The sequence below is a fragment of the Molossus molossus genome, unplaced genomic scaffold (assembly GCF_014108415.1).
Source record: "Molossus molossus isolate mMolMol1 unplaced genomic scaffold, mMolMol1.p scaffold_m16_p_10, whole genome shotgun sequence".
Lineage (NCBI taxonomy): Eukaryota > Metazoa > Chordata > Mammalia > Chiroptera > Molossidae > Molossus > Molossus molossus.
The window spans coordinates 72287588-72359676 of NW_023425345.1; the positions used below are offsets into that span (position 1 = coordinate 72287588).

General features: G+C 40.8%; 1 protein-coding gene across 1 annotated transcript; it reads left to right on the forward strand.

The window, feature by feature from the left end:
- Positions 1–9873: 9873 nt before the first annotated feature.
- LRIG3 (leucine rich repeats and immunoglobulin like domains 3) lies at positions 9874–55086 on the forward strand. Its single transcript, XM_036251239.1, has 19 exons — positions 9874–10098; positions 16027–16098; positions 16302–16376; positions 36267–36398; positions 37225–37368; positions 38639–38782; positions 39082–39225; positions 39634–39777; positions 40715–40795; positions 41955–42026; positions 44564–44635; positions 45158–45321; positions 47460–47780; positions 48885–49166; positions 50100–50552; positions 51299–51463; positions 52969–53106; positions 53194–53469; positions 54680–55086. The coding sequence occupies exons 1-19, from the start codon at positions 9884–9886 to the stop codon at positions 54922–54924; spliced, it is 3339 nt and encodes a 1112-aa protein (XP_036107132.1). The 5' UTR covers positions 9874–9883; the 3' UTR covers positions 54925–55086.
- Positions 55087–72089: the final 17003 nt, after the last annotated feature.

Consider the following 72089-nt stretch of genomic DNA (forward strand, 5'->3'; position numbering starts at 1 on the left):
TGTTCTGCATAAGAGGATTTCCAGAGTGTGGGATAGATGCTGGTTGTTAATGAGCCTCAATTTGCATTTCTTTTCCTCACCTGGGAAAGGCTGAATATCCAAGGACATGGGGTCTGCTGCTTTACCCCACAGCTTTGGGAAGGAGCACAGTGGCAACCACCATCTTTTGTGGCCGGAACTCAGCAAAATCTCTGAGTGCCCTCCAAATCCCGGGTGTCCCCACAGATTTCCAGCTCAGTCTGCCCTTCCTCTGCGGTAGCCCCCAGGTGAGTGGCTATGGCTATTATAGTGTTCTGTCCTGGTTCTCTGCACTGTGGATTGGGCTTGGTCTTTATTCCCCAAGGGCACTGCTCACAGCTAAGACTGCTGCTATCCGTGGGCTCCCAGCCCGCCACCCTCTTGCACCTCCGCAGATCCTACCAGTGTCCCTGGTTATATGGTCCTGTCCTCCTGCTTTCTGTTGCTTTTCTCCATGGATTTGTCTTTATTTTAGTTGTAATTTCTGTTTGGTCCTGGGAGATCATCTGTGTAGTTTCTATTTACTCCCCCTCCATTTTCACATCCTCTAAGCCTATCTTGTATGCAGCTGGGTCACACAGGCCTTTCTGGTGCCCCCTCACTCTCCAGGTCCCACAGGTAAGTGGACTGCAGGGTTCCTTTGGGGACGTGGCTCTATGCCTATGTAATGGGCTGCTGGGTCACATAAGCCTCTCTGGTGCTTCAGCACCCCACAGGCCCCAGGGGTAACTAGACCACGCAGTCCCTGCTGTGTAGCAGAGGGCTCTCTGTTGCCCCTGTACCCTGAAGTTCCTGTGGGCAGGCAGGTGAATAGCACCAGTCTCTCTTGGGCTCTGGCTTCTTACCGCTCTTGTGGGCTACTGGACCGCACAGGTCTCTGTGGAGCCCCAGGTCCCGCAGCTGGTGGCTGGGGAGTGCTGCTGCCCTGTGGGGCTTAACCCCTGCTCACCTTTTGCTGTAGTTTTTGGGGATGGGTCTCAGCTGCTGGTCTGTGCTTCTCTTGCCTTGGGATGAATGTCTGCTTCCCAGCTTCTGTTGCTGGGGGTATGTCTCAACTCTGATCAGGCTGCTACTGTGGGGGATGGTGCTGGGCTCTAGGCTGTCTACGGCTTCCATGACCAGCACCTGGGGATCTCCACTACTGTGCACCAGTCTGTGTTGACAGAGTGTCCACTGGTCCAATGGTACCAGGTGCACTGGTGGGCTCAGGTTGCTGGGCCCTAGCTGCTCCCACTGCCTCCTCCCAGGGAAGACCCTGGATCTTCCAAAATGGTGGGTCCTCCCCACGGTACAGGGAGAAGCTCCCGGAAGGGCCACTTACCGTGGTAGCGGGCTGCTCTGTCCACAGCACAGGAATCTTCTGCTCCAGGGCTCTGCACTGCTCGGGTTTGATCGTCTACCTTCATGTCCACTCACACTCTCTCACACACTCACCCTCCCTCCGGTCCTGCCCACTGCCATCCTCTTCTTCTCAGAAAGTATAGTTTTTTAAATCCTCACCTGAGGATACTTTTACATTTATCTTCAGACAGAGTGGGAGGGAGAGAGAGAGAGAGAAACATCAATTTAAGGGAGATACATTGATTCGTTGCCACCCACAGGACCCCAACTGAGGCTGGGGATGAACCATAACCAAGGTCTATGTCCTTGGCTGGAATCAAACCGGGACCCTTTGGTCTGCAGCCTGATGCTGTAACCGCTGAGCCAAACCAGCCAGGGCAGAAAGTATACATTTATATCAGAATACCAGTAAGTTAATTTTCATGGTGTCTATTATATTATTCATAATAGAAATTAATTGTCATGACTTAACAAGTATAAATTAAGATAATGAATGTTACTATCTTATAACTTAAGTTGGGTCTTTAAATGTGAGAAGGACATTACTCAAGCATCACTGAGTGAACTTGGGCAAAGTCTGGGATATTCCTGGAGCAATGGACTTGAAGGGTAGCCTTTAAAAATGTTGACTGGGAAACTAGAATTTAAAATTAGCCAATTTGGAATACTTTAGGATTAGAGAATCATAAAAATTAGCATTAGCTAATAAACTAAAAGCTAAATGAAAATTCTGCTACCACGTGTAAAGTATCTCAATAGCTGAAATATTATCTCCAGTATTAATATTTAATTTCTCTGGGTTTCTTGGATCCCATGTACCCCATGATGGTCCCCCTAATTAGGTGCAGTCCTAGACAAAACTGTAAAAAACGCAAACCCTGTTTCCTTTCTGCATCTTTTAATTCTCCTGATTACCAAGCACCAAGGTTCTCCTGCAAGCTACATGCAGTTTTGTAGAACACTATCCCCAACGTGCCAATGCCGCCTTATGCAATACTCCTGGAGTACGGGTGTACTGACATCACAGAACTTGAGGGAGACAGTCATGCCTGAATACATACAATTAATCTCAAGGTTAGATTTCAAGCACCAGTCTGATACCTAGGCATGAATCCATCTTTACAAATCAGAACTTAAAATGACTGATTCATACATCTACATGAGACAAATCGTTTTTCTTAAACTTAGGTCAATGGAGAGAGGAGAGACGGAAAGAAGAGGGGGTGACCATCATCAAGAATTACCAGGCAAGTGCCATGCTTTCCTTACTGACCCCAATCTACTGACTGGAAACCCCTCCCTTAAGGAAGGCTTTGGAAACCCTTGCTTCTTCTGACTAGTGGAAAGCAGTGTAGCATAGTGGTTAAGAGGGTACATTGTGGAGTCTGACTGACTGGGTTTGAATCCCCACTCCTCCAGAGGCAAATTCCTTAGCATCTCCCTGCCTCAGTGTCTTATCTGGTAACATGGGTTGTAAGTGTGGCCATAAGAAATAGGTTAATACAGATGACACATTTAGAAAGTTGTAAGAGCTTGACAAATGCAGAATATCATCATCTGTACAGTGCAGGAGACTCTTACTTCCGCTTTGCCATACTCATCTGGACAAGGCAAGTAAACAGAAGAGTCATTCCCGATCCTCACAAGGGTGTTGGATAGAGGACTTGGACTGCTTGTGAGAAACTGCTGCAAAGAGGAAAGCTTGGGGATGTTTCTGGTAACAGCTTCTGTTTTGTCCAGAAAAAGCAGACAAGCTCAAATGGCCGCAAGACAGCAGAAGGAATGTATTTGTCTGGGCGGTAAGGACGAATGTTCCGACTGATAAAGTTGTTCAGGTCTGAAATAACTGCCGTGGAAGCGCAGGAGGCTGCAGACACTGCTGTGCCTGGGGCAAGCAGATGAGCAAGGTGCCCTTGAAAGATTCTTCATGCTCTCTGTCAGTATTCCCAGGGAAATCTCTTTGTATGAATGGATAAACATAATAGGCATGTGTAAAGCTTTGGGCTAAAAACTTAACATTTTAGCAGGAAACTATTTGCACTCTCTTGACTATGACAGAAGCACAATGTCATGTTGAACCTGACTCCATGGAACAAAAATTCTTATTCTCTGTTGAAAGTACTTATGCAGAAGAAGATGGAAACACTGGAGTTCGAAAGTGATATTTACACTTAGGAATAGAAGCAGAGTGTTTAACGCAGGGAACCTGATTTTGAGAATATTTTTGGCAAAGTCTCTTTAAATAATTTGATAGGCCTGAGTAAATATCAAATGTGTAAGAAGGATAAAGCTATAAATGAAAGCAATAAATAACTCATTTATGAGCCCTTTCATGGTTTGGAAGTGCAAATTAATTCTTAGAATAGTGTATAAGCCAAGTGTTCACCCAAGTAGTGGGAGAAAAATAATTTCTGCAGAAAAGTTCCCAGGAGGAATATTGGAGTCTTTTTGGTAAATATGCCTAATGATTCTTTTTTGAAGTCATGGCATAAGTCATAACAAATTGAGTGATACAGTAACTTGGAGATGGCATAATACAATTCCTAATAAAAATATCAGGATATGTATAGTATGCTGTCATAACACATAAATGAAGAGTCCTGTATTAAAGTTATAGAAGGTTTCTTTTCCATTGTAAAATTATTTTCCTCATTTTACTCAGGACTAGTAGCTGAGGGTTTACTTAATTCCAAAAGAACGTTTCAGTAGTTAACTCACTTACATAATGACAAGAAAACAGCGCTCTGAGAGTTAAGCCGTGAGGACCAGAATCTGTGTGGGCCTTTACGGTTCCACGGCACTACTGTGCAGCAATGTATCACTCTTCACCACATTTTATAGATAAGGAAAAAGAAGTATAGAGTGGTCCAGTAAAGCTAAGTCACGGCACTTATCACACTGTCAGACTTCTGACCACCTTGCTCCTCTATAACAAATTCTCAAGCATTCGGATTTCTGTGTTTCTGACAGGGCGGGGGCTATTTTTTATGTGTTGAAGATTCCCAGTGCTGCTTTAATATTGTTGCTTGCTGGGGGGGTGGAGGGGGTGGAACAGGGATTGGAAAAAGAGAAAAAAGTGTCTTAAGTTCGTGTTAAAGGAGTTAAAAAACTGGAGACCACTAAAAGGATCTGTTGCTGGAGACAGATACTCACCACTGAGGAGAATCCGGTGGAAGTCACAGACCTGCCCTGAGCCCCCAGCCATTCCCCACCCCACCCCAGGGTTCCCAGCTCCCAGCAGCCCCAGGCTACACTGATGTGATTTCCAGGGTATTCAGTTTTTTCCACAGTATGAGTTTTCCTCAGAACACACAATTCCTCAAGAGTAACTTGAGAAATGAGTAAAATAAAAGAGCATATGTTTAATTTGTAATTAAGTGAATGTTCAAATAACATTGCTTCAAATTCAAGCAATATCCCACAGTTGGCCAACTTGAGAAAAACAGATGGGTGGCTACCTTCATCTTTCTAAATACTGCCTAGAGTTCAGACATGTTCCTAGCAGGGGTTTTGTAAAATAAGATTCTACTCTCCTGCTCTCTGAGTGAAGCATTGCATTTTTTTGTGTGTGTGTGTGAGAAAAGGGGGTTATCTATTTCTTCTAAAATGCCTTAATGAATGGGGAAAGATATGGTTAGGTTACAGAGTACAGCAACATTTGCTTTTGGCATCATTATCTGGGGATTTTTGTGCTTTTCTTCCTGCTTGGCCTTATCTCTTTCCCTTTTCACAGTTCACACTTACACAAACTGTGTCATTCATTGTAATGATAAAGCAAGTACTGAGTGTTTAGCTTTCGTTCTTGTCCTTGGATGTTAAAACTGACAGCTTAGCACCTCTATTACTTTTTATCGGTGAGTCATTGCCCTTGCCAGCACTCAAGATAAGAGAGTCTCACACTTGCCAGGGGGAGAAAAAAACAGGAAAACTGAAAAGAGCACTGGGCCGGGTTATGCTAACCTCAAAATGGATGGTAGAAGGCTGTTGTGAAAATAGATGGGACTTGCCATTCATCAGGACAAAATTATAAATGAGAGGCTCTCTGGGTCTGATTACCGATGGAGAGTCAATTTTCAACTACCTGGCTCACTAGTGTAAACCTCTGAAGGAGCAGAGAAATCCATCAATTTATCTCATTTTAATTCAAATGTTAAAAGACTTCCAGCCAAAAGGAATTTGACTATCTCACACTAAATCCTTGTTTATGAGACATTACCCACATGAACTGAGAATCAACATTTGCTTCTCCTGTAGTGTGTGTGTGTGCCTGGAAAGCATGAGAGGAGCAGAGGATTCTATGACACTTTATGGCTGTTTGGGTCACTGTTAGTAACGGATAAATGTTGGGATATTAAATAGAATTTCTCTTCCCCTTCGATTACAGACCATTTTTTTCTGAGAGTCTGCCCTCATTCCTGCTGTCAAGCTACTACAAAAGAAGCTGCACAGCGCTGTGAAGGACCTCACAGATATTCAGTCCTCACCTGCCCAGGCAGATACCCAGTGGGAGTTCTGTCCCATGGCTCACAAAGAGTTTGAGAAGTCTGTAAAAACATTACATTGATTTAAATTTCCCGTGTGGAACTAATTTCTACTTCTACTGACTGCATGGCCGAGGACATATTGAGATGGAGAAGAGCCCTATGTAATGATGCTACAGCCTTTCCACATCATCCTAGTTTGTTCTCTCAACAACCATGTGAAGGTTTCAGTAAGCATGAGCTACACCCACAAAACACCCTCAGCTGATTGATTTCCAATTATGATTACTTTAAAGTAGAACAAGCATTTAAAAATGCCTGCAAAGCAATCTCCTGGATTCATAATTTCTCCCCAGTTTTTACAATTGTCTTGCTCGTATTTAATTCCACAGCATTGTTTTAGTGATTGCCTTTAAAGAATCTTTCCCAACCTTCAAATTTGTTACCATAGAAATGTTTTTACTATCTGATTGCACTTGTATTTATTTGGTATACACAATAATTTCATTGTGTAATTATAGATATAAACAAGTCTGGATCTACTATGCATATGGATCAACATCCGACTGATGGGAGCAAACAAGCAAATAGCATACTAGGGAGGGGCTGGTAGCCTCTCAATTTCAGATAGTCCTAGTAATTAGTCAATAAATCTTACAGAGAACAGACAGAGACAGCTAATCCAGTGAGCTGACAAATGGGAACCAGATAAAGTTTTTGTTGTATTCCAAATTTATATAAGGAAAAACTGAGCTACTGAAAATTTAAATAACGTAACATCATATATCTGGGTGAAACACTTAAAGGATATACAGGACACATAGTGATGTGAAAATTCTAAGCACTCAGGAAGTAGTCGAGTGAAAATGGATAATTACACGCCAGTGGATACTGTATGTGCTGGGAGTTATTGGAGGAACAGCTAAAACATCAGGGAAGCTTCCTCCAAAAGAGGGATGCTTAATAGAAGCACAAATCAACCAGGCAGAAGGGCAGAGAGTGACCTGGACAGAGGGACCAGCATGTGAAGGAAGGCCAAAGGCAAAGAGCACAACATGCGAGATGATTAAATAAAGAGTTCAAGAGATCAGTAGAGCCAAACATACACACGCAAAAAGGCTGCATATATCACTCTAAAAAAATTAAACTTTACTCCAAGGACTATGGTAGCCTGTGAAAGGAATTAGGCAATTGAGTCAAAGGCTCAGATTTCAGCTTTTGGGATATCATTTGACTCACTGTGAAGAAAAGCCTGGAATGCCAGCTAGGAAAGAGGCTATGGCAGTAATCCAAGCAAGAGCTGATGGTGGTCTGAGTTTACATAATGTCTATATATAGAGAGAAGAGATATATTTAGTTGCTATCTTCATTAGGACTTGCTAATTAATTGAATGTACTGGTGGTGCTGGAATGAGGAAATGTTAGAGTGAAACAGGCTTCTGGACCCGTAGTCATTTGGATGGTGGGAGATATCTTTCTTTGAAACAGTAAACTCAGGAGGAAAAGCAGTAGGTTCAGGGGTGGTGAAATTTAATTCCAGACATGTTAGACATGAACATCAACTTGAGATGACCTATGGATGGTTGAATATATAGGTCTAGAGTGGAGGAGAAATATCTGGTCTAGAAATATGGACATGGTAAATATCAACATGTGGGTGTAAACAGAGCTCACAAAAAGTGAAATAATATGAGAGTGTAGAATGTGAAAAGAAAATGAGACAAGCCTCCCCAAAGGGTTACCCTATCTCTTTCTGATTATCTGTCACCTGGGTGATGTGTCAATCAGCAAGCCACATACTCATGCCACCATGCTCACACATAATGGCATGTGTCTAATGGCATATTTCTTCTTTTTAAAAATTCCAATGCAGCCCAACCGGTGTGGCTCAGTGGTTGAGTGTCGACCCATGCACCAAGAGGTTGCTGGTTCAGTTCCTGGTCAGGGCTCATGCCCAGGTTGTGGGCCCAATCCCCAGTGGGGGATATGTGGGAGGCAACCAGTCGATGTTCTCTCTCATTGATGTTTCTCTCTCTCTCTCCCTCTCCCTTCCTCTCTCTCTAAAAATTAAAAAACAAAAAAACTCCAATGCACTAAGCCTGATTTTCTTTATATGAAATAGATAAGGGAGACAGGGCTGGAAAATCCATAGTATGACTGTGATATGTCTTGACCACTCCCAAGTAGACAAAACGTTCATTGGAAAATCAAAGTGCTGTCATTATTAATATTTTCTAAACATACTGACATCAAAAAAGGTGGCGGAATTGATGCTAACAGTAGCTGGAAAGAAGAAGGTATCATATGTAAGTAGTGTGCTTCAACTTCAAAGTGGGTCTTTTCTCTCCCTCATGAATGGAGGTGCTTATACAGGTAATTTACTACAGTTGAAACTAATGGGCATTAGAGTTGGAGTTAAAATCTCAACTCTACAAGCTATCTCCACTACTCAATAATGAAAAGTTTAAGTGACCCCAAAGAATGCTTTGGCAGAAAACATGCAAGAAACATTGCAAAAGTGGAAGTTTAAAATAACCTTCCAGCCCTGGCTGGTTTGGATCAGCGATTAGAGTGTCAGCCAGAGGACAGAAGGGTTTAGGGTTCAATTCCCAGTCAAGAGCACGTGCCTGGGTTGCAGGTTCAGTCCCCGGCCTCAGTGGGGGTTATGGGTAATGCAGTAGGCAACTGATTGATCTCTCTCTCACATTGATGTTTCTCTCTCTCCCTCCCTCCCTCCCTTCCACTCTATCTAAAAATCAATAGGAAAATATGCTCCAGTAAGGATTAAAAACAACAAAAAATAATAACTTTCCATTTTTTGCCACAAACAGGTTACCTTCTCTGGGTTTATTTCTTCATCTAGAGGACGGCATTCCCAGGTGATCTCTGAGGTGGCCCCAATCACCTGCAAGGCACAGATTTCACCAGCAAGTCCTGTATGTTGAATCCACCCTAGGCTGAGGAGGCGGGCAAGTACTTCTAGCCTGGTAGCATTCTCAATCAGAATTTGTCATCACTCAAAGCCCAGGTGGACCATGGTACATATACTAATTTTTTCCTCCCAGTTTTCGTTTTGCTTTGAAATATTACTGTGACTACTTTTATTAGTTCTAGTTATTGCATACAATCTATGATTGCCGTCATGGTTTATTAGAAGGTCCTTTCCCATAATTGCCCTCCCCCCCAGCTCTATCCAGCTGGCTATTTGTAACTCAATATACCATTTCCAATACCATGACTTTTACATTGTATTGTTTTTATTTTTGGAGCCAGTATATGGAAAAACCCGACCAGTATTACTGTTAAAGAAAACTGTACTTTCATTGAAACCATTGCTCATCTGTGGTTAGTAGGACAATTTTTATACATTTAAAGAATTCAGAATCGAAAGGTTTCCTGGTAACAGCTAACTTTACTTTCCTCCCTGGTGTTCCCTTAAATACCTCCAACTCTGCGAACCGCACTAATATTATACAATTGTTTGCTCACTACCTTTTAGTCTTCAACTCCATTTGATATATGTTTCCCAGGATCTAGTTGGAACTCGTGGCCCGAGAGGCTGGAAAAAGTAACTCCGAATTTCCTACAATCTCAGCTCCACTTTCTCGTGTTCTCCCGCCCCAGGCTGGGAGCCCGGTTATTGTCACGTGGCCACGTGCGATGGGGACCTGGCCGGCCAATGGGCGCGCGCCGGCCACTGCACGCCCCGCCCCCAGGCTCCGCCGAGACGGACTTGGCGCTCGGCGGCTGGGAGGCGGAGAAAAAGTTTCTTTTGCGGGCAAAAGGGGCTTCGGCGCGCCGACTCTGCTCGCACTGCAACTCTGCGCAGTTAGCCGTTCTTTTTGGTTTCCTTCACGCTGCTCCCGGGCATGAAAAGGCTTCGCTGTTGGGAGTAAAAGAAGAGTTGACCTGGGAGCGCGAGAGGGGGGCGCGCACACGCGGTCCGGAGCGCGGGCATCCACCCTCGGCTGGACGTCGGTGCCGGGCTCCGAGTGCGCGCCGGCTGCGGAGCGCAGGGCCGAGCGAGAGGCCGCAGGACCGCGATGGGCGCGCCGAGGCTCCGCGCGCCCGCGGCGGCGATGGGGCTGCTGCTGTGCGCGGTGTTGGGACGCGCGGGCCCGGCCGAGGGCAGCGGCCGCGGGGTCGCCGCTGAGCGCCTGTGCCCCGCTCCCTGCCGCTGCCTCGGGGACCTGCTGGACTGCAGTCGCCAGCGGCTGGAGCACCTTCCCGAGCCGCTCCCGCCCTGGGTCGCTCGGCTGTAAGTATTCTTGCTGACGGCGGAGGGGGAGCCGGCCAGGGGCCTGGGCACTTGGCGTGGAGCAGCTTTTCCCCGGGCAGCTCCCGTTGGCCCAGGCCTGGAGCCACGCTCGGTGGGGATGGAAAGGAGCCGTCGGGGCCTCGGTCTCCTTCCCCTGCGCCTTGCGGGCCGCGCTGGTGGGCCCTTGGAACGACCCGCCTCGCCTCAGATGGGCGAGGGGAGGGGGCCACTGACAACTCCGGGGGAGAGTCAGCGACCTGCCCCGGGAGCTTTCCTGGGGGGTTCATATGAGCGCCCCTTCCTGGCAGGGAGAGGTGGCAACCTGCGGACTATCAGAGTTCTCAGTTCTGCCTCTGAATGTGTAGGACCCTGTGGCTCAACTATAGTTTTAACTGCTTCAGGCCCTTTTTCCTATACCCAACCAGTCATGAACAGCCTTCTTTCTTTTAGGAAGCCCCTCACTAGTTCGGGCACTGTCCGACTGTGGTAGACACCCTTTTGTTCTCCCTCCTGTGCTCCATAAACCCCCTCGACCAGACTGTAACGTTCTCATTCCGGTAAGAAGTTGGCAAGGCTGAGCAATAGATAGGGAAAGGAAGGAGCTGGTTTTCAGAACCAAGGGCGTGATTTCTGTAGCTTCTCAGCACGCCCAAACGGTGTAGGAGAGTGCTGGGTGCTGTTATGCAAGTTTTTGGATGCTAGCTTTGAAGTCTGAAAACCTGAAATCACTGCCAACTGAGTGCAAGAACAAGGAAAAAATGTAGTTTAGTTGGAAAGGCTGATTCTTTCCAAATGTCATCTCTTTATTCTCTCCCAGACTTAGTTTTGTTAAAATGGAAGGACTCCTGTAAAATGTAAACAATCAAAATTCGTGCTTTAAAAAAAAAATTTACCTGTTTAGAAGAAATAAAAGTATAGTCTCTTCTTAATCCTTAGATTTGGGCCTAGCAGAATTGCTATGCAAATTCTAAATCCTTATACAGCTCTAGTAGACAATCCTAATGTCCTAATAGTAGTGGTAGGAAGAAATTCTTTTCAAATCATTGTGCCAATCAAAATATATATTTGTGAATTGTAGAATTGTTAACTATGAAAATCATATCCTTTGTGTGTGTTAGTAAACCTTGGTTTAATGAAAAAGTAGAATTGGAGAGTTTTAGATTGATATTTAATCTTTTATCAAGGGATGTCTTATTTGGTAGTTTTTATTACAATTGAAGAAGGAGATAAAGGGCTTTAACCCAAAGCAGGAAGACTTTCAATTAGTTGTGGCTAATTCTGTTCAATTGCCTCTTGTGGAGGTCATGCTGCCTTATTCATGAAATGTGAATGGCTCTATTGACAACATATGGAACTCAACGTTTGAATGACTGGAGGTGAACACCTATGAATAATAGAGGGATGAGAAAAAGAAAATGAATATAGTAGTGCTTCCTGGGATATGTTTAGAAAGGCTTGGATCTATCACAAATCTAATTTACATTCAATAATTTCTCAGTATCAAGTGGCCTCTTATGCAACATGTATTTTTGTGAATTTGGATGTCTTCAGAAAAAAATAAATAAATAACTGCATTGCTCTTGATTATAAGTTGAGTTAAACCAAAAGGGGCTTGATACCTGTTTAAACATTGTCTTAAAAGTAGCTGACTTAATTAGGATTTTGTTTTGCAGATAATTTGGTGGCACACTAAAAACAAATTACAGTTTATTTGGTTAGCACAATCTTTAATTACATTTCCGCCAGCAGTAAATTGTCTCAATACAAGTCCACATTCCTCAAATGTATGTGAAAATAAGTTCCACTTGTATAAATAAGCACTGGGTCTGTTGTCAGAAGCCCCACTGTGATCATTCATTGGACAGCTCTGTCATTCTTGTACTTGTATGACTTTTAACAAACTTTGTAGTTGTCACCAAACCATGTGGTCTAAATTCTTTATTGTAAATGTTCCTTTTGTTTGTGCCTAAAGCTCTAGAAGTCTCCTCTCTCCACCTTTGAAAGGAGCAGAAAAACACAAGGAATTAAGTTTTAACTTCTCTGTTACTTGGTGTTTGGGACAGGAGGCTTAAGATAGCTGCTTCTTACATTTGACATAATGAGAAAAGCTTTTAATTAGATTGTTTCAGCTTTTAGAAATGAGTAGAAAGATGCATATTGTTCTTCCCATATCTTAACTTCTTTTCCCTAGGTAATTAAGGTAGTAAAAGTTTGCCTTAGGACTAGCTAGCTTATGGGAGCACTGTTCAGAAAAGTTTAGTGTCTTCCTTTTGTTGTATTTGTTGAATTAACAAGCTAAAAAATTCAATCTTTCTATTGATTATAACTGTATTTATTTTTTTTTTCACTTTGTTTATTGTAATTTATTGCCATAGGAACCCCAAGTGTGAAAAGTTGAATAGTATGAGCTATAGCATAATAATATTGCAATTAGTTCTCCTTTCAAAGAGTAACTTATGATACTTTCTTTAGTGGAGGGGGCTGTTAAAATAGTAACATCTGAAGGTTGCTCACAACTAACTACCTTAAAAGGCAGACCTGAGTTTATATGTAGAGTTTGTGTTAACAGAGCCCTGAACCTAAAGAAGAGTGCTTGTTAGAATATGTTACTTAACCGAAAGAGGGGAAAGTTGCTCAACTGCCAATGAGAGCTTCAAGTATTATTAGAACCTTGCTGGAATTTTAAAATTATTTATTGTACACGTAGAAATGTGTAAGTTAGTAGGGCTCAGACAAAAAAAGTCCAAAAGGTACTTTCTGCTGGTGGGGTTTCCTTAGTGGTTGCCTCTTATAAATTTTTGGTTGGTAGAAGAATTGGGGCTGGGGTAGGGGTAATAGTCCTTATGGTTTTCGCAGCTGTTTTTCTATATTTTCCAGACTAAAACTTGAACATAGCAGGCTGATTTATGAGTCACTTTGGATCAGTGTCTTAAAACAGCTACAGCCTGGCTTTTTGTTTTTCAGCTTTCCAGATTTCTGCTGAATTAGCAGCTCTGCAGGCCCCAGTGGGATTGATTAAGAAGCTGTGCTGGATTTGCATTTTAAATTTTGACTTGGAAGTCAGATTTCCAAATGCTAAAAGGAAGAAAATGATAGCTGGAACCAAATGTTGTAAATTAATTATTTTCGTATATATGTATTCACTTGCCAGTATTCAGGAAAAGAGACTCCTCTCTCCCAAGTCAGAGTTTGATTTTCAAGTATTTGACCAGCTGCGTCTGGGTAAATAGTTAACACCTCCCTGCCTGACCACCTTTCCCTTTTATTAACCTCACTACCAAAAGTTTTTTTAAAAAGGTTTCTTGGTAACACTTTGTAAAGTATATGATTGTCTAACTACTATGTGTAGCTGTATACCTGAAACCAATACAAAATAATATTGAATGTAAATGGTAATTGAAAAATAAAATCTAAAAAAAGGCAAAAAAATTGTTATACATTTAAAAAAGATATATCCCTAAATGTTTTATGTTTTTTTGCTATTATGAATGGTTTCTTTTTTTTTTTTAAGTTTCTTGGTGAAGATGTTCATGAATGGAACTCTAAAAATGAATCTGCCTTCCTTCTTGAATGTTCTTATGGGTTTTAACAAAACATTGATATTGTAAACTAGAATTTGTTTGTAATGATCTAGCCATAAAAACAATCTAAGGAAGATTTAGGAAAACGTGACATCCTTGAACTAGAAAGTAATAATTTCTGAAACAAAAACTGTATTAAGTCTAAATTTAGGTGTATTAAAAGTTTCATGACTTTAAGTATTTAGCAATGAAAGTCACTTAAGGGGCGACTTTTTTCCCTCCCACATATAATGTGTTTTTAATAGTAGTACACAGAATTCAGGAGTGGAAGTGTTGCAGTAACTGAAATGTTTGAGGTTACCAGCTCTTGCTTCTGAATCAGGAGTGAGGGGTCTCCAGCATGTGCACTGTTCTCTGGAGGCTGTTTCTCAATTTAAAGGTCTTTTGTTGGAGCTCTCATCCCATTACTGGTTGAGAAAAATGCTAGACACTCAGTCTCTTTTCTCACAGGATTGCCTTGTGAAATAATCCTTAAAATGAAGTGAAGAGGGTGGTTTTAGTTTTTCTAATTAAAAGGAAAATCACCTGTGTTGAAAGTAAATGCGGAATTGGTTCCCCCTTAAAAAAAAAAAAAAGAAAAACTTGAAACAATAGGGGATGCAGTTTTATGCTGGTTCAGTGTTTAGTTAAGTGGGTCCAAGTGAGACTTTCTGTTGATTCAGGCTACCTCCCAGGTGAAGGACTCTTTTCCTTGGTTGTTTTTTGAACCCTGTGGGAAATCTGTGACTGTCTGTGGTGCTAAAAGCACAGGTTTTGTTTGAATCCTAACGTGAGTTGTTGGGCTCACGGTTTCCTTGATGAACTCCAGATGGACCTGAGCCGGGTTTGTGGGGGAAAGTGTCTGGCTCCAGCGTGGTGAGCATGCACAGCAGTGGTTGTAATTGCAGGATTTTTATAGTTTCAAGACTGTGCCAGATTTTTTTTCATGTTATAACTCTACCAGAACAAATCTGCTCATGTCTGTTACTGTCTGGTAGGTCTTTAGGCAAACATGTTTCAAATAAAAAACCTTTGCAGATTTTTTCCTTTTTTTTTGTTTTTGTTTTTGGTTTTGTTTTGTTTTGTTGGTGAAATAGAGAAATCCAGGGTTTATCCTCAAAACAAAAATTCAAAGGCTGAAAGGATCTCTGATTTCTAATTGTTAACTAATGGATGTGCACTCAGTAACACTGTGCTCCTCTGTGATTTCTCTGCCTCTTTCTTTTGGGGGGCATACTTACACATATAACAAATGGTTCATGCTTTTCTCCAAGTTTGGTTATTTGAAACTTTGGTTATTTAAAAACCTTCGTTTTTTAAACACTGAAAGAATAAGGTTGGTTAACCTTTTCCAGTGGGAGAGCTTTAAACCATACTATTGTTAGCCTGGTTTTCAATAGCTGTTCAGCCATTTTATTTTCATTACACCATTTTGAGGGCATATATTCAGTATGTTAACAAATATAGGGACTGTAACCAAATATTTGGCAGATTTAATTTCATAATTTAAATCTTAAATGCTGTGATGACTTCCTAACCTGGAGTATTGTGTATGTGGAAGTTTTATTTTGCTTTTTAAAAATAATAATGTGCAATGGAAATTGTTAGATTAAGTTAGAAGTCTTTGAGTAAGAAGCAGAGTTATTTTAATGATTGAAAAGAAATCTGATCACAGCATTCTGTACGTTCTGCTTAACTTTGTTAGGTGGTTAATGTGATTTAAATTACACATTATATTGCCAGATACTGAAATTTGGGGAATTCAGGAAAGCATAGGGTTTAGGTTGTTTTCTACCCTCAACACATACACACACACACACACACACACAATAATACTTTAGATAATTTGGTGCCTTGGCCCAGAGAAACAAGTGTATGAAAAGCAGTTTCTATTTTGTTTGACTATAATAAGGACACGGATGCTTAATTTTATGATGATAAAATAGAAAGGGTTTCTTTAGAGGTTTTAGTTTTAGCAACCTGCCTAATTAACCACTTTTCATAAGCCATGACTTCATCATATCAAGTTGGAAGTGAGGAGATGGTAGGGGATGGGGAAGGAGAAGCAAAACAGCCAGCTCACAAAAGATCTGTTCACCCTGTGCCAAAAAACATCTCCTAAAACATTTGTGGGCTCATAGTGCTCGAACCTGCCAGCCTCCTAAACTAATTTTGTCCTCAGAGTTTGTGTTTTTGAGTCTGGCATTTTGGTTACCATCTAGTTTATGGACAAAGTGGACCAATTATTTCTTATGTTGTCACTGGTGTTGATAGAGATATTTCACAGATCCATTCTGTCTTGTACATCATTAAGTGCTATTAGTGATATTTTAAAACTACTTATAATTTTATTTTTGTTTTCTCATAGGGACTTAAGTCACAACAGATTGTCTGTCATCAAAGCAGGTTCCATGAGCCACCTTCAAAGCCTTCGAGAAGTGTGAGTCTTAGTTATCTTCTATTTGACGTTTGAATAAAACACTACCCATTACGTTATTTAACTGTAAAGGACACTTGGATTACAATATGTTATTTAAAACTGTTAATTTGGGATGTATCTTAAAATAATTTTACAAAGTTTCACTTCTGTGCATTACAGATTACCTAATCAGCTTTTTTTCTTCTTTTTGGGGTCATTTATAGGAAACTGAACAACAATGAATTGGAGACCATTCCAAGCCTAGGACCAGTCTCAGCAAATATTACACATCTCTCCTTGTAAGTGAATGTTAGCAGGATTTCATATGTATGTTTGCAGGAACTATGGGTAGTATGGAGTAAAAGATCTTAGAAGCAAAATATGAATACTTCCTTCAGTGGATAATGGAGGTGTTCTTTAAAATGGTTGACTTGTTTTTCTGCCCCCTCAAAACAAGTCATCCATTTTAAATTTCAAGTATCTCTATTAAATGTGAAGTATCATTGTAACAACACACTTTTTACACTTTGCTATTATTGCTGAACTGGTCTCCAAGATTCAGAGAAGCCACCTACACACCCCATAGAGACATGTATTTGATTATATTCTATAGACCAGGACTTTACCTCTGGTATTACTTAATGGTTGGCATGGGATCTGTGGATTAGGTACTATTACATAGTTACTAGAGGAAAATGATTGGAGTTGTTTTGTGAGGAGAAATGGGAGTTTTTTGTACAGCATTGGAGTATCCTCTTAAGTGTGCCACCAGCAGGTGGAAATCAAGGTTCAGAAACATCAGAAATCAGAATATGAACTTTTATACAGGTAAATTAAATATGAGATTGAAGTTAGAAAGACTATTGCACATTATTTTGCAAATACGAGTTTTCAAATAAAATTAAATTGTGTTAGCTTTTCTGCATGTTTAGGGCAGATAACATCTTTTATTCATGCATTGAAGATGTTTTGGAATAATTTTGACTTTTGGCAGTTAAAGGAAACTGTGCATGGTTTAATTATAAAATTAAGTAGCTTACCATCTTAATCTTGAATAACTTAAAAATATATTTAACACTGAAGTTAAAAATGTTTTTCTCCTTTAAACAACTTAAAAAAACACCATTGTTAGGTGCTTCTGGGAAAGGTGTTTGGAGGGTCGAAATTATACAGTAAATTTCAGGAAAGCTGTTCAATTAATTAAAGTGATCACTACCCAATTGCTTACATCTGGTGATTTATAGAGGTTTGTTTTTACTTAGGGCCCAGGTCAGCCAAGTCACTGGTGCAGCCGCTGTGTCTGCTTTCCTCTGTTTGAATAAGAACTAAGTGACATTTGATACTGGTGTGGTTTTTCCAAAGATCAGAAACAGAAAGGAATGAAAGAGAAAGCAGTTGGTATTTGACAAATAAACACTGAATTAAAAAAATATATTTTTATGCTAGCATTTATACCTGTTGTCTTGCACAATTGCTTAAACTTTTAGAGTCTAAATGAAGCACTGGCTTTGGTATCTTAAACATTGGACCACTGGGGCCTTTTTAAATCTCAGGGAATGCCACTTCACCCTCTGTCCTTGTCCTGTGTATTGGCAGATTCTGTCAGCATGTTCAAGAGAGCCCCGAGGGAGGTCAGCACAAGCTTCATAGCTGAGAGTGTTTGTAGTGGAGTTTCAGAATCTGAGTGGGGTGGGGAAAACAGCCTCTCTTTGGCTTGATACAGAGCAGAAAGCATAAGAACCTGTGAGGAAATTAGAAAGTGCTACTGGGGATAAATAACCCAATGATTTTACACTTTCTAGCTACAGTTTATAATTAGAAAACTGAAATACAGTATGGAAAGTTAGAACCTTCAGAATTTGAACTTGTCTTCAGAGTTTGTGTTTTACTTTAGTGAGTGAACACTCTTTTCAGAACTTGAATCATCTCACTTTCTTTCCCCTTAATTTGTTGCAGTTCATCTCACCAGGGATTGCTTTGTTCATCTGTGTAATGATAGATCCTATTTATTACCTAGATCACATAGAATCTGTGAAAAGCACTTTATGTGGTGGGCCTGCTGCTTCAATATGGATGGTGAAAAATTGTTTTTATACCTACAAAATATCTTGAAAAGTTTACTTCTCTGCCTGTTTACTTCTACACATGTTTTGTTCTCTCCTGTTGGCTTCTTTGGCTATTTATTGCAGTACACAGTCATTGTTTCTAAAGCACACTATTACTTTCTGCCCTGTGCTATCTAGGGTAGAATGTTTTTTGTTTGTTTGTTTTTATATGGAAGCACTTGAAAATAATCAGAGCTAAAAGTCAGTATTTACCTATTTCTGAAATTTCAAAAATGATTAAACCATATAACATGAGTCAGATGAGAAACTTGCTGTAGCACCACAATTAAATGCTACATCTCTTAAAGTAGTTCTCAGGATTATTCTGTCAAGATATTTTTTTTTAAACAGTTTGTGGAGGAAATAATTTTTCTGGATAATTTGCAGAAGTTAAATCATTTTTAAACATATCAAAGAAAAGGAAACATTAGTTGGAGTCTTGAGCATGAGAATCGGTGTCAATGCTCCATGTTGTTGCTGCTCTGCAGTGGGGGCCCCTCCCCGCTCCTGGGGCTGATACTGAGAAGATTGTGTCTGGTAAGACCTTTTTCCTTTCTCAGCTGCAGGAGCCAGGAACTAATGTTGGGTCAGATGGCTCCCCAGGTCCAGAGATGAATTTATTTAAGGACCAGTTCTGCCCTGGCCAGTGTGTCTCAGTTGGTTAGGCATCATCCCGTACCCCAAAGGGGTTGCTGGTTTGATTCCTGGTCAGGGCACATGCCCGGGTTGCTGGCTCAATCCCCAGTAAGGGACATGCAGGAGACAGCCAATCGATGTTTTGCTCTCACATTGATGTCTCTCTCTCTCTCTCTCTCTCTCTCTCTCTCTCTCCCTCCCTCCCTCCCTCCCTCCCTCCCTCCCTCCTCTAAAAATCAATAAAAAAAATCTTGGAAAAAAAAAAAATAAGGACCAGTTCTGATGTCAGGGAAACTTGGTAAAATGCAAGTGTCAGGTTGGCCATTGGATGAGCATTAAATCTCCCCATTAAGAAAACTCATCTCTTAACATTTCTAGAGATTTTTCAGAATATAAAAGGCCTGAATAGACTTGCCTTGTTTTGAATCCCACACAGCACTAGCTGGGAAGTCAAATGGCATTCCAAGGGCAAGGCATGCTTTGTGTGTTTTGTGTATTTTTCTCTCACAATTATTTTGTACCCATGACAGGATGGTATGTCTTAGGAAAAGAAATGAAATAATCTTTGGAGTGAACACATTTTGTAGTAATAAAACTATTGACCCAGTATACGTGAGTTGTGCTCACCGCATGTGATACATGTAATCTGCAGCATGTGTCTGCTGCTCAAGCAGAACACTTTTGAAACCTGTGACCTGGGTTAGGGTCTGGTTTGAATCCGTGAGTTATATAACGTTATTGAACAGAAGAAGAGCTGTTGGCCATCAAATAAAGCCGGTTGAGTCGTAGTCATGACATTGATGTTTATATGGTATAGTTCCACATGCAAGGACTTGCCTGTTGTCTTGGAAATGAAAAGATTGAGCTGAGGGAATGTCCAAGAGGCACCTAAAGTACTTGCTGAAACATACATCTCCTGACCCCATCCCTGGAGATTCTAAATTAATGGGTTTGGGTAGGGTCCAAGAATATCCATTTCAGCACATCTTCCTGGCTGCTTCTAAGCAGAAATTGCATAAAAATTTTTGGAATTACTGATAGAGCCAGTTTATTATAATCAATAAGCCTTTTCTCATTTTTTCTTATCTCAAAGGTAGGGTATTTCTCCCAGGTTCATCATTTCCTTCATAATATGTTATTTTCCCAGAGATGATGTTGGTCATCCTTCCAAAGAAGTTGTTATAAAAAATTATCACCTTCATCCTTCCCGTTTTGCTCAGTGGTTAAAGCATCAGCCTGCAGACCAGAGAGTCCTGGGTTTGGTTACCGCTAAGGGCACATGCCTTAGTTGCAGTTTGTCCCCGCCCTGGTTGGGGTCGTGTGGGTGGCAATCAGTCGATGTGTCTCTCTCACATCGATGTTTCTCGCTCTCTCTTCCCCCCTCTCTTCCTTCCACTCTATCTGAAGATAAATGCAAAAAAAAAAAATGGTGGGGGTCACCTTCATGAACGGAACCCTTGAAATGTGTATTTTACCAATGGAAAGTCATTGAAGAGATCTCAGACAGGTTGCGATGATCAGATTTGCATTTTGAAAGTGTCACTCCAGCCTTATAGTGTGGAGAATGGCTTGCAAGTGGCAGGAGGATGTCTTCGATGGGGCAGATGATGAAACCACTGTGGTCAGCCAGGAGGGATGATGGGATTGTTCAGCTCCGGTCATGTCCAGGAGAACAGTGACTAAAAGTGAAGCACCGGTCAGATGGCTCAGAATTAATTGCTGGCTCTTCATCTGTACAGTGAGAATAATAAGGCCCACCTCATCCAGTGTGAAGACTTGGAGAGAGAATACAGGTAAAACCAACCGGCATGTGCTCAGTGACTATGAGCCATGATCGTGATGATCGTTCCCTCGACTCAAATGTATGGAAGATGTATACAGCGCCAAACTCTGCGCTAGTGCTGGGGGCACAGCTGTGGACAGAGCAGACAGACTCTTTCTCAGGAAGCTTCCATTCCAGTGAGGGTTGAGAAAAAATAAATAAGCACACTTTAAAAGAAAACTTGAGTTCCTTGATAAATACTATGAAGCAAAAGAAGAGGCCAGAGGGATGGAGAGCCCTGGCTGTTGCCCTCGAGTGTGGTCAGGGAATATTTCTCTTTGAATAGTTACCAAATCCTATGTGCTGCGTTCTTGTTTTAGGGTTGAGATTCAACAGTGAACAAAACAGCTAAAATTCTCTGACCTCATGAGCTGGCCCTCTCCTGGAAGGAGAAAGACAAAAAGGAAAATAAGTAAGAAATGTGGCCAGAAGGTGCTAAGTGCTCGGGAGAAAAATAAAGCAGAAAGGAGGTGGGAGAGTGTGGAGGAAGAGGGTTGACAGTGTGAAGTGGGGAGGCATGGAGTGACACCCTTGGCAGGTGACACTTGAATCAGGGCCTGATGGTGGGGGAGGGAGTCAGGTGGGGCCTCTGGGGGTGGGGTCAGCTCCTCAAGTTTCCTCCGCCCTGTCCAGGCCCATCTCACCTTGTCTATCTTGATTCTGTTTGTAATTTCTCCCCTCCTGTACTTTGAGGCCTCTGTGGCTCACTGTTGGTTTTCCAGCACTTAATGCAGATGTATGGCATATAGTTGGTGCTTAATTAGTATATGAATTAAGGGATATTTATGGAACAGCCACATGCAGTTAGCATAATTCAAACAGATCTCCAATAAACTGGGTCTGTACCAATGACTAAAAATTTATGATGGAGACAAAGCATACCTATGTTTCACTTAATTTATGTTCAATTATGCATGCTTGGTAACATAATAATAATAATAAATTATAACAACAGCAATAATAATTAAAGAAAAAAGAACAAGAGACGTAATTTAAGTAGCATAAGGATCTAGCTCACCACTGGAGCCAGTGAGCACATGCCCTGGAGTGTGTGCGAAATGAAAGGGAACTAAAACTCCTTTCCCACTTCCCATGGTTCTAAGTGAACATCTCGGCCCCCCGAGGGTGACTTTGGTCTTCGGAGATACAGATCTTTCATAGCCCCTGCATCACACACAGGAACTGCATCATCAGGTCCCGAACTAGAAATTCAAAATACGAAACTGGCTCTATCTGGGACTCATTGAGAGAGCAAGAGAGGATATTTCTGCCTAAAAAAAATTCTTGCCTAGTGTATTAAGGGATCTTTAAGGGTGTATTTGTGATAGTTGGTTCCCTCATCTACTGGTTTTAGAACCTAGCGCCACGTGAGATGGGGTCCCATCTCGTCATGTCCTCCTGTACCGGGGATGCTTTGGGGAAGCAGGGAAGTGTAAGAGTCGTGCCCTCACCTCTGAGATCTCGTACGGTTTATGTACTACCGGGTGCTAGGGAGTAGGAAGTACTGGGAATCTGGGTGGCCTTGTAGAATTCCGAGAAGGGTGTGACTTCTCTTTCTTTCTTCAGTTTTGGAACTCCCACAAATGCAATATGTGTAATTGTCCTGTGGCAGTCGTCCCACATCTCCCTACAGGATAGGACTCATGTCTTTCTGAGCTTTCCGTCCCCTCAGAAGCCCAGTCCAGTCTCTGGCACATAGGAGATGCTCATTAAATATCTGAGTGGACCAGAGAGATCATGGCCCTTGTGCAATAGCAGAGATGTGCGCTGGGAATGGAGCACACAGGTTTTTGTCTTGTCTCGTACTAATGACCTGTCTGACCTCAGGCAGAGTTAATTAACTCTTCTTTGTTTATTTGTGAAAACAGTGTAAGATGTTTCTCTGTCTCTCATCTGGTTCCGGGGAAGGATCAAGTGGCATGATGTACAGGAAAGGGCTCTGAGGAGTGTCAGCAGCACCAGCTGCTGCTGTTACAGCTGCAGTGGGCTTGGCGGGCGGCAGACTCGAGGCAGTGCGCCAAAGTGGATTCTGGAACTGGAGCGTCACAGGAAGAAGACAGGATTTAGAAACATTATCCTGGCAGCAACAGAGGAGGGAGGGAGAAAGAACTTTGCATGTGGGGTGAATTTTCAGGAAACTTTTACTTTCTTCAAATAGTTTTTAAAATTGGATGAGCATTCAGTTATGGTTAATAACCGAACAGCATTTCCTTGTGTATCTATAAGGTGGATGTTGAGCTGTTCCTAGTTCAACAACGGAGGTGTACTAGCTTCTAAGAGCTCAGGAACAAAGAAAAATAGCATGAGGGAAGAGAGACAATAAAGAGAGACTTCAGGGTGCCGCCCTGAAGCAGAGATGCTGGGGGCTGTCCCAGTGCAGAGCAGGGCTGTAGTTTCAGTGAGTGTGGTGTGAGGATGTGTGAGGTCTAGAGGAGGCTGGAGACGGGTAAGTTGGTAAGGGTCGGCTTAGGTGTTTTACAGGTTTGGGGAGTCATTGCAGACTTTTTAAAATGGAATGAAATGACTACATTTTAAGTTAAGCAGCAAATCTACTTTTCTCTTTTTTTTTTCAGGGAGTCATTAAACAATGTTCATTTTCTAAATTAAGTGCCACGAAGACAGATAAATAATGTGCTTTTGATATTTAACAGTTGTGACTTGCCAAAGACCTTATCCATCTATCCTTGGAACTCGCTATGCTCTGAGCCCTGCAGATGTTAGGGCCTCATCTCTTTCCCACCAAGGGAAACTGGCCATGGGGTGGATGTCATTTGCATATTGACTTCTGGATGGTGCAAAGGATAGCTTTGAACTGATGGTTAGAAATCTGTTATTTAGTTATTGAACGCAGTGCCATATTAAGTGAGACTTCTATCCATAAGCATGCATTTCTCATTACATTCCGAAAACGAGACTTATGAAAAAGATCAGTTTGGGAGACAGTGATTTAAGAGATTATTGCTTGTTTGCATGGTGCAGACTTTATTTAAATAATTACTCAAACTCCATTTATAACTTCTGAAACGTTGATATTTTACTAGTTCACCACTCAGAGATAAAGCTGCATATAAGGAAGGTAAATATTATATACGTTTTCAAGTGATAATAAAACAGTAATTTTATAACTGTGCAGTACAGCTTCGTGTTGTTAGTTCTTTTATTTTAAACCAAAACTTATGTGAGTCAGTATTTGAAAAGTGGACAGTATTTTGTCATATTAATTAAGGAAGTTGGGGAGCAGCTTTAGTCAAAATCAGAACTTATATTTCTGGAGAATCAGAGAGCGTTGTTCTGATTAAGTAAACATAAACCATATCCTATCTTTACCCACATCTGGGTATAAATGAGCCCATGAAATTTGATTACCTTAACTGAAAATTTCATCCCAAAATGTGTGCTCTACCAATGTGGGTGAATGGACCAGTGTCTTCATGTGTAAAGGACATTGCATTGGAGGGCTGCAGACTTCACCAGTCCAAGCCAGACGTTACTGTGTTTAAATGGAAATAAGCTCATGAAATTCAAGTCTTACAAAATAAACACTTGCACATGTTAATATGATAAGTTGTATTCTTTTATTGGACTTTAAAATGTTTATATGTGATTTGCACATAAAAGAGTTTACTGTACACAGAGGTGTGTTTGTGACAAACACTCCCGAAGTTGATCTTCCCGTGTACCTGAAACTACTCCCCAGAATACATGTTTGCGAGGTTTTCAAATTCTCAGTTTAGAATGATTGTATTTATAACAAATTTGTGATCATGGCTCTTTAAATCCTTCGGGAATCTCCCACTGCTTTTAGGTCAAGAGCAAAATCTTCATTAAGGTATACAGAGCTCTGCATGATCTGAATCTCCTTTCCCATCGAGCCTCCTCCAGACTTAGTCCTTATTCTGTGCATGTGTGGCTCATTCCTGCCTCAGGTCCTGTGGCATGTTTCCCCCTCTGCCTGGACAACTCCCTCCACCCCAACTTTTACGGCAGGCTTAGGTTTTCCCTTATGTGTTCTCATATCTCCTTTATTTTTCAGTTGCATATTTGTGATACGTTAATGTCTATATCCACCCCCTCTCCAAGAATGAAACTTCATGAAAGCTGAGATCATGTCTGTTTTCATCCTCATTGTAACCCTGGCATTAGTGCAGAACCTGGCAGATGGTAGACACTCAGCACCTGTTTGTTAGGTGAATGGCCAAATGGATGGCCCTGTCCAGATTAATATACATAGTTTATTGCAGAAGATACTGTTCAGTTAACCATTCTGTTCCTGCATCTTTATACACACTTAAAATTTTCATTAATGAAACTTGGCTTTTCCAAGGTAACAACATTATTATTAGATTTGCCATTGACCCATTAAGCACCTTTCTTCAATGGTGGTCCTTGGGGCCTGTAAAATTGACCCCCAGTCCCTTGACGTGACCTTCGGTATAGTGTGCCACAGATACTCCTATAGAACCAACACCTTTTCCTCCTCCCTTCCCTCAATTTTGCGCTAGCCATTTTGGTTGCTGCTTTGAAGTATCAGGTACAACTTCTGCCGGAGACATCTCTAAGCCGAGTGAGGCTTGTGCTGCCAAGGCAGACAAAACAATAAACTGCAGCTAGTTTTCTTTTCATGGTTGGAATGGCAAGATTCAACATGTGTCTCTATCCTGGCCTAGTTACTTTTCCTCTCCTTCAGTTCCTTATTTTAGTATCTCTGCTATCTTCCCTAGACCTAGAGGCTAGGGCTCTAGCTGGGTAGAGAGACCAAAACAATGAAATAGGTCTCTAACCAGTATGACTTCTTTCTTTGGCGGAAAGTTGGGTAAGTACTAAATTCAAAACATGAAAGGAAAGGCAATTATAAATATAAGCACCTCCTTTCTAGTACTTAAAATCACCTGCCTGGCTGTCTCCCTCTCTCTCCCTGAAGCTTCAGCCAAATAGACTGATAGTCTGTGGAGAGAAGTTGAAGACAAGATGAAATAGGAAGGTAGTATCTGTGCTGCAGGTACCCTGCAGCATGGGGAACTGTGGTCCACGCTCTTGGACTGTCAGTTTTATTATGCATGAGCCATTTTAAACGTTTTTATTAAAAATTATGCTCATTCGGAATAGAATCCAAATGAGCATAATTTTTTTGAAAAAATAAGATGCTTTTTGAACTTAGTCATCGATTGCCATAGAGTCCTGCACAAGGGATCAGCCTAGGAATAGAGAGCAGCATTCTTTACAGATGGGTGTTTGCAGAGTCAGGAAAATAGTCGATTATTTGTGTAAGTCCCTCTGTCTGTCACTCTCCTCCTCCTGCGTTTTTTGCTTTCATTTCCTCACCACTATCCCCATTTCCACATCAAGAAAAAGGTCAGGGGAATTAGAAACAGTTCACTATGTTATATAACTAGTCTTAACTCGTTTTTTGTTAGTTTTGAGTATCTGTACTCAATCCTAGTAACTTAGAATTGGAAGAGACCTTTCTCCCTATGGGGAAACTTCTGAAAGAGAGGTTGTCCAACTCCCCTTGAGTACAGGCAGGGACAAAAGCTCACTCTGGAGGAGGAGCCATTCCATTGTGAACAGTTCTAATTGCTGGGACTTTTTATTTGTTAAGCTGAGCCCTGCCCTTCTGGGCTTCTACCTATTGTCCTCACTCTGTGTGCTGCAGGCAACAACTCCCTGCTCCTTTCTGCAGTATGAAACCAGGCTTACCGTGTAAGGTTTTCTTAGAGCCTCTTTCCCCAGCTCGGATTCCCGTTCCTGTGTCCTGAGCGACGAGGGGTCTGGGCCAATGCTCCCCAGGTGCTCTCTGCCTCCACGGGAGTGTTCTGTGTCCGGGCTGCCCCTGCGCTGGCCACTGGCCACTTGGGCATTAAACACTGAAACGTGGGCAGTGCATGCTAGTGTCATTGAATTTTCAATTTAACTTAAATTTACATAGTTGGTGGCTATTGTTCTGGACAGTGTACATCTAGGTTTTTCAAGTCCTCCCCACATCCATCTCGTCTAGCACGACACTGGGAAGCATTGTGCCCAGAACAGACGTGTGAGATGTGGTCTAATACAGGAGATGGCAGGACCATCACTCTTGGTCCAAATACTGGAAATTAATGAAGCTTAAGATTCTGTTGGCATCATAAGGACCAGGTTGTAGTATTGTCTCATATTGAATTGTCATTAGCTGAGATCCCCAAGTCTGTTGTCATTTTCATAGGAATTGCTTTCAGATAGGCCTTTTAAAACGATGGATTAAAAATCAAAGCACGACCTTATCCCAGCGTCATTTCTCTGGTTGCTTCTAGACCATCATTTTAGTACATGGAGAGGTTTGGGGTCATGAGTCATCTATTAGATGAATTATACCTTTTTTTAAAAAATATTTTTTTATTTTTTTAGAGAGAGAGGAAGAGGGAGGGAGATGGAAACATCTGTGTGAGAGAGAAACATTGATCGGCTGCCTCCTGCGTGCCTCCTAGGGAATCGAACCAGGACTCCTCAGTCCATGGGATGACGCTCAATCCACTGAGCCACACCAGCCGGGCTGATGATTACACTTTTATTCTGTGGCACTTACACTTGACGGTCCCCACCTCAGTCCCTGTTAATACAGATGGTGGACCAATGCATTCATTTCACTCTGCACCCTCATGAATCCCCTTACAATGAAAGGACTGCTCATCAGTGGGAACAAAGAAAAACGGGGGCGGACACAGTTCAAATGACAGATGCCGTAAAAATTTTGCAGGCAAATTGTACCTGACTTCAGAGAGAAGCCAGAGTGGATCCCAAAAGAAGCACACGTTTTTTGCTACAGAACCTCAGAATAGTTCAGGAACTTGAGGCCTGTGAAGATGGAGTGCAGAGTAGGACTAAATTGGGGGATTGGTTAAGCCTCATTTATAAGAAACAGAGTGTCCTCCAGGTTCCGTGTCTAAAATTTATAGCCCAGTGACTTCCCCTCTGCTAATGTAGGCAGAAGATTGGAAGTTTACTCTCTGGAGAGTTGAAACAGAAAAATCTCAGTAATTTGGGACACAGGCCCAGTTGGGCAGGAGGTGGGGATTGAGGGCAGCATGTTCTACAATCAGGGAAATTAAGTGAAATCTGAGTACTGAGAGTGGACCCCCCCCCAGCTTATTTTCCTGTTAGCCCTCCCAAACACTGCACTTGAGATTGGAGGACTTGAGCAATAAGGCGTGGAGATCCCCCTGCTCAGCCGCCTGTGGGGAGACTCACCAGTCAGCAGGTCCATGCCTCACACAGCCCGTAATCAACGTTTTACTGCTGCTTTTTATTAAATATGAGTGGGTAGCCAGCGATCGCCTGACTTTTGAAGAAGTTTCTAACACTGAAGTCAGAGTCTGCAACAAATGGGGAAAGGAAACCTTCGTTGGGAGGAGAAGGGAGCTTCAAAGCAACCGAGTACCTCTGGGGAAAAAAGATGTTATACCACAAAACAAGGAAAGAATGGCTAAAAAAAAAGAAAAAGGAATATTCAGAAAATGAGGAATTCAGAGGTTAAAAATACAATAACAGACACTTTTAAACGCTAGCAAAAGAGTTGGAAGAAAGTTAAAAAACTTCTGAAATGAAGAACCAAAAGACAAAGGGATGGAAAAGAGGGGAGATAAAACTGAGAAAATAAAAAGATCAAGTAGGAAGTCTAACACCTATCTAATTGGTTTTCCACAAGGTGACATCTGTGTAAACAGGAGGGAGGAAATGATCAAAGATGCCAGAAAATGGCTCAGAACTGAGAAACACACATTTCTAAGTTGAAAGTGTGCCGGCAAACAAGAATGAGAACCCTGCACTAAGAGTGAAAAACCCTTCACATAACTGTGAAATGGAATGCCTCCTAATACCGGGGTAAAGAGAAGCTCGGAGCGGGGGAAATGACACAAAACAAAACAAAGCGGATCAGCTATAAGAATTGACAGTTTTCCCCATGTGTGCTCCTAGCAATATCAGCATCACCTGGGAGCCTGGTAGAAATGCAGATTCTCAGGCTCCAGCCAGACCTTCTAAAAGAGAAACCTTGAGGGTGGGTCCCATAATTCTGATACCTGCTGAAGATGAAGAAATACTGGGAGAAATACTGGGGTAGAGACTCAAAATGGCCTCTTGCTCCTCAAACTTAACTATAAGGGCTATAACAGAGCAAAACACTGTGTTCAAATCCTAAGGGAAAAGGATTTCTAATCAAAACTTTGTACACACACGAACTGTCGATCCTATAAAGGTACTTCCCAACATGGAAAAAAGAGAAACACACCTCACACACCTCTCTGTGCATGGTTTCTTGGAAAGCTAATGGAGAATATGCCCAGGGAAACGAGGGAGTAAACCAAGGCAGACTGAGCAGCCAGGTACTGGCACTCCAACAGAGGAAAGAGGTGAAATCCTCCCACAGTGAGGCTGGGTTCTCTAAAAGGCTGCATTTTTTGCATGATGATTGTGAGGCCTCAAGCCGACCTGGTCATTTGCATTGTTTGTCATCCACACCCTGAATCTCAGCTTCTTGGAGGAGATTATTCCATTCTGTTTCCTCCCACTGACAGGTGAGAAAATCAAGTTCACAAATTGTAGTAAATCAAAACAACCAGGAACAGAATCAACATCCCCTTGCTGGGGAACTGTGGTTTGAATTGCTGCTTCAAAGAGATCCTACTTAAAAAACAAAAGAGAGCCCCTACATGTAACGGGTTGGTTAGGGTGTGAAATCATAGATTTACGTTTACGTTTTCTGGGTGGGGGCTGTAATGATCATAACGTTTTCTGACATTGCGTCTTGAACCACAATTTAGATAAATCCTTAGGGGCTAATCTAAAATTTGATCTAGAGTTTCTGGACTAATTGTGACTGGTCACTTCAGGGTCTGAACTCATTCATTTAATCCTGACTTCGGAAGGACCAGAAATGAATTAGAAGTTCTCCCCTCTCACAAGTAAATCATAAGCTGATGGGAAGATTCTGCCGCACAGCTTAACCGTAACATGGTCTGGCGCATGAATGTTGTGGAGGGCCTCAGACTCGGGAGCGACAGTTTTTAAATTTCACTAGAGTAGAGTTAATTTTTATTGCACATAATTAAATTGTTTCAGATTAAAATAATTGTTCAGTAAGTATCTTCTTTAGCATCCTAAATTGAAAGACTTGCTCTTAAATTTCTGTTTACATAAAGGACTAAATTGAATTTACACTTGGGGATCAAAAAGGGTTTTGTATGTGGTGTGAATGGCTTTTTGACTCATTTCTTTCTTCATTTTTAACATGTGTTATAATTGTCATATTAATAGGGCCCTGATTATTTTATTAAAACATTGTGGCCATCATTATGATGTTCATGATCCAACAGATAATTATATTTTATATTGACCTGGCTTTTAGCTGAAAGAACTGACTCTTTGCTCCTCATAGTGGCTCATTTGCTGCCTAGCATCATTAATTCTTAGTCAAGAATCTTTCCTCTTGGTAAAGTTGCCTCATTTGGCTTTATTCTTTGATGCCACAGTACCAGTGGACCAGTCTAAACACGTGTTCTTTTAATGAAACTTAATTACTTTTTTAGAAAAAGATGAGCAGAGAGAGTTTATTTTTATCTGCATGGGAGAGGTTCTTTGCTTGCCAAGTCTCTCTGTTTAAAGAAGCCTAATATTATGGGGTGTTAGTATTCCAGCCAAGATAGTTTTCAAGGAAGCTTTCTTTTGGGGGGGAGGGGAGAGTTATTGTTGGAAGTATAAGTGACCTTTAATGTGTTTGCAAAATGTAGTGTTTTCTTTAACAACTTGTAATTCCTTTATAAATGATGTTAAACTGGTTGCTTGCAAGTTATATATAGAAACCAGTATGTCCTTGGGGCCAGGCCGACTCTCCCAGTCAATACAGTTAATATGCTTGCTCTGTGGTTGTATGGAATGACCACAGATTCAGCAATTTGTTCGCTGCAGTAACTGAATTGGACTTAAGGGATGTGGTTAGAGAAATGCATTCTAAGAAAAGAGGGCATTGCAACATATAAAAAAAAGGTTTCAAATTAAATTTCACTGCACACACCCTCTGAAGGGAAAATGCCACACGCACATAACTTCTCTAAATAGCCCAGATCGCACATCTTACACATCACAGCTGCAAGGCCTCAGCTGCCTGTTATCTTGTACAGCAGAGACAGTTAAAACGATTGACAAATACTTCTTATTCATCAAGAAGTTACAGTTTAATTGGTTCAGGAATTCCAGTGTGAAAAACCTGATCTTCTGGTTCCTCACTAACGAAGAATATCTCACTCCGTGACTCCCCTTTTAGACTCGAGAAATAAACTAACAACATTTATATCCACTTAAGAGTACATGAGTTTCTTTTGAGATCACAGCAAATCAAAAAGCACACCCAATCATCATCCTGCTGAGTGGTTATGTCGCTAACTTCGTAAGTTGTATTTTACTGTTATTAACTTAGTCTGGGTTTACATTTAGTGGAGGTGTTCAGAGTATGCAAACAAAGAAGCACATTTTTTATATATGAGAGTAATACATTTGTCTATGTTTCTAGTGACTATAGGCACAATAAAATGTCAGTATTGGGCTATTCTAGACAGCATCTCACACCTGAGCAAGAGAGGACCACAGTCTGCCCCATGTGTTAGAAGGCCTCCCATATCTGCGATCCAAAACACCGGGGTAACAGGTGGAGGGAATGGAATTCCAGTAGTGCCTGGCACTGCAGAGCTGGAAACCGAGCTTGTATGTCAGGAGGAGAAAAGCACAGCCTGTGCCCTGGGAAACCAGAGGAACTGGTGCTTCACCCCCAGAGTGGACATCTAGGCAGACAGCCAGCATCCTCCCAACATGCCTCCATGTGTCCTCTGCACCTCCTGGTGGCGCTCCTGCACCTGGTCTTGCCTGCCTGCCACCCAGTCTTTCTGCCCACTGCTGGCAGAACAGCCTTTCTAAATGCACATCTGATATTGTCACACACACACCCCCCCATTTGAAAGCATCCGCCCTCCTCCCCCTCCTGATCTTCAGATAGAGGCCAGATGCCTAATGACTTCCAGGGTACCACTTGACCTACTGTCATCTCCTGTCATCTCACTCTCACACTCCCTCTCTCTCCAGTCTCCACTCATGAGCTCCATGGTTCAGCCACCAAGGCTTCTTTTACTTCCTCGAAGGGGAGAAGACTTACCTTGCTCTCACTTGCTTCTGCTTGGAACACTAGCGACCTCCTTGCCACAGGAGGTCTTGCTGAACGCCTGCACCCCTCCACCATATTTTAGGAGGCCGCCCTTCTTCCATTGTACTCTTTTCTGTTCATAGCCCTTATCACTTGCGTGACCATTCCCGTTTGCCTATCTATTCTCCCCACTGGAATTTAAGCTCCATGAGGTCTGGGACCACATCTGCCTTCTTCATTGTTAGATCTTGAGCACTCTTCGAGCAGATACCATCGTACACAGTGATAGGTCATGTTTGCCTCTACATTTTGAAGTTATTTGGCAAAGTAAGCTGAAAGGTGGAATTAGCAGCAAAGGGAAGCCATTACTGTTGGCCCTGAGAAGCCAAGGCTGACATACCTGGGACTTCTGTTTTTCCTGTGGCCTCTGCGAAGTCTGAGGGAACCCTCTGCCTTCCAACTCACCGAGACCCCAGGTCTGTGTCTGTCCACAAGGAACTGATTTTACCTGACCCCGGTGATGATTTAACCATGGAACACCTTGTACTGTCAACAAACGTAGATGACCAAAATATTCATAGTCCTTAAGATGGATTTGCACAAGGCTGAAATGCCTTCCAGTGCTTACAGTGCCCTAGTGTGGTTTTTGAAACAATACAAAGATGGCATTTTCACACTAACTTAAGTAGTGGAAAAGGGTATTCACACACTTTGTTCTGTTTGTTTGTTTTTTGTTAAAGTGTGGCATATTTTCTGCCAGAAACATTAACTGCAATGCTTTTAATGTGCTCATCAACTTTGGCATTTATCCATATATGGAGAAAAATTAAAAATGGATTTGAAGTGAATCTTTGTCTTACAGAAATGGCTATTTGTGACCCACTCTATTATCTGATGTGGTTAGATTGAGGATTTTAGGTGATGAAAAAGAGTTTTTAATCTAGTTTTTTTGTTTTTAATGTAGTTGTCTCCTTTTAAAAAACCCTTTCATGATATAAAGCATTTTTTTTTTTTTTTTTTTTTTTTTAAGAAAAAAACAAAAACGGGTACATACCAGGTAGTTATTTGCCAGTTAAGTCTGAGAGCTAATATGAAACTGGTATTTGGATTTAATTCAGCTCCATTAGGACAGAGTGGGGATTTTGTGATACAGGGACTATTATCCTGGCCGTTGTAAGGGGTTTTTGTGCTGGGGAGCGGCACTGACAAAGACAGCACTGTGCGCCCGGCGGTGACTGAGCACTTTCACACTGCAGTTTAGGAGGTGTGCAGCTCAGGAAATTGCTGGCTTTGGCTGGAGCATACTTTAACTGCAAGGAAAATTTTATTCGTCACTCAAGTAATTGGCAGTTTTAATACCTTGTTCATAATTACCTTATAAACAAACGAATGTATAAACCAAAGATTGTATGGCCTGCTATCTAACTCGTAGCCTTATTTGACCAACGTGATAGACACCTGTGGGTCCCCCGCTCCCTCCCACCAAAAACCAATTTGCTCCATTTATTGCAGAAATCTAAAGCTGAGCATTTTCTTTTTGTTGTTGTTAAATATAAGTGTAGCTCTACTAGCCCCAGACAGCCTGGGGGCCAAAACCAGATGCAGGGTTTAATGGGAGGTACTGGCTGGGGACAGAGGACGGAGGTGGAGAGAGGGGGGCACTTGAGCACTTCAGGGTTACTCCACTGTTTGTGGGAGGACATCCTGGTAATGCAAACAGTTGGGTTATGTATTTAAGAGAACATTTTTCGTCCCCTAAAGCGTGGTTTTGTTTAACCCACACACTCTGACCCTAAAGCCCTGTGGCTTGTCTGCTGGACTGAATTCATCTCCGGGACCTAGAAATTGACTAATTGTCTCACTTGCATTTCCCTGTACCTCACATCTAGATCAAGGAGGATATACAATGGCAAATCCAGATGTGGGAAATGGTCAGAATCAGAGGTCATGGCTGACTTGACTCTAAACAAAGTCTGTAAGATTTTATGGGAATCCGAGGGCTTGATATTTGTGACTTGTACATGGAGATGCTAATCCTGTTGTGTGTGTTTTTTCACCTTACTATTATCACAAAGTTCGGCTCTTACCATATACATCACCTTGTTACCTTGTATAGAATTACTTTAAAATGGGGTTAGATTCTTGGATGACTTGGATCAAAAAGAAGATTCCCTACAGTCCTTGAAAGTGACATATGGAAGATTCTAGCACTGTTTGGAGAAGTTATGTTAGTTGTTTTTTATTTATTTATTTAAATCTATTTTTTATGTTTTTTATATTTATTTTTTAGAGGGAAAGGAAGGGAGAGAGAGATAGAAACATCGATTGGCTGCCTCCTGCATGCCCCCTACTGGGGATCGAGCCCACAACCCGGGCATGTACCCTGACCGGGAATCGAACCAAGAACTCTCAGTCCATGGGATGATGTTCAATACACTGAGCCACACTGGCCAGGCTGTTAGTGGTTTTTTAAATAGAAAACTTAACAACCTTATTCTTTCTTATGAGGAAAGCAGCACCTGACATTTGCACATATTCGAGATATCTTCTACTCTTACAGATGACATGCACATGCGGACCCTGGGGCCCTTCTTATCTACCTAGGGTGCAAGCACAGGTGGGGGGCATTTCCAGGGTTTCCTTATTGTTGGCATGATGATGGCTCAATGAGCCAGGGTGGATTCCCACGTTAGTTTGAAACAAGAAGTACAGCATTTTTACAAGGGCGGAAAGTAGAGGCATTTCTTAAGGTGCATCTCTTCATGAGGACTTAATTGTCAAAAATCTTTTTGAAACTGGATGCTCTGAAACAAGCCTTCAGGGATTGCTTTGGGACCAGTAAGGACTTTCTCTCTGAGGTGCCTCGGGAGTGCTTGGACTATCAGATTAAAAGCTCTAATTTCCTAGATTTAAAATTAACTGTAATATGTACACCATAGAAATGTTATGATTAAATGGCAAATATATAGGTGAAAAATGCTTAGTATAGGGCTTGGAATCTAATAATATGTCAAATAATATGATTAGATTCTCTACACATTCCAAGATAGAGGGGTAGAGACATACCCTGTGTGGAGGGAGCTCACAGTGTGACAGTCCAGACTGCCAAAGTGAGGAGGGCCGTGTGAGGCGCAACACAGGACTTCGTGAAAACACGCTAGAGTGGACCTAACTCAGGAACCTTTAAGATGGCGAGAGGCCTGTGAATTTTAACAATGCGAAAGAGCTTCACTCAGAGCACCATGGAAATACATGTGTTGGTAAGAAAGATACATGTATGAGATACATTTTCTAAGTTGTCTCAAGTGAAGGTTAACTACAGACTTTGTATGAAAATGCCCTCATGTGACTTGAATTCCGTACAGAGCTCTGCTTAGCGCCTTCAGATTCTTTTCATTGTTCTTGGGTTGGTTGTAAAGAGACTTTTTATTTTTTTGTAGGTAGACTGTTATCTTCTCAGCCTTTCTCCCTTAACATGCTATTTTCCCTGCCAAATGATCGAAAAGACAAAGATCTAATGTGACAAGATGGCCATTTAATGCTGACTTTCACCTTGGAACCTGTTGTCTTGACGACTTCTTAAGAGCTTTGCCTTGGCCTCTTTTTTTTTCTCTTTAATTTATGGTCTAGTGAAGCGCTCACCAGTAGAACTTGCAGGATGGTAGAAATGTGCTGTGTGTGCACTGTCCCATTTGACAGGCACCCAGCACAGGTGGCCACTGAGGACTCGCAATGAGGCTACTATGACTAAGGAATTAAATTTCAACATTTAATTTTAATTAAATTTAAAGAGCCTCATGCGGCTACCCTATTGGACATGCTGGTCTGGTATTTAAGACTGCTAATGTCAGAATGTTTAAATCTAATTACTCCCAGGGATTATTTAGACTGCAGGACTCTTATTTAATACTTTTATAATATTCAGAGCCCTGAAGCATATCCACTGGTTTTGAAGACTGTGGTAATGCATTAAAACTTGCTATTTCTGAAAGAAAAAGAAATCTCTGTAGCGTGGCTTTAAAAAAGCCCCAATCTGATGAGTATTTTAAGTTCATTGGCACCTGAAGTGTGGGTTCTTTCCAGGTGAAGAGTTAGAGATAGATGAGGAGTCAAGAAGGAAGAGGGAACTAACAGGGCCTGGAATACCAGGTTGGTGCTGGGCATCCACATACCATTTAAGAAAATGGAAAAGGAAGAGGGACTGTTAACAAGATAACAAAGAGAAAGCAGTTTAAGTCATAGCACTTAGATAACACACCCAGATTTTTATGGAAATGTTCTTCATACTAGATTCTAATGTTACGATGTACTATTTAATTCAAAATGAAAGTGACGAGAGAGACTGTTTAAAAGGAACTGTTTGGAGCAGTTTTCCATTTTTTGGAGAACGTTTGGAATAGAAAATGTTCACTTTTTAGATTGCTGTACTTTGACCCCTGTTATCTTTGCTGTCCTTTAATTCCAGGGCTGGAAACAGGATTGTTGAAATAGCACCTGAACAGCTGAAACAGTTTCAGTCCCTGGAAACTTTGGACCTCAGCAGCAATGATATTTCAGATCTTAAAACTGCATTTCCACCTCTACAACTCAAATATCTGTAAGTCAAGTTTTCCTTAGCTAAGATGTTTCCTTAGCTAAGATGTTCACCTGTGGTGAAAATATCATGTTATAATAAGAAAATCAACTTTAAGATATAACAAACTCTGTCTATTTTATTGCTGATGGGTCAAAAATGTAACTTTCTACTGACTTATAATTTGCTTATAACCACAAACTTTATTTTACTTCTATACTTCTGAATTAAACACAAATGAGACATCCCTAGCCTGTTAGAAAACTTATGGGGTGCAAAGTGCTTCTTTTAAAAAAATAATCAGATTTAAGCCACTGTTGTTTCATTTTTGTTTTCATAATAAATTCATAAAAATAAAATTAATTTCAAAAAAGGAGATAAGCATCTTTAACAAATTTTTATAACCTTCAGATTTTTCAGTGACTCGTTCCCTATCAATGTGTGAATCATTGTTAGTGCTGGTCCACAAGAACCTAGAGAGCAGTTATTTAAAGTGTTCATTGTTACAAATGGTGTTTAGGTTCTGTGGAAATTCTTTTTTTCTTTATTGATTTTTTTTTTTCCTGAGAGAGAGAGGGGAAGGGAGAGGGAAAGAGAGAGAGAGAAACATCAATGAGAGAGAACATCAATTGGCTGCCTCCTGCATGCCCCCTACTGGGGATTGGGCCCACAACCTGGGCATGCATCCTGACCGGGATTTGAACCGGCGACCTTTTGGTACATGGGTCGATGCTCAACCACTGAGCCACATCAGCCGGGCCTGTGGAGATTCTTTATAAAACAGATCATGCATGCGCTCTGTCTTCCCAAAGAAACCAGAAAGAGAACCTCATCTTCAAACTTTCAACAGGTATATCAACAGCAACCGGGTCACATCGATGGAACCTGGGTATTTTGACAATTTGGCCAACACTCTCCTGGTGTTGAAGCTGAACAGGAACCGAATCTCAGCTGTCCCACCCAAGATGTTCAAGCTGCCCCAACTGCAACACCTGTAAGTAAAACATCCTCTTAGGTCATGTTTTCTCACCTCCTCTAAATCCCTTGGTCCCCTAAAATCTACAATGTAGCAGAAAGAGTTTAGAAGCAAGGATGTGGCCCCTTCCCTTTGAGAGCTGGGCTTGTAGAATACCCAAATCAGAACAAGCCTTACAAGTCACCTAGTACTCGCTCCTGCCTGACAAGGCATGTCGGATTGTTACCAAAAGACTGAACAGTGTAATCATTGAACAACCTCTGTACAAAGGCGTTATTGTGGCACGAAAGAAATCGTGGGGACTCTCAACAGCTGTGGTTTATGAGAATAACGCAGACAGCTCCGGGAGGCTCTGATAGCTTATGTGGCTGTAAAGAGCTGTCTCGTTAATAATGGTTGAATGATCTGTGAACAGGCTCCTACAAAATAGTGGTTTTCAACCTTGGCTGCACATTACAGACACTTGGGGAGCTTTTAAAAATCCCAGTGCCCAGGCCACACCCTAGACCAATTATATTAGAACCTCTGGGGGTAAGATCCAGGCCTCAGTAATTTTTAAAACTCTCCAGGTGATTCCAGTGTGCAGCGAGAGTTGAGAACGGCTGCCTTAAAGAGAAAGCATTAAACAAAGAATTGTGAGAGTAACCAGCTGTTGTAAGCAGATGGAACCAGATAAACATGACGCCCCTGTTCCCGAATAGGCCTTGTGTCTTCATGTGATATTCATTATTCTCATTCTAGACCATTTAAAAACAAATATTAATTTGTTTACTTTTATACTGAGTGGACAACAGTTTCAAAATTAAAATGTAGCCCTGGCAGGTTTGGTTCAGCTGTTAGAGTGTCGGCTTGCAGACCAAAGAGTTGCAGGTTCGATTCTGACCAAGGGCACATCCCTCAGTTGCAGTTTGGTCCTGGCCCTGGTCCAGGTTGTACAGGAGGCAACCAATCGATGTGTCTCTCTCACATCGATGTTTCTCTCCCTCTCTCCCTCCTACACTGTCTGAAAATGGATAGAAAAATATCCTTGGGGTGAGGATTTAAAAAAAAAAAAAATGTAGTCTAGTTTCAGTAGTTTATCATTCCAAAAATACAGCACACATTTCAGAAGGAAATTCACTGACTGCTAATAAATCAAAATTTTTCTCAATAAAAAATGTTTAGAAATTTAAGACAATATGTACTTTAACACTGGCTGGTTTAACTACATTGCAGTAATGTGACATTTTATTACTGCCTCCAGAATTTGTCATATAAGCTAACCAACTAACTGTAATATCCAATGCAGTGAACTGAACCGAAACAAGATTAAAAACGTAGACGGGCTCACGTTCCAGGGGCTAGGAGCTTTGAAGTCTCTGAAAATGCAAAGAAATGGAGTAACAAAACTTATGGATGGAGCTTTTTGGGGGCTGAGCAACATGGAAATCTTGTAAGTGTGGATTATCACAATTCCTACTCAGGTAGTATGATCACCGAATATTCAGTAGCTTTTATTTGAAATCCTGTGTTAAAAATCTCATAATTTACAACCATTTATCATTTTGTTTTGTCTCAGGTAAAGTGACTGAGAATTTATAAGTACATGATCTTTTTTGCCAATGTCTTTATAAAACAAAACCTAAATATCTCATAACAATTGGAATATATAATAGATTGTCATCATATGTCCCCTTTGAAGAGACTAGATACTGAACTTTTGATCCTGCTTGATTCTTACTGTAAATATAGGCAGCTGGACCATAACAACCTCACAGAGATTACTAAAGGCTGGCTGTATGGCTTGCTGATGCTGCAGGAGCTTCATCTCAGCCAAAATGCCATCAACAGGATCAGCCCTGATGCCTGGGAGTTCTGCCAGAAACTCAGTGAGCTGTGAGTTGCCTTTTATTCTCCTCAAGTTTGAGAGCAGGGATCATGCCAGAGCACGAGCTTCTTACCACCGATCTGTGAGGTTTTCATAAGTTTCCAAGGTGACAGTTTTTTTCACATGCAGCCTAGTCGCATTTTTGTTGTGATCAGTTGAAGACAACTCTGCTGTTTGGGGTCTGTGGCAAATGGGCTGAAACAGTGATGGTTACTTTTAAATAAAGAGAGGTTTGTTTTTATTACTGGGATTAGAAATAATGTTTACCTGCATATTATTAAGGAGGCAGAGTTTTAGAATAAAGATTATTGTAGCTACATACTTTATCTGTTGTTATTTTTCAAACAAATCACTGTATTGAATTAGAAAGTAAAAGCTATTAATGTGTTTTTCTGTTGTTCCTTTTTCCTTTATAGGGACCTAACTTTCAACCACTTATCGAGGTTAGATGATTCAAGCTTCCTGGGTTTAAGCTTGCTAAATACTCTGCACATTGGGCACAACCAAGTCAGCTACATTGCTGATTGTGCCTTCCGGGGCCTTTCCAGTTTAAAGACTTTGTAAGTTACACATTTTTCTCTCCCTACATGAACCTAATTGGTTTCTAAATGTGCCCACTTTTCTCCAAGCAGATTTCCTTTGTTGTGAAGGAAATGTGTACAGCCTTAGAAGTAGTGTCTTAATCTTTCCCAGATCAGTTTGATTAAAATCGGTCCATTTCATCCATGTGCATTTCTTAAGGGGATTAAAAGGGACAGTGATCAGCTTGTTTTGGTGATGATAGTTAGCCTTCTTGGGGCTCCAGGAAGTTAGTGTCTGCTCAAGAAGGAAACATTTTTAAATCCACTAATTTTTCTTGATAAAATGCAAATTAAAAATTGCCCAGAGCACAAAGATGTACAAAGGACAGTAAAGGAAGCTGCCTGTTTATCATACCAGTTAAATCCAGACTTGATCTCTGTCCAAAAGAAAGGAGAGAGAGTTGGATTAACCGACCTTTGAAAAATCTCGCAGACGTTAATTTTAACGTTGTGCAGTGGGCTTTTGATTTTTGCACTGTCAGAATCTTTCGCTCTGCTCACTGTTGGGAGCATTACATAATTGAAAGGCATACTGTATGCTTTGGCGAATTCCTGCTTCTGTGGTTGGAACAGTGGTTTTAAAGTTTAATGTATTTTTCAGACTGTTCAAGTCTTTTAGAATTTAGTCATCTTGATAGAGGAATTAATAGAGCCAGTCAGCAGTCCTGATTTTGAGCAAAAACTTGAAGTGTTGTGGTAAGAGGAGGACAGGGTGTAGGAGGTGTGTGAGAGAGAGAGCATTTTCTATTGTTCAGAAAGGGGTGGAGATGATGTGGGGAATTATGAGGAATTTATTACAAATTGCATGCCACCTGGGTGGTGATTTTAGATTTCTGAGGGTGTTCCTAAGGGAATGCGTGTATCTTTTGTTAAGTACCTGGTACCAGTTTCAGTAACGTTCCTTTTTTTATATTAGGGATCTGAAGAACAATGAAATTTCCTGGACTATTGAGGACATGAATGGTGCTTTCTCTGGGCTGGACAAACTGAGGCGACTGTGAGTGTCATCGGCCTCATAATTTGACTCACTCTTTGACTTAAAATAAACATTGTGTCTTCATTCAGTCAGTTCCACAAGCTTAAAGAGTTTAGAAATAGGTGCTTAAGCTGGTTGCTACCTTTTGCAGTTTCCCCCAGTGAGTGCTGTTATAGAAGATGTGTATTAGTTTGCTTTTCTTTTTTGGTCTTAGGCAGCAGTTCTCAACCTAGGGGTAGCGACTTCTTTGGGGGTCGAACAACCCTTTCACAGGGGTCTCCTAAGACCATCAGAAAACACATATTTCCGATGGTCTTAGGAACCGAGACACCACTCCTCTGTCCGTCTCCAGGCGGGCCCGCCCACATGCAGACACGCCCACATGCAGACACGCCCACATACAACATGAGGAACTGGATTAAAGAGCATTAGGAAGGTTGAGAACAACCACTGGTCTAAGGGTTTTATTCACAGTTGGGTTTGTGTACCTTATTTTAATATCTAGATAAGAATTTTAAATTGTATTGAGTGCTTAGACTCTTAAGATTATCATTGGGTAAAAGTTTCAATGTTTTGAAATTTTCACTCTTGCACTTTACTCAGAGAAGTTTTCAAGTGATGTGACCCAGTATGTACTGATAATACTGAAGTAAGTTCCTGGCAGTACAGGTTAAAGACATGCTCATATGTAGCCATAGAATGGCCTCGCAGGTGGCCACATTCTGTATTGTAAGCCAGTGGTTTTCAAATTGAGTTTTGTGTGGCCCTGAACTTCTGTGGATAGTGAAGAGATTCCAGGGGAGGGAGGCTAACGAGAAAGTCTCCACTATTATCTGCTTTATTTATTAGCGTTCTGAGAAAGTATATACTTGGAATAAAGTTTCTACCTATAGGAATGCCTAGCAATTCCTAAAGAGACTTTGAAAATCACTGCTTTAATTTAACCATCAGAGTAATTTATTGAATACCTATTGCTGGGTTCTCTGTTGAAGGCTGTGAAAACCATGCCGAACTATATATTACTGAAGTAGATGGCACAGATACATTGTTACAGAATATATTGTCTAATTCAAGAAAATAAGCGTACTCACAAATGATTTCAGAAGCAGTTCTTGTCAGAATTCTACCTTCAACATGCCTTTTATTATTAAATATTCCAATGTAAATTTTGTGTTTTCAGAATCCTCCAAGGAAACCGGATTCGATCTATTACCAAAAAAGCCTTCGCTGGTTTGGATGCATTAGAACATCTGTGAGTGGCTGGAATTTACTTACCCTTGGTAGACTAAGATGGGTATTTACTTATGTATCATGAAAGATAAACCAAAACGTAATTTTGTTGGCATCCTCTTCATCCCATAAAGTACATTAGTACGTCTGCTTATCCTCTGTCTACCTACTTATCTATCTATAGGTCTATCTATATCTATCCCGAAGTATACAAGTACATATTTTCCTTGGCATTTAAAGACATTGCTTCAGATTATGTTGGGTTTTATTTAGTTATTTTTCTCAAGTAGTGATATATATATATATATATAATTTTTTTTTTTAAACTAGCATTATATTTAGCATAATGTTCTCTAGGTCCAGTGACATAAGCCAGTCAGAGAAAGACAAGTACCATATGATTTCATTCAGTGTGGAATGTAATGAACAAACTGAACTACCAAGCAATATAGAGTCAGAATCTTCGATGGAGAGCAGGCAGACAGCTCTGTTGGTGGTCATGAGTGTTGGGAGTAGGTAGAGGGATTGAACAAAAAAGAGAGAGAGAACTCATGGACACGGACAAAGTGTGATGATTGTGCGGTGGGAGAGGGCTGTGGGTGGAGGTGGAAGAGGACATGGGGGCATAAATGATGATGGAAAAGAATAATAAATAAAGTACCATTTATTGTGTACCCACAGCATGTCAGGCACTGAGCTAGGTGTTTGTATATTGTCTCATTTAACCCTTACAAGAAGACTATTCAATACTATTATTATATTTATGTTTAAACTGAGAAGTGGGTGTTTTGAGGGTTTATTGATTCCATTGTACAGTTAAGAAGGTGACTTGGGTATTAAAGATTTTAAAAAATAATCTCCACAGTTCTTGAGAGTGACATCTGGAGGAAATTAACCACTACTATGAGAGTTGTTAAGTTCGTTTGTTGTGTCTGTTGTTTGATTATAAAACATACAACCTATTTTTCCCCATCAGTGTTTCGTGTTTTGTTTTGTTTTGTTGTTCTGTTGCTACTAATGCATCAGTTAGCAACTGGCAGAATCAGGACTCAAACCAGGGCTGCCTCTGCCTTCGTAGTGTCCCTGCGTCACACGAATTCTTGCCGTCACAGTCTCTGCCACCCACCATTCTCAGTAACTCCTGACATACGATTTTGCAAGGACATTTAAGGGGCTAACATTTAGGAGAGCAGGCTAGCCAACCGTGATAGGAGCCAAAACCTGTGTGAGCACTGTGCCAGCTGGCTACATATAACCACAGGCACATACATGTCTTATACATGTACAGTAAAGTACGAAGTGATGTGAACATGTCCACTCTCACGGTTAAGGAATGCTTATAGCCAGAAGTTTTAATGTCTGTTCGCTTAGACAAAGGAAGTTATAATTTATACATTTCGTGTGTACCCTCATTTGTGCTGTGTGTTGAGAGGGAAGATTTTGCTGTTTTCTGTGGACCATCTTGCTGTCGTCCTCTGACTTGCTTGTTCGGTGGAGGGGGTTTTGGATGGCTGGCCATACTGACAGTGCAGTGTTCTGCCATTCTATCTAAGTGTGGTAGAATGATTGTGCAGAGCAGAAATTGGAAGGCCAGGCCAGTATTGCTAGACTTACTGAAACAAGTTATTTTCAAAGGGAAACTAGCCAAAAGGTTTGTCATCCGACCCATTCCATTTCTGGGAAAGTGGAATTAGTGGATCAGTGGAGTATTAACCTCTGCTTTAATTTTCTAAACCTTCTCGCCTCTCCCAGCCTCTTTCTCTGCCCGTGTTTGGTATCTTCATTCTGTCTTCTGTGGCCACTTGTCTCATTCAGAATCCTGTTTGTATACTTTGACCCTTGTAAAGAAAAACAGAGTAGTAATCATTGTGGAGAGTACTTTAATTCAAACTGCTTGTAAGTACTAGTTAAAAATAAAATCAGCCCAATTTGCTCATTGTTTAAATGTTCTGCCTGAGTGTTTGTTTGTTTTAGCAAGTACATCTTGTCTAAACACTTAACCATCTTTACAGTAGCCAGTTGTGTGTGGCAGGATCGGGCTAGTGATTAAGATAAGTTTTGAAATTGAAAATAATTGGGTAGAAATCTCATTGCCCTTTCCTGCTGAGCAAGCTAGTGATGCCATCTTTGGGGTTGCTGTGAAGATCAAATGTAATATATGTAAACCACTTAACACAGTGCATGTCAGAGAATATATTCTATACCTGATGGTTTTCCTTAAAGCATAATTATGAACAATTTTATTTGTGTTGTTAAAAGTTGCTAATGGTTAACTTGAATAATGAGAACTTCAGTAAAATAATATAGCAGAACAACTTGGGCCCTTGTGAGTCAAATAACCTGTAAGTGTTAATGTAAAGAGAATCTCTCTCATCAAAACAGAATTGGCCTCTGTTACACATATTCTTGTTCTTCAGTCCAGGACTCCTCGCGGGCGGGAGTGCATGTCAGCACGGAGTGTTTGGTACATGGAGTGTGTGTGCAGTGTGGGCCAAGCTTTGCCCAAAGGCCTGCAGTGATCATAGTTCACTCTAATGTATTTGATTTGATTGTTTTCAGAGACCTGAGCGACAACGCAATTATGTCATTACAAGGCAATGCATTTTCACAAATGAAGAAACTTCAACAATTGTAAGCTTTTCTTGTTCCTTCTAAGAGTTTTCAATAAAGCATAGAGGGGGGAAACCATCTTGGGGTGTATCATCCTGGATTGTGTCTCTGTAAAGTGTGTCTAGCACATTCCTAATATTCCTTAACTTTTATACCAGAAAACAAAAGGAAAGCAAAAAGCAATGAAAGGGAATTTTGTTTCTTTTGTTAAAAAGAGAAGTTTCTCTTTCTGTGATAAATTTGCAATTTAAATGTGTGAGACCTAATCTAGTACAGTGACTAACTACAGCACCAGGTTTTCTGTAGTAAGGTATTTGTGATGTATCAGTGCTTCTGTCTCACTAGGTCAGTAAGGACACCAACAACAAAAAATGGTGCTAGTCTCATTTCTTGCATTTTAAGATGGACTATAGGATATTATTACATGGCATGTGGGTATTTGGTTTCCAGATTCATTGTGTTGTTAATATTTACTTGAGTTTAGTTTATTTGTACAAATCTGCATTTCATACAAAACAAATTGAGTGTAATTACTCTCCTCAGGCATTTAAATACGTCAAGCCTTTTGTGTGATTGCCAGCTAAAATGGCTCCCGCAGTGGGTGGCGGAGAACAACTTTCAGAGCTTTGTGAATGCCAGTTGTGCCCATCCTCAGCTGCTGAAGGGAAGAAGCATTTTTGCTGTTAGCCCAGATGGCTTTGTGTGTGGTGAGTATAACTACTGCCCTTGCTTTTTAGTGAGTCTTCTTTTTATTTCTCCCATTTGTCCAAATAATGGTTTTGAATAAATGTATGCTCTTCTAATAAAGCTTTTATTTCTGCTGAGATAGATGAAAATGGATCTGGAGTGTGCTTATTATTTCAGTTTTGCAGAGGAGGAGAGTTTTTGTTGTCTTTATTTTGGCGCTAGAGCGGTTTGGTGGAAAGGGGATGGCAGTGGAGCCTCGGCGAGGTGAAGGGTATAGTGCCAGCCCTTCTACTTAACTTCCCTGAATCTCGGTCTCTGCATCTGCGAAATGGGAACTCTGTGAGCTGCTGTCCCCAACTCGGGGGGAGGCGGGGTACTGTTGAGAGGCTACCATGAGCTCAGTGAAGAGGCTTAACTGAACCCTGGCCAGTGATTTTATGTGGAGTAGAAAGGGAAAATTACTACCTAGTGATTTATAGGCTGCTAAAAATTTTACTGTTGGTGGGTAAAGCATTACAAGTAATACAAAGTTTGAATTTATTATAAATAAATAAATTCAATATCTGTTGTCTTAGCGTCTAAGCATTTCAGCGTTAGAGATCTGCTTATCCAAATGTCACCCAGCTAGTTAGCAGATCTGGATCAGAACCCCAAGTTTTCATCTCCCTGGTACAGCTAGCTGTCTACTGCACTACACTGTCAGCTGCTCACTGCCATGGAGACCTCCATAAAAATAAATGTATGTGTAGAACATGAGGTCAAATGTGCTTACATTTCAACATGTGTGTTAAGATATTACAGAACCTAATTGTACATTGGCCTTTAAAAATGTATTTAAAACTGCTTTTCCTATGATTGTTTAGATAAGTATAAAATATATATATTTTAGGTTGCAGCATTAAACAGTGCCAGCAGTTACTGGAAGTAAAACATCTGATGTAGCTTTTGGATCTAAATAAGCTTTTGGCATTCATCTATAAGGACCTGAGCTATTTTCACAGTTCTCTAGTTCCAAGATATGAACTCTGTTACTTGGAGACATACAGGGTGAGGCATAAGTAGTTTTACCGTTGTTCCTATGGGAAATAATTAATACAGGAATAAACTTCGTGTTTTGTGTACTCACAACTGTAAAACTACTTTTGCCCATCTCTGAATATATAGTATTCTTACAATTTCATTCTCTACTATGAAGGAAATGAACATTGATTTAACAGATGAGAAGTTTAGATTAATCATACCAGAGAAAAAACTATCTTGATTACAACATTCAGGCAGGACATTGGAGATTAGCAGCATTGGAGTTATCAGAGCATCACACACACACACACACGCACACACACACACAATTTTTTCAGAGAACCCAAATAATACATTTTGGTAGATCTAAGATGTTTCCTTCTGGGTTTAGACCATCTCTGAGAAACTGAAGTTCAAAAAGGTAACTTTTCCAAAAAGTAACAGAGAACTAAAAATAACTCTTTGGAATGAAAGAGTTGCCCAGCCCTAATTATAGTGTAGCTGTGAGAGGGCAGCGCAGCGGCCTGATGGTTGTCCCCTGGCAGCGGCGGGCGGACCCAGGGTCTCAGTGTGAGCTGTGGAGGTGCTTTTTCACCTCACTGCAGGCCTGTTCTTTCTGTTCTGCATACAACTCCCTGTGTTTAATATGGGTTCTGTTTTTTGAAAACGGGGTGTCGGTTGCTATCTTTAGTGCTATTGATTATTGCTATTGATGTTTGATTTTTAAATTTTGCTGCTGCTTATATGTGGAGAACACGGGGAAACTGCAGTTCCTGATCGGAGCATTTAGAGGTGGTCCAGGAGCCCAGAAGTTTCTGAACTGATTTTATTTTTTTCTTGTATTTACATTTTAAAAAGCATAAGGGGTCTAGAATACACTACATTCCAAAATAGCAGTCTTCTCTCATTTAATGATGGATAAATACATCTTCGTCTCTACTTAAAGTGAATGAATTCCTCTTATAAACACTCTCCGGCTGTCATTTTAATACTGGGGCCACTAGTCCATCTGTGAAACATAGAAAAACATGAAACCTAAGCTCCTGTTTGTTTTGAGTTTCTTGGTGTTCAAATCTGAGTAGCATTTGGACTCTGAAGTCTTAAAATTGTTTTGTTTCCTCCTCTCCATTTTGAACAGATGATTTCCCTAAACCCCAGATCACGGTTCAGCCAGAAACACAATCAGCAATAAAAGGTTCCAATTTGAGCTTTATCTGCTCAGCTGCCAGCAGCAGTGATTCCCCAATGACTTTTGCTTGGAAAAAGGACAATGAACTACTGCATGATGCTGAAATGGAAAACTACGCACACCTCCGGGCCCAAGGCGGTGAGGTGATGGAGTACACCACCATTCTTCGGCTGCGCAATGTGGAATTTACCAGCGAAGGGAAATATCAGTGTGTCATCTCCAATCACTTTGGCTCATCGTACTCCGTCAAAGCCAAGCTTACAGTGAATAGTATGTGATCCGACTTTTCCTTTTGCATTTAAAGGCACCTTTTAGAAACAAAGCACCTAGTTTCTTCTTTCTCTTATTCCTAATTCTGTCCTTTGCTCTCATAGTTCTCTACCTAACCCTTTCTTCTCCTGCCTCTCATTCCACAAAATTAAGATTTTTGTTATTTGTATCTAAACAAGCATTTTAACGTTGATCCCACACGTAGCATGGTGGGTAACCCAGAGATGAGCCAGGCAGTTTGTGCTCTTTGTAGTTCAGAGTGTACCAATTTGATGGGGGGGCGGGGCATGAAGTATAATGTTAAAGCACACCACCTTTAATCTGGGTTTGAATTCTGCCATTTTGTTTACAGTTGCGTGACACTGAGTAAGTTGCTTAACCTCTCTCTGCCTTCATTTCTACTTCTGTCAATTAGGGATAATAGTACCTACCTTTTTAGAGGTATGATAATTATTAAATGAAATAGTTTGTTTGAAGCACATAGCAGAATGCCTAGAATATAGTAAGTACTCAGTAAATGCAGTAAGTGTTAGCTGCTGTTAATAAAAGAAGTATTGCTTTGTGTGCAGGTACCATAGGGTCCTTGCCACTTTGTCATTTAATCTCTTGTGTGTTCCATGGTAAAAGAGTTGTATATGGTTCATTAAGGCATTCAACAAATGATTGCAATGACACAGAACAATTTTGAGTTTAAATTGTAGGACGGAACACATTTAAAGTCATAGAGAATTAGAGCCAGGAGGGACTTAAAAAAAAAAAAAAAGGATGGAGTGGTCAAGGTTCAAAGTGATAAATTGATTTATTTGCCCAAGATCTCACAGATAATTATTGAGGAAACTAGAAAGAGGCCAAAAGACCTTCAGTCTGAAGATCAGGTGACCTGATGGACTCATCCTGAGTCCATCATTTCTGTACCTCTGAACCTTGAGGAAATCCCTGAATCTTTCCATCTGAACTTCAGATACCATGTCTTGTAATTAGAAATGACTCCAGACTTACTATATCAGGGATATTTGTAAGTATCAAAAAACAAACAAACAAAAAAGGAATGAAAATGAACAAAAACCCCACAGCGCTAATGCCTGTGTGTTCTTTTGATTCTAGTGCTCCCTTCTTTCACCAAGACCCCCATGGACCTCACCATCCGGGCCGGGGCCATGGCACGCTTGGAGTGCGCGGCCCTGGGCCACCCGGCCCCACAGATAGCCTGGCAGAAGGACGGGGGCACTGACTTCCCGGCAGCGAGGGAGAGACGCATGCATGTGATGCCTGAGGATGACGTGTTCTTTATCGTGGACGTGAAGACAGAGGACATCGGGGTGTACAGCTGCACAGCCCAAAACAGTGCCGGCAGCATCTCTGCCAATGCAACCCTGACGGTCCTAGGTGAGAGGATATCAGATCCCGTGATAGAATTAGTCTTAAAGGTACTAGTTCTTCCAAAGACCCTGAGTGTCATGCTGTGAGGGTGAGAGAGCGTCCGGAGGGCATTGCCCTGTCCTGGGAAGAACAAAGGGCTTCTCCGAGGCTTCAAGTCTGGAGAGTGTTACACCTTCAAGTCTGAGGCCAGTGAGACGAGTCTGCTGCCTCTGTTCTGAGAGGGGACATGCTTCCCCTTTTTTTCAGGGTTCACTCTCCTTCACATTCCCCAAACATGTTGTCTCCACCGATATCTTAACACTATAAAGAATGTGTGAGATAATAACTATATGAACAAATGGGGAAGGACTTAATTGTCTTTTCTCGGCTTACCCTACCACTCTGGAAATCAGAGTTTGTTTTCTTTTACTTAAACAAATGCTTTTTAAAAAACCTAAACATGTTATTTATATGTGTAGCTTTAAAGGAGTTAAAGTAACCTACTAACACCAAATAATAAGAGTAAGTCATTTTCAGAAATTTAATAGAGGCCTGGACACCTGCCACTACAAAGTTTCTCTGTAAAAATTTAAATGTTCTGATTTTTTAAAATGCAACAACACATTCTTGTGCCTGAAATTATTTGTATACATTTTCTGTTTCTGAAAAATGTCTAAAATGTTTTGCGTTGGCCCTCTTCCACCATTCCCCAACCTTGTCAAGACTGAGGGAGATTGAGGTAAAAAAACTGTAAATGTCACCCTTAACTGGTGGTGCGAGTAAATGACAGGTGAACAATGCAAAGAAATCTCAGAGTTGTGTTATGTGTGGGCTCTCAAAGAAGTATGGGTATGAACCTGTGGGAGAGTAATATTTTACCCTCCACTTTGAATAAAGACAAGTGCTGGGTCTTATGCAAAACCTAATTTCACTTAAGAGAGAAAAAACATGTCATTTCAGAAACACCATCGTTTTTGCGGCCCCTGTTGGACCGCACGGTGACCAAGGGAGAAACGGCCGTGCTGCAGTGCATCGCTGGAGGCAGCCCGCCTCCCAGGTTGAACTGGACCAAGGATGACAGCCCTTTGGTGGTCACTGAAAGACACTTTTTTGCAGCAGGCAATCAGCTGCTGATCATTGTGGACTCAGACGTCAGCGATGCTGGGAAATACACATGTGAGATGTCTAACACCCTCGGCACAGAGAGAGGCCACGTGCGCCTCAGCGTGATCCCCACCCCGACCTGCGACTCCCCGCAGATGACTGCCTCATCGTTAGACGATGACGGGTGGGCCACTGTGGGCATCGTGATCATAGCAGTGGTTTGCTGTGTGGTGGGCACGTCGCTGGTGTGGGTGGTCATCATATACCACACAAGGCGGAGGAATGAAGATTGCAGCATTACCAACACAGGTGTGTAAACAGAAGCTTGGCACAGGGTGCAGCAGTCATGTGTGTGAGAGAGAGAGAAAGAGAGAGAGAGAGAGATCCCAGGGTAATTCTCTTCCAGAATGCATGTCTTGCTGTCTGAGGCCCTGTCAGAAGGGTGACTCATTTGTTTCAAGCTGCAGAAATATGCTTAGCTAAAAATAACACCCTGGCCCAAAATGCAGCTGATGTTTAAAGATTAATCTGTTTTGTTAAAACCTCATCAGAATATCCTTTTGGTTGTGAGAAACAGTGGACATTGTAGAATTAAACAGCCTAGCTCCATTGCAGGCTGGTGATGGAGAACCAGGAACAGCCCTCAGTTACGAGGTGTGTACGCTGCTGGAGGTTTCCGCTCTGTCGGGGTGTGCAGGAATCTAGGGAAGGCGCAGTTAGTGGGAGAGGCCTATACGCAGACTTCTGTCTCGATGAGTAATAAGTCAGGACGACAGCAGAAATCAAGCTTGATTCAAGAGCTTAGCTGCTATCCCATGAAAATCTTAAATGTTTCCTTTTAAACACTTTTGTTGAAATTTGGGAGGGACATCAGCTCAGGCTTCCGAGGCCGCAGGCCCTAACCTGCTGCCTGCAGGCAGCACCTCAGGATGGCTCTGCCAGGGCAGGTTGATTTGATTGTTCAGGAACCAAAGCAGTTCGTGCTGTGAGTCAGGGAAGCCCGTGGGGCACTTGTGATCCTTCTTGGTTAAGAGGATGCTGTTGTTTGATTGTAGATGAGACCACCTTGCCGGCAGACATCCCTAGTTATTTGTCATCCCAGGGAACGTTAGCTGACCGGCAGGATGGGTACATCTCCTCTGAAAGCGGAAGCCACCACCAGTTTGTCACTTCTTCAGGGGGCGGATTTTTCTTACCACAACACGACAGCAATGGTAAGTGTTCAAAGTGAACATGGGCTGCATTCATTTTGACATAATCTGATGGAAGGCCCAAATACAATATTAATTTTCACCAGAAGTTGATCTTAGGAATTGGCCAAGGTCACTAGTAAAGCTAAAATTAAATGCATTTTCTTAAATACTAGAAAAAGCTTCGCTTCTGACAATAAAAAGAGACAAATAGGTTAAGTAAAATTGAATTCCTCCATGCAAGGCAGATGTTTTCTTTACACTGTGCGTGTTCTCTGGCCCTGAATGTTCTCCTTATTAAGTGACATTGACTGGCTTTGTGCATGGTCTTAAACTTGTGTCAAATGACTTAAAAAAATCATTTTATTAGAGAAATCTAATTCTGACTCTTGTTTTAAGAAGTGTACAGTTTTAAGAATAGTAATGGAGGCAGCATAAGTAAGATCACAGCCTTGGATCAAGAACCTCCTGTGACACTCCCTGTGTATCTTTGGGCAGTTATGGTGCTTTCCTGTTAGGTGGGTGTGAAAATTAAACAAAACGGTCATGGAAAACTACCTGGTGCTTGGCACATGTTAGGGGCTCAACAAGTGGAAGGTATTGACATTATTTTCAAACATTTTGGCACTTTTTCCCCACAAGCGTTTATTGAGTGTCTGCTCTGTGGTGGATGCCATACTTAGGAAGAATATTTGTTTTCAGTTTTACAGTTTAGTCAGTGGTGAGAAAAAATTCAGTAATTACAAAATGCTTGGTAAGGCAGTGAGAGAGGGTATAGAGATAAAAGATTTGAGCATAAAAGTGGCTGTTCTGGTTTGACTCCTTTGGCTGCAAAGAGCAAAGGCCAAGCTTGCTCCAGTGTAGCAGGGTTTACTGAAGAGACGTTCATAAAGGTCTAAAGGGACAGAACTGGGGCATAACAGTGTCACATCGTCTGGATGAGAGCCCCCCCCACACACTGTCCTGTTCTGCTTCAGGCACATGGTTCAGCACCGCATCTCCAGCCTGCACTGAATCTCGTCCTTCAACTGCTGTGTCCGCTGCTAACTGGCATCTCGTTTCTGGGTTGTTAGGTCAAATACTCACAATAGGATTTGTTTGGGGCTGATCCCATCTTTGCTCTGGGCATTAAGAGGTCACTGGTTAGGTGCCTATCTGTGGTCCTGGCCACCGTGTCTGCGGGGGAGGGGGCAGTGCCAATGGCATCACGTGGTTCCAGTCACTGCCCTTTGCTGCAGTGCCCACACACAGGTCAGCTTCTCGCAAACAGGTGGGGCCCGCACACAGGTTAACACGTCTAGTACAGTGGTTAGTCAAGTCCTCTGTCAATAAGATGTCCCAAGTTTACTCAATTCATGGGCTTCGATACATTTTTTAAAAACCCTAAATTTCTGCAGTTTTTTTTTTTCCTGGATATCCAACTTTATCTAAAGTTTTCATCTATAAATATGGAAAATGCCCAAAATGTAGCGAACACTGAGTGGTGCTTGAATGAGATGGGCTCACTGACCAGGACACCTGTTCTGTAGGGCCAGGCCATGCTGACGACAGCAGTGACGCCGACGTGGAAGCGGCCACAGACCCGTTCCTCTGTCCCTTTTTGGGACCCCCAGGCCCTGTGTATTTGAAGGGGAATGTGTACGGCTCAGATCCCTTTGAAGCCTATCATACAGGTAGGTGGTCTTCTTACCTGAACTCTGTTTCCTGGAAGATTTCTCGCAGTGCTAACTCTCTCCTGATATTGTCCCAACATGGAAAAGGTTGTGGTCCGGACCCTAGAACTGCTTTAATGGACCCCTGTGAGACCAGCTACATGAAGAAGAAGGAGTGCTACCCGTGCCCGCATCCTTCAGAGGAACCCAGCGAGCAGGGTGCCGGGGACGTGGCGTGGCCTTCCCGCGTGAGGAAGCTCGTCAGCTCTGCCTACTCTCAGAACGAAGAGCCCGGCGTGAAAAATGTGTGTCTGAACAAGTCCTCTTTAGATTTCAGTCCAAGTTCAGAGCCAGCATCAGTTACTTCAAGTAATTCGTTCATGGGTAAGTTTGTTCAGTGATGAGGCACGTCGACCGGGGCCTTTGACTCCACGTTGCGTGTGGGAGGGCAGTGACGCTCCAGATGCTGAGTGGGTGGAAAATGGTTTTTGGTTTTTAATGATTCTGTTATGACATTCTTAGTTAGTATACATATTTCTAAAAGCAAAGTCAGACATGGGGGATTTTCCTTGATTATGTATTTAATCCATAACTAAGCCTTGGGAGCTTTCTGGGTAACACTGTGTGTGGCATCATCTAGAACACAAGAGTTTCGGGAGTGACTTAGGCGCACAGTTTGTCGGCAGTGTGGAAAAAGTGGTTTTGGGCTACAACAGCCTTTGGGGTGGAGCTGTGTGCTCTGCATGACTGTGGTTTGGGATGTCTGGTGGCTTATAACCAGCCCCGCAGTCGAAGGGTAGACGGCATTTCACCTGGCAGCAGCTCGCTGCTCGGCAGCCAGGCCCGCCTGCCTCTGGCAGAGGAGACCAGTGGAGCCTGAAAGCCTGCACTGGGGGGTAGACCCTGGCTGGCACCTCGACTCCCTTGTGGACTTCTTTCGACCAGTGTGATGGAGGAACTGAGATCATCTTTGCACTGGATGGAGATAGGGGAAAATAAAGCACAGCTTGTCTTTTTTTTTTTTAAAGAAATTTAAAATATTTACCCAGCTATTAAGACAATTTTATGTTTTGTCACAGTATAATTATTTATATTCCTTTCTGGAAAAAAAAATGAAAATGATATCTTTTATACAACTGAGGCAAGAATTGGAGTCAATTGAATACTATTTTGCTACTAAAAAAAAAAAGGCCGTGACTTAAGGATCATTTTTAAAAATACTTTCTTTATTCAGGCACAGTTTGTTTATTTGTGCATTACTGTCTAAACACCCTTCACGGAGACTGGGCTCCTAATCCTAAAGCAGGGTTTTGGGAGAACTTACATTGGGGAGCTTCATTGCTCCGTGATTAATATTCCTGTAGATCATGAGAATGATAAAGAATGGATGCATGTGTTTAGTGGATGTGTGTATAAGAGGGATGTAAGTATCCTCAGCTTCATTCTGTAAGTTCTGTCTCCATAGTACCCTGAGGTGGACTTGTAGAAAATGTTCATTCGTGTTCATGGGGTAAGGAACTCCATTTGAACTGCTTGTTGATGCCTTACCTGTTAGCAAAAGGAGCCATATACTCAAGGGGTTTTTTTCTTTCAGGAACATTTGGAAAGCCTCTGAGGAGATCTCACCTGGATGCCTTCTCAAGCTTTGGACAGCCGTCGGATTGTCAGCCAAGAGCCTTCCACTGGAAAGCTCGTTCTTCCCCAGACTCGGACTCTGAGTCAGAGGAAGACGGGAGAGAAAGGACAGGTTTTCAGCAAGAAAATCACACATGTCCCTATAAACAGACCTTAGAAAACCACAGGACTCCAAATTTTCAGTCTTATGACTTGGACACATAGACTGAATGGGACCAAAGAGTTCTAACATACTACTACCTCAAGTGGACTTTTATTTAAAAGAGAGAGAATCCTATGTTTTTAAATGGGTTATGAGTTTTAAAGGGATAAAATGTCTTATTTATACAGATGGACCAAAATTACCAAGATTTATACAAATTTTATACTGGGAGTAACTTTCATATAAGAATTTCTTTTTAAACTATTTTATAACTTTGTTTTATGCAAAAAAAAAAAATCTTGTGTAAATTAAGGGTATAAATCATGACTATTTTATGTATTTTTATAATGCCAGATTTCTTTTTATTGAAAATAAGTACTAAAGCAATTTTAATAATACCTGTCTTGTACTTTTTCTGAATAGAGGTCACTTCATTTTACTTTGCACATTACATTTAATAAAATGTATCATTTTGATCCCAAGCCCCATCTATATAATACCATTTTTATTGTTTTCAACACCGTGTAGGCTTAATTATTTTACATTACCATGTCTCAAATTGATGAAAGTTATATGCAGCACATAAAAATAAGAGCAAAAAACCAAATCCATTCTGCTTACCTCCTAGGGTTATAATACAGACTCAAATCATATTAGTGTATGTGAAAGCACATAATAAACGCAAAAGAGCTACAAAGATTCAAGATATATTAATTTGTTTCTAACTCTTCAAACAAAAGATTTGTTATAGTCAGGTGTAATATAGTATACCCACCATGGCTTAAGACACTGCTCAAGCCATGATTTCTTAATTATAATAATGCCTTATGTGGTCTAATGCCTTGTGCTTTTCCAAATAGTTTCACATTCACCATCCCTTTAATTATAACGAGGGTGTTTTTTGCACATTTCTGTAGTTAAATCAGCTAAAGTAGATGTGGATTTTCATCCACTGTCCTAGGTTATAATGGGATGATGTTAGAATTCTTTGCTGTTCTTACTGATTTTCTTATAGTAAAAGGCATTCTAAGCTATCCTGCAGCCTTCTTTAAGAATTAAAATATGCCCTGGCCAGTTTGGCTCAGCGGTTGGAGCGTCGGCCTGCAGTACAGAGAGACCCGGGTTTGGTTCCCGCTAAGGGCACGTACCTCGGTTGCAGTTTGTCCCCGGCCCTGGTTGGTCGTGCGGGTGGCAGCCACTCGATGTGTCCCTTTCACGTCGATGTTTCTCTCTCTCTCTCCCTCCCACTCTACCTGAACAAAAAATGGAAAAATGTCCTCGGGTGAGGATAAAAAAAAAAAAAAAAAAAAAGAATTAAAATATTTTTCTAATTTGGTCATCATGGATTTCTACTTGTTAAAAACTGAGTATCAAATCTGTTTCTTAAACACATAAAACTAAAATATTTGTTTTAAACAGAAATTAAGTGACGTAGTTTGAAGTAATTGAATGAAACAAACAAGTTTAATAATTCGGTTGATGAACTTGAATTTTTTTTTTTTCTTCAGAAACTCCTTGTTCACATCTGTAGTTTAAAAACTCTCTTGCCCAAGATAAATTAAATTGGTATGGAAGGGTTTAATATAACACATTCAGCTTTAAAAACTAACCAGTTGAAAGTGGGACTGTATGTCATTGTCAGTTCTTTGAACTAAATTGAAAACAGCTATTAGAAAAGCAGATTCTCCTCTGAGGAGATTTGGGGTAAAGTTTTCCTGCTTAGTGAGTTTAGAGTTTTGTTGTATGTGAGCCAGAAGCCTGGAACCCAGGTCACAGTAAGATTTTCCTCCTTTAAGTTAGACACTGAGTCCAAGGCAGGAAGTTGATTCTTCCTTGGACCACCAGTGACTAAGTGCGAAGGGATCTTGGATACTTTGCCTTTATCATATTGCCAAATGTTCAAATCTCACTGTTGATTTGTCTTCATTATTGCCAGATGGGATGCAAGCATCGCTAGAGGCCTCTTCAATAGTTTTGAACTTACTTAAAGGATTTAATTTTTCCAGACTGAAACACAAAGGTCTAAATCATTAACTCCTGAAATTCAAAACTTCGCCTTGGCCAGTTTGGCTCAGCGGTTAGAGCATTGGCCCAAGGAGGGTCTTGGGTTCGATTCCTGTCAAGGGTACATACCTGGGTTGTAGTCAAGGTCGTGTAGGAGGCAACCAGTTGATGTGTGTCTCTCACATAAATGTTTCTCTCTCTCTCTCTCCCCCCCTCCTTCCCTCCCTCCCTTTCACTCTATCTAAAAATCAATGGGAAAATATCCGCAGGTGAGGATTAACAACAGAAAAAGAACTTCAATTCACTCTACATCAGTATGATTTTTCTTTTACTCGGCTCGTATGCTGAAATTTATGGATTGCATATAATCTTAGGTGTCTGGAGAAACAGGAGGAGCTCAATTTCTTTTTGACATTTGCTGGAAAAGGATTATGTATAATTTTGAAACTTCATATTAACAGAATGAGTCTCGAAGGTATTAAGAGATTCTAAAATAACGTAGACTTAAGAGAAGAAAAAAAAAAACTAATGTAAATAAATATCGAATCACTTGGCTTATTTATGAAGAGGAATGCTTAAAATTTTTCAGTTTAGAGTTTCTACACTTTCTGATACAAGACCAGTTCATGCACAACATATCCTAATAGATGTTCACACAATTTTGTATATTTTTTCCCACTATTGACATTAATAATAAGATAATTACCGTGTAAACCTTATCTGGTAGGTTTTTTTTTAATGGGGGAAAATATGAACTGTGGCAACATTTTATAAAAATTAAATACCTGTAGAACATTCATAGTTCATTCTCACTGTGTTCCTACAGAAAGAAAACAGTTATTTCTTAGAATAAAGCCAACGGTACTGTTGTTTAAAACTGGATTGGAAAGTGCTTTGATCTTTGTACACACTTGAGAGGTTTTAGTCCTTTTGATTTCATGTAATAGGAAGTAATTCACAGCCAATATTGCAATAGCTGTGCTATACTGGGATTTTTTTAAAGAATGAGAACCATGTATCATCGCAAAATGCCTGCTTTGTCCCTCCCGCACTTGGAATCAGCAGTGATTGGACTTCTGGAATAGGACAATTTATTTTTTAAAATGAATTGGGTTTTTTTTATTTTTAATTACATTTTTGGGGTGACATTGGTTAATAAAATTATAGGGGTTTCAAGTGTACATTTCTATGGCACATGATCTGTATATTGCATTGTGTGCCTGTCACCCAAAGTAAAATCATCTTCAGTCACCATATATTTTGCCTCCTTTACTCTTTTTTTTCTTTTTTTAAAAATTTATTTTTTATTAACTTGTTTTTGTTATAGATGTTTCTCATTTTTCCCCCATTGACACCCTCCTCCCCTTCCCCCCTGTCCCATCCCCAGTTTTGTTGTCTATGTTCATTGGTCATGCATACATGCATGTAAGTTCTGTGGTTTATCTGCCCCCTTTACTCTTTGGTACCCTCAACCTCTTTCCTCTGGTAACCACAACACTGTTGTCTGTATGTCTATGAGTTTCAGTTTTATATTGCACATATGAGTGAAATCATATGGTTGTTAGCTTTTTCTGACTGACTGACTTCTCTTAACATAATATTCTCATGGTCCATCTATGTTGTTGCAAACGGCAGTATTTCGTCTTATAGCTGAGTAGTATTCCATTGTGTACATGTACCACATTTTTTTTTTAACTCATCTTTATTTTTTAATGTATTACAGATGTCCTCCCTTTTTTCCCCATTGACCCCCTCCTCCCCAATCCTGCCCCCCTTCTGCCTTCCCCACACTATTGTCGATGTCCATTGGTTATGCATATATGCATAGAAGTTCTTTGGTTTATCTTATCCAGTCCTCCCTCCCGCCTTCCCTTTGAGGTTCATCAGTCTAACAACCAATTTGTACTTCTTAATTTCTTCATCTTTTTCACCCAGCCCCCCAGCCCCCACCCATCTGGCAAGCAACAAAAAGTTCTCTGTATCTATGAGCCTGTTTCTGTTCTGCTTGCTCATTTTGTTTGTAGATTCAATTGTTGATAGACATGTATTAATTGCCATTTTAATGTTCATATTTTTATTCTTCTTCAAGAAGACTCTTCAACATTTTATATAATACTGGTTTGGTGGTGATAAACCCCTTTAGCTTTTTCTTGTCTGGGAAACTCGATATGTTCATTGATTCTAAATGATAGCTTTGCAGATAGAGTAATCTTGGTTGTAGGTCATTGCTTTTCATCACCTTGAATATCTCTTGCCACTCCCTTCTGGCCTGCAAAGTTTCTTTTGAGAAATCAGCTGACAGTCTTATGGGAGCTCCTTTGTAGGTAATGGACTGCTTTTCTCTTGCTGCTTTTATTATTCTCTCTTTGTATTTAACCTTTGGCATTTTGATGATGATGTGTCTTGATGTGGGCCTCTTCGGGTTCATCTCGCTTGGGACTCTCTGTGCTTCCTGGACTTGTATGTCTGTTTCCTTCACTAAGTTAGGGAATTTTTCTGTCATTATTGTTCTAAATAGGTTTTCAATTTCTTGCTCTCTTCTCCTTCTGGCACCCCTATGATGCGAATGTTGGCACACTTGAAGTTGTACCAGAGGCTCCTTACACTATCCACATCTCTATCCAAATCTCTGTCCACATCTCTATTAAAAGGATAATTCGGTTATCTCCATGCCTTTGCCACTGTGAATAATGCTGCAATGAAATAAGGGGTGCATATATCTTTGCAAATAAATGTTTTCAATTATGGGGGTAGATATCAGAAGAGGGATTGCTGGGTCATATGGTAACTCTATTTCTAATTTTTTGAGGAGCCTACATATTGTTTTTCTTAGTGGCTGTCCCAGTTTACATTCCCACCAGCAGGGAGCGAGGGTTCCCTTTTCTCCACAACCTCTTCAGCACTTACTGTTTTATTGAGAATAGTCATTCTAACAGGTGTCAGGTAGTATCTCATTGTAATTTGTATTTCCCTACTAGCTAGTGAAGTTGAGTATGTTTTCATGTATCTGTTAGCCATTTGTATGTCTTCTTGGGAGAGGTGTCTGTTCAGGTCTTCTTTTAGATTTTTTAATTGGATGTTTTGTTTGGTGTTGAGTTGTATGACTTTATATATTTTGGATATTAGCCCCTTGTCAGAGCTGTTGTTAGGATAATTTAGAAACTATTTTTTCAAAACAGCATTTTATTAACACATTAATAACAAAATGTCCTGCCAAACAGCTATTAGAGTCTTTAAAGAAGGGTACAGTTTCTTCACAAATTGAATAATTTCAGTATTCCAGAAATATCCAGTTACCAGAACTTACCTTTTCTATGAGGCATTTTAAACTAATGTACAATAAGAGTATACTGAAACAGTCTTGGGAGTTTTTAAATTTGACCTAAGTGGCTCAGAGCTACTTTAGTTGGTATTTTCTTTTAACAGAGAAGTTTGCCCACAAAATTTACTGAATGTATACTGAATTATCCCAGTATTTTGGGCCATTTTCTCTTTGTTTGTTTCTGAGAAGTTTAATAGTTGTGGGGTCTTCTGGTAAAGATGTTTGATTTTATTTGAGGTACATTATCAAGGCAAAACATGCATGCAAGTTTATATTATAGATGGACATATGTGCAATTTATCAAATATATTATTATTGCAAAAATTGAAAGTTCATTTCCCATTTTTACTGTGTTTCCTGTCAAGAATCTAAGTTCTATGTCCTGAATTCCATATCCTCCCATATGATAGCTGATATCCATGAACACAAGAAGTTATAACCAATATTCACATGTAGGTTTTTGTTAGAATTACATGTTTTAATTAAAGAATTTTTGAGAATACATTTTATAGAATAAGGCAAATCGCCCTGGCCGGTTTGGCTCGGCGGTTAGAGCGTCGGCCTGCGGTCCTGAGAGACCCGGGTTCGGTTCCCGCTAAGGGCATGTACCTCGGTTGCAGTTTGTCCCCGGCCCTGGTCGGTCGTGCGGGTGGCAGCCACTAGATGTGTTCCTTTCACATCGATGTTTCTCTCTCTCTCTCTCTCTCTCTGTTCCTCTCTCTCCCTCCCACTCTATCTGAACAGAAAATGGAAAAATGTCCTCGGTGAGGATAAAAAAAAAAAAAAAATTAAAGAATAAGGCAAATCAAGTCTCAATGGTTTCAATTTTCTCAGATTTCTTCTATAATTATTTCCTGTTTATCATATATCATGGCTGAGTTTCTTGGTTGATTTTGGCTTTTAATTTAACAAGTTTAACTTATTTTTCTTAGATCACATTTGAACATAATACCTAATGCCTTCATGAAATGATTGTCACTTTTTAGTAGTTATATTTCTTCATATGGCTTTATTTTTACCTATTTATAGCTCAGTGTTAAAACTAGGTAACAACATACCAGTTGTCATACATTTTTTATATACTTAGTTGTATATTTTGCATAGATGACATGAATTGACTAAAACGATTCTTGTCCTAATTATCAGTGGATAGGAAACAGGTACGTAAGTAAATAAATACTTACAATGTGTTAAATGTGACTTAGGCCGCTGTACCTGGCATTAATTGCATCTCTAGTTCTACCTGAACTACCTAGAACTAACTGGTCAGTGTACTCCACTCAGCGAGTCCTAGAACAAGCTGATGATCTGGTCCGGTTCTGGTACTCCCTTGTTCAATCATCATTCCTGTTGGTTTATCTTGACTCATCTCCAGGGTGCCTACGCCTTCCCTCTCACCCCACCACCACAGCCAAGTTCAGGCCCTAATCTGTCCCTGGCAGTGGTGTCTTCTAGTCTCACCCAAATTCTTATTTCACTGTCACTAGAATTGTTTTTCTAAAATAGATCTAAATTAGTCATTTGCCAGTTTAAAAACCTTCAACAGCTAAACTTGAAGCCCTAGTGATAGCATATACGACCTTTCCCATTTTGATTCCAGCCCACCCTTCGAACCATACTCCTTTCCCAGTCCCCACTTCCACTTTTTAACAGGATAGTACAGTGCCCCTGACCAGCCCCTATGCACCTCTATGGCTTTATTTTGACGTATGTGCAGCTCAAGAGTTGAAATTTGGTGGCAACATACTGTTGGCCGTCACTGTGCATATTTTCTCATTTTTGGTTCAGCAAACATTGGGTGGCTACCGTGCTAGGTACTATCTCAGATGCTTAGGCTATAACATACTATTAAAGCAAATATTCTTCCCCCAAGAAGCTCCTAGACAAAGGACAAAATTATTTCCCTGAGATGCTCTTTCTCTTCTCTCAGCCAGCAAAATCCACCTCTATTTCAAAACCAAACCTTTCCTGTTACCCCAACTGCCCCCCCCCCCATAGAACTTTATATGAATCACCGTGAGAAAATCATGGGGAAGTCTGTGTTGTTTTGTTACTTGAGTCTGATCTGTTGGTATGTTCATGTCATTTTTTAGTGTGGCTAAGTCATGTACAGTATCAGACACACACACACACACATTCATACATGCAGACGTAGATGTTTCTATTCGTTGGCTGAAGATGGAAGCAAGACATCAATTCCTGACCAAGAAAAGATCTTCTAAATGAAGCGGGAAGTGACTGAAGGAGAGAGTGAAGATACCAACGTCCAGCTTTTGTGATCCGATAGATGGTAGCACCATTAACTGAGACATAGTACATGACAAGTTAGGTGAGAGAAGATAATACACTTTATTTTCTACAATTTGAGGAACTTATTAAAAAACCAAGTGGAAATTTCAGTAGCCTGGGAGAGGGTAGAACACTCAGGAGAGTAAAAAGTGCTCCTGATCAAGAGATGTGAATCATGAGCATGTAGGGTAGTCATTCCTTAGAGGGTATAAGATGAAGAGAGTTTGTAGAATGAGTAGATAAAAGCCAGAAGTGTAGGGAACAAAGAATGAAGTGGAATTAGCAATGAAGCCTTAAAAAAAGGACTGTCACATCTTGGCTGCATTATTTTAATAACCACGTAATGAATCTCTTTGCTTCCAACCTCACCCTCTTAGTCTGTTATTAACATAGCCACTAGATGAACCTGTTAACACCTAAGTCTGTCTTTGATAAAAACCCCTTGATATCTATGCCTGCTCCACTGAGAAAAGCCCAAGTTCTTGCAGTGGCCCCTAAGGCCGCATGATTTGACCCCTCTCTGTAATCATCTCCTATTCTTTCCCCTGCTCTGCCCCCCAGCCTCATGCTCCTGCTTCAACCCCTTTTGCACTTGCAGTTCTCCTCTGTGTGGCGCACTCTGTCCCAGACATCAGCATTGCTGGATCCCTCACTTTTTCAGGATGTAGCTCAAATGATTGAATTTTCTGTGGCCACCCCATATAAAATTTTAGCATCCACCCCGATAGTGCTAAGCACGTTGCTTTGCTTTATTTTTCTTTTGAGCATCTGTCACAGTGAAACGTGCCACATATTTAACTCATTCATCTTGCTTGTTATCTGTCCTTCACAATAAGTGAGTGCGGCAACTTTTCTTTCCTTTGTTTATGCTTGTAGTCCCTGCCAGTGGAACAAGGCTTGACATATAAAAAGTGCTCGGAATAGGATTGTTCAATGAATGAGTAAATATTAGGCAATTAATACATTTCAAATCCCTATTTTGCTCATTTTGTTTTTTAACTTTCTGGAGACTGTTCAGGCTTCATTGCCCGTTTCAGCTATGAAGGTAGTGAGGACTGTAACTGTGTGTTTTGAATTTGGAGTCAACGGGATTTGCCGATGGATTGGATGCGGGGTATGGGGATCAAGGACACGGCATCCCAGGTCTGCTGTGGCCAGGAGCTCTGTGACCCAGGCTTACTCTGCCCCAGGCCAACCACTGCCACAGGACCTCTGTTGACTGGCCAGCTTTCTGGAGGCAGGAGAAAGAAGCCCCCTTCTCTAGAGGTCCTCTCAGCCGTGGTTGCCCCATAGCCAGAGCCCCAAGTAAACCGAAGTTACTCCTTCCTTTCGTCATATAGTTGTGTTTCCACACTCACACCATGTCTATCTCCTGTCATGCCCTTGCCCCTGCCCCTACCCTCTGACACAAGCTTCTAGACAACAGTGTATAAATCATTGCAAACTCACCTACCAACAGAGGCCAGGCGTAAAACCTAAGTGTGTGAATTACAGCTATATCTCATTACAGATATAATACATTAGGGAACAGCAAGGACTGGGGTGTCCATCAAAGATGCCTATAGCTAGACTCAGGCTGGCTAAGACACTGGAACTCTATTGTTTGGGAGCTCTTGACTAAACCATTTATGCACCCAAGAACCAACATTGTAGTGAATGGATGTCCTGGCCCTTCTCACCACTATCCCTTTTGCTGATTTCTTCACGTTTCCTCAGCTTGGACATGACTTCAGACCAGGTGTTTCTAAGTGATTTAGATTTATGTTTCTAACCCAGGAGGAGTGGAATCAAAGTGTAAAAGAGAGCTATTAAAGCTAACTACTCTATTTTGTAAATGAAGGCTGTCAGAGGAAAACATTTTGAAGGTGTTTCTTGGTTTCTTGACTTACCCTTCTCCCCAGGGAAAAATGAATCCCACCTTTTAGGGCCAGGTGTTCTTTACAATTAAGTAACGGCAAGGCAAAGAGAAGGTAAGCTCACTCACCTTTTCACAAAGTAATGAAAGTTTATACTGGCTTTGTTAATATATGTAATTTTAAACATGGTGCATAAAAATAAAACAGAAGACAACCATGGTGTCTGTGTTCAGTTTGGCTTGGAAATCTCTTCTGTCGACAGGAAACCCAGCAATTGGGTAGTCTAAAGTGGTCCCAGGCCCACCCCCACCCTCACCCCCAGTCGTTCTTACAGATGCTAATATAAATCAGTTAGGGGCTGACACAGCAATTGGCTGCCTGGCAAATGTTCCATAATAATGCAGCTCAAGAGAACGTGGAATTTCTGAGGTGCTGGTTATAACGCTTTCAATATAGCTGTAAATTCCATGCCATGTCAGCACAGGTGGAACGTTGAGTCGTAAATAAAATGTTTCCCCAATTCCTAAAAAGCTCCCTAGGAGATTGACCAAAGCAAATGGTGATTTAACTCAACCACTTAAACTTTCAGGGAGTAAAAACCAGACCTTCATCAAATTCAGACCAAAAAAGGAGGAGGAAGGGAGACGTGTGTGCAGAGAACAGAGGGAAGGAAAGGAAAGAACGCTGGCAGCCAGGTATTAAAATGAGCAGGGGCTGCTCCAGCTGAAGCAATTAGAGTGCTCATTATTTGGAAAATAGTAAAAGAAAAGACCACGGCTAGACATGTGCTCAGTTCCATGGGAGTAATTAAAGGAGGCACACCACTTCTCCCCCTCTGTGGGCCACAGCGTGTCATGCCTATGGTGACTTAACTTTTCCACTATAGTTTAATGGCTAATGAGAGAAACACTTGTGATTAATGTGGTTCTAGCAAACCCCTCTTCCACTTGGAGAAGCCTCATGGACTTATGCCAATTACCGTATTGAGTGGGGCCTGAAAGGAGGACTATAGCTCTCGGGGAGTCTCTCCAAGCCTAGGTATTCTTTTAGTAGTTTCCATCGCTTCCAGCATTAACTCTGAGAACGTGGCAGATATACCAATACTGCAGTGAAGAATGAATAAAATCAAAGGGGTGCCCTCAAAGATGCAAGGATACACAAGATAAGTAGGGCAGTATTAGCAAGTTTAATTGAAAACCTAAAATGTGAAGATACCCCAAGTGTGACTTTTTAAAAAGTGGAGTCTCATTACTCTGTCAAAGTTACTCTTAATTCTCTATAGCTTTAGATGTCATTATGTCCAAGCCTATCTCGATTATTTATTGGAAGGATAAAAATTTTCTAGATATAAGAATGGAAGCATAATACTATCTGAATTGATGCTAATGCATACTCTTATTTTCAGAGAGATGGCTAAGTAGAGTGAAAGAACTCTTGTTGCCAAGATAGTAATTGCTTTTATTTTTATGTCTTTCATTTCACATTTTATCCAGCTTCTCTGCCAAAGTTATGAGTATCTATGTATGGGCACAGATGTGTGTTTGTGTAATTCTGAGTAGGCTCTTAGGATACTTCTACTAAAGATACTAAATATCATAAGTATATCATTAAATCCTCTCTGATGTAATAACTATGAAGACATCACAGAGGAGCTGAAGATAATATTGTCTATTATCTGTGAAATGAATACTTTTCATATTTGTGAATCACAGCTATGCTTACTTTTCTGTTCATGGGACTAATTGTGACTTTCCTTGGGAACATCAGTAATTCCCAGTGTTGCTGAATTTCACAAGTATTTATAAATTTCTTAACTCTTGACTTGCACGTCAATAACCTTAATTCATCAAGTATTTTTATTATGAATATTGTCAGAAAAGACCAAGCCCTTACTTAATCAAAACTAATTAAGTGGTTAAGAATATTTATTTTTTGTTAATGTAATATACTTTAATCTTTCTTATTATTGATATTACTTATACAGTCCCATGAAATATAAGACCTGAAGAGCAAATCTCCCAACTACCTATTTCTACAAACTTATTTCCTACTCTTTGCTCTCCATGCACTACACTCAGCAATATTTACATTCAACTGCGCTATGCTTTTCCTGGTCCCCAGGTGTTAACACATACTGTTTTCTTTTCCAGAAGATAAGTGATCTGTCCTCCCACAGACTCCAGCTCATTCTTAAGGTCTCAGCCTCAACGTCCCTTTCCCCAGAAAGCTTGTGCAGACGCCCTAGACAAAGGGGTGCTCACCCCAGACTCTCTGGTCCTTTTATGCCTCCCCTTCGCCCAGATAATCATTTTAACATCCTCTGTCCTGTCAACAAGAATCTTAAACCTCCTCATCACCTGTTCTCACGCAGTTAACTTGATTGCAAAAATAGAAGCAAACAAAGGAGAACTTTCACAAAGTCCACCACTACCCACCCATCTGCATCTATACCCAAAGAACTTGCCATTTCTCTTGTTCTTTTACTCCTTTGCCTGCTCACCCACCTCTCCCACCCCCACCCCAAACCCTGGCCCTGGGTCTTCCCAAGGGGAGGCAACCTTGACAGATTAGAGGTGTGAACAGTTAAAAGAGTCTGGACTGCTTGGAGACATACCGATTTCTCTGATGTGGCATCTCTGAAGATGCCTTGCAGGACAGAGAAGTTAGTTTGTCACAAAATTATGGTCAGATCATTAATATTCTCTTCCCTTCCCACCACTCTCCCTCTATCCTCATTTCTGCTTCCGGATTATTTCACCCTCCCAATAAAATATGAAGCTTTAGCATATTAAATTGTGTTAACATAGAAGGCTTTGTTTATCTCGGCAACCACAGGAAGACATTTTTGCTGTGCCCAGATCCTCTCTTGTCTACTTAAGGCCACCAATCCCATAATTTCGTCTCTCTTACATTAACCATTTTTCTCTCTATTCTGGATTTTTAAAATAAGGATGCAGAGCAGTATTATTTCTCTCTCATATTAAAAATTAATATCTGGAGGCCATCTGGAGGCCATTTATTTCTCCATCTGCTCCATTTTTCTCCATTTTTTTTTCTTTTTTCTTTTGCTATTGTTTCAAACCACAAAACTCTTGGAACAGTTGTATCTAGTTCCTCACCTTCTATCCTTTCACGAACCCACCCCTTCAGGCTTCTGTACCCACCTCTTCTCTAAACTGCTTTTGTTGTGGTCACCTAAGATTCCATGTTTCCCAATCTAGTGGTCACTCTTCAGCCCCCCTCTGCCCAGCCCACCCCCAGCATTGGACAGTTGATCAATCCCGCCCTCTCAAAACATGTTCTTCTCTTGGAGTCCAGGATATTTTCCTGGTTTCTCTTCTACTCCAAGGAACGTGTCTTCTCATTCTCCTTCGCTGGTTCCACCTCACACTCTAGTCTCTTAACTTTGGAGTTTCTGGACCTCTTCACATCTCTATCTACTCCCGGGCTTGAGGAATATTGTCTTATCCCATGACTTTAAATACCATCTAAATGCTGATGATGCTTATGGATATGGCCCCAGCCCTATTCTCTTGCTTGAACTTTTTCTATTCCTCTGCCTCATTGACATCTCCTTTTATTTATTATTTTTATTTATTTATTTATTTATTTATTTTGTTTGGAGGGAGTGGGAGGGAGAGAGAGAGAGAGAGAAACATTGACGTAAAAGGGGCACATTGAGTGGTCGCCACCCACACGACCCAACCAGGGTCGGGGACAAGCTGCAACCAAGGTACATGCCCTTAGCAGGAACCAAACCCAGGTCTCTCTGGACCGCAGGCCGACCCTCTAACCTCAGAGCCAAACCAGCCAGGACTTGACATCTCTTTTTAAGATGTCTGTTAGGAATCTACAATTTTACCTGTCCTGACCTTCCCACTCAAAAGCTGTTCCTCCCATAGTCCTTCCCATTTTATTTAATGGCAATGTCATTCTTCCCTTGCTCTTGTTTTAAAATATAATAATAGTTACTTTTAACTTCTACCTTCCTGTGATACCTTATTTCCAATCCATGAGTAAATTCTGTTGACTCTGCTTTCAAAATATATCCAGAATCCGGCAACTTCTCGCCTTATCCCTTGCTACCAACCTCTTTCAGGGTACCTTCACCCTTACCTGAATTAATGCAGTATACTGCCACTTGGTATCCTGGGTTTTGCATCCTTCAATCTATTCTCAGGAACACTACCAGGGTGATCCTATTATGACACATAAATCATGCCCCTGCTGTGCTCAAAATACTGCAGTGAATTAAGAGTAAAAGACAAAGACCTTTACATTGGTCTGAAAGGCCATCTAGGATCCAGATTACCCTTCCATCTCTGACACCATCACCCACTGTATTGTCTGCGCCTCCCCCCCCCCCCTCCAACCACTTAGACGCCTACAGCTCCTGGAAAGCACCAGCCACGTGCTCACCTCAGAGCCCTTCCCCTTGCTGGGCCCTTTGTTTCTGCTGAACTCTCCTTGCTCTTCCTTTCTCTCTTCCAAAACGACCCTACCCTAAATATTCACAGGGCTCTCATTCTTTTCACTCCATCTGGTTTTTAGTCAAATGTTATTTTCTCTGGCAGGGTCCCTTTACCCTCAAATTTTAATTGCTCAACATTCCCCACCCTCCTATTCATGTCATGTTTCCCTTACAAGTTCTCACATCTAACTAGCTTATATTTTATTTGTTTTATTTTTCTCTTTCCCTTCACTAGAATATCAGCCCTATATAGACAGGGATCGGTAGGTTCACGGCTGTATCCTCAGAGTGTGTGGTAGCACCTTGCACACAGTAGACACTTAGTGAACATCTGTAGCATGCTGCCCTTCCCTCATCACAACATCTGCCTTACCCTACAGTAAGTGCTTGTTAAATGTCTCTCTCCCTCACCTGGGTGACAGTTTGCTAGCAGGGTCAGAGTCTCTGTTCCCAAGGCCCAGCAGAGCACTGGTGCAGAATTAGATGTTCAATAAACATGTCAGAAAACTGAATGCAATGTTTCCATTATCCACATGAGTTATAATTTAGATGCATTTAGATGACTGATTTGCTAAATGTAAATGGTGTCAATGGAATAGTCAAGAAGTTGGCTTTTGACTTAGCTCAGGACATTCACAACTTCTGCCTTGGTTTTAACAACCGTTTAATCTTGTTAGTTACCAACACATTAGCAAGATTTGGGTGGCACTCATCACTTAGATGGGGTGCAGTCCTAGAGATAATGGCCCCATTTACCACATTAGAATTTAAACTGTAGGGATATCGAAAACCAATTTCCTGTAAATGCCTGTTGCAATGCTTCTCCATTCCCCCCTTCTTCTTTGTCCTTTAAGGAAAACGGCAAAACACTATTATTATAATTGTTCTTATTATAAAATTAATGACACTAAAGCTTTACAGACAATACTTAGGAATGTAAAGAAAATTCTAATCTGTTATCCCTCTGTTTAGTGATAAACCTGTGTTGTTACTGTAATCTGATCACACTTTCATACCCTATTTTCCATGTAAAACACCATACATACAAATACACAAAGTATTAAATATAATCTGTATGTATATTTATACAAATATATATGTCATACAGACATACTTTTAAAGAAAAGAACTAGATTTATTATGGTGATCATTCCACAATATGTACAAATATTGAATCATTATGTTGTACACATCAAACTAATATAATGTTAGGTAAATTATACCTCAATAAAAATAAATAAATCATAATTTATCTAAGTATTTTTATATTGTTGGATATTTAAATTAATCTTTCTCCGATGAAAATAACATGTTTATAAATGTTACTTATTTGCTCAGAACAAATATATAAAGGAGGAAATATTAGGTCAAAGGATAGGTACATTTTAAAGCTTGATGTATTTTTGTTCTTTTGAAAGACTCCATCACCCTGGCCTAGTGGCTCAGTTGGTTGAGCATTGTCCCATGCATCACAGGGTCACTGGTTCAATTCCCAGTGGGGGTACATTCCTAGGTTTCGTGTTGGATCCCCATTCGAGGTGTGTGTGGGAGGTGCCTCATTAATGTTTCTCTCACATCGATTTTTCTCTCCCTCTCTCTGAAAATATCAATAAAAACATATATACAAAAAGAAAAAGAAAGACTCCATCAACTCACACTCAACTAGCAGTGCATATGAAGGACTAATTCCTCAGTCCTTATCAGAAGTATTATGTCTATAATTTTTTTACCATCTGAAAAGTGAAAGATGGATTCTTATTGTTATTTTAATTTACCTAAAATTCTTTAGTGTGTGCTTTAGGTGAAACAACTTTTAGAGCACTTAAAATGAATTAAATATTTTGATCCTTACAATATTCCTACAAAGTAGGTATCATGAGGGAGCCTATTAATGCCATCATATTACAGGCAAGAAAAATGAGGCTCAGAGAAGTTAAGTCCTTTTTTGTAAGTTAAGATGTTGTGTTTAAACATTTAAACTAAATGTTAAACCCTATGTTAAAAAATATTTTAATTTGTCACCAATCCTGGATTTGAACATACACCGTCCAATTTTGAGCCTGGTTACTTAGTAACCCCTGTGAGAGTGAGAGTGAATTATTTCATGTTTATTGGTTCTTTTTCTTGCTTTTGCACATTTACTATTCAAGACATTTTTCTTTTTTTCTTTTTTTTTATTCTTACCCAAGGACATTTTTCCATTTTTTGTTCAAACAGAGTGCGAGGGAGGGAGAGGGAGAGAGAGAGGGAGAGGGAGAGAGAGAGAGAGAGAGAGAGAAACATCGACGCGAAAGGGACACATCGAGTGGCTGCCACCCGCACGACCAACCAGGGCCAGGGACAAACTGCAACCGAGGTACGTGCCCTTAGCAGGAACTGAACCCGGGTCTCTCTGGACCACAGGCTGACGCTCTAACCGCTGAGCCAAACCGGCCAGGGCCAAGACATTTTTCTATTGCTCTTTTAGGGTGTTGACTTTTTATTGATATATAAGTAATATTTATCTATTAGCTATAAAAATAATTTGAGATACAGTTTGCAAATGTTTCTCAGGTAAGTTGTTTGTTTTAATTCTGAAGATAGTATTTTGACTTAAAAATATTTTATATTTTATGTAATCAAATATATCACTTGCTTCTTTCATAGACTTGCTTTGCTGTAATGGTTAATAATTCATCTTCATACCGGAAGTATAGAAATGGCCACCTCTATTGTCTTCCCATTCTTTCATGGGTTCACCTTATGCATTTAAATTTCCGGCATTTATTTTGATGTGAGAAATGGAACTAACATTTTTCAGATGATTTAATAATGTTCCAAGACTACTTATTAAACTATTCATTCCTTTTCTACTGATAGCAAAATGCTTTCTTTGTCATACACTAAATTTTCTTTTATCTACTCAGATCTTATGTCAAGATTTTTAAACTCCCTTAATTTTGTTTAAGGCATATTTCAAAGTACCATTTTATGGATTCTATAGTGTTGTAACATGGAAAGAACATGTGTTTGGGACTTACTAGATATATAATTCTAGCCAAGCAATTTTTTGGTTCTCTTTCTTTTGTAAAACAAAGAAAAAGCATACTATTTGCTCAACCTGGAGTTAAGGTTATTATGCAGCAAAACATATTTTAATGAAAAAAAAAACCTGTTTAATTAACCAAAAATCACTATACAGATGTTTTTCAGTTGCCATGATATGCAATAAGCTTTGAACCATCATTTAAAACATAAATGGTAGAGTCCAGTCGGTGTGGCTCAGCGGATGAGCATCAACCCATG

Excerpts from the sequence above, each read along its gene's own strand:
- LRIG3 (XM_036251239.1), top strand. The coding sequence starts at position 9,884 with ATGGGCGCGCCGAGGCTCCGCGCGCCCGCGGCGGCGATGGGGCTGCTG. Across the intron at positions 37,369-38,638 it reads CTGCCCCAACTGCAACACCT|TGAACTGAACCGAAACAAGA; the intron begins GTAAGTAAAACA and ends TATCCAATGCAG. Across the intron at positions 39,226-39,633 it reads TGCCAGAAACTCAGTGAGCT|GGACCTAACTTTCAACCACT; the intron begins GTGAGTTGCCTT and ends TTTCCTTTATAG.